Source organism: Polyodon spathula, chromosome 60 (genome assembly GCF_017654505.1).
Source record: "Polyodon spathula isolate WHYD16114869_AA chromosome 60, ASM1765450v1, whole genome shotgun sequence".
Lineage (NCBI taxonomy): Eukaryota > Metazoa > Chordata > Actinopteri > Acipenseriformes > Polyodontidae > Polyodon > Polyodon spathula.
Genome location: NC_054593.1, coordinates 301,418 through 356,290, shown reverse-complemented (window position 1 = coordinate 356,290; position 54,873 = coordinate 301,418). Strand labels below are relative to the sequence as shown.

General features: G+C 40.6%; 1 protein-coding gene across 1 annotated transcript; it reads left to right on the top strand.

Moving 5' to 3' along the window:
* The first annotated feature begins 14,268 nt into the window (after positions 1–14,268).
* On the top strand, positions 14,269–46,341 carry LOC121307886 (intracellular protein transport protein USO1-like). The gene is made up of 5 exons (XM_041240203.1): positions 14,269–14,365; positions 17,873–18,808; positions 40,234–40,830; positions 43,076–44,696; positions 46,335–46,341. Exons 1-5 carry the CDS (start codon positions 14,269–14,271, stop codon positions 46,339–46,341), a joined length of 3,258 nt encoding a protein of 1,085 aa, XP_041096137.1.
* Positions 46,342–54,873: the final 8,532 nt, after the last annotated feature.

The window sequence follows — 54,873 nt, the reverse complement described above, 5'->3', positions numbered from 1 at the left end:
TGCCTTTGACGGAAACTCCAGAGAATGGAGAAAGGCAGGAGTGAGAGGCTGATCAATCAGCCCACTATATGAGTTTTCTTAAGAGCTCTAGCAGGAGCCATGACTAAGACAATGTGTATGTTCTAATAGGAGAAGCAGCAAGGACAGTATATGCCTGATTTTTCTGTATGGCAAAAATAAACTCAAGTAACAGAGTAGGTACCGGTCACCTGGTTCGGTACCAAGGTCAGTACCAATCATCTGGTTCATACCAGAATTGGTACCAGTGACTCAGTTCAGTACTAGAACTGGTATCAGCAGCTCGGTTTGGTGCCAAAACCGTTACCAGTGCTCCATTCTGTTATCAGTGCAACAGTTCTCAGCATTCCAGTCAGCGCTATTGTTTGTTTTTGGGTGCATATCTACCACACCAGCTGAACTGTTATTTCAACCTTGCACCATGCCCAGGTGTCACCCTTGTTCTGTTTGCAAGAGGAACATTCAAGCTGAAGCTAAGCATGACAGATGTTGCAAAACAGGCTGACCTGCTGTTCTTCTAAGGGTAGGAGCAGGACGAAGAATCTGCACTCCTTTAGATCCTCCTCTTTTTGTACTTGAAAGGGAACGTTAGGTTATTATCATAACATCCTACACACACGGAACTCTTAAACGAGGTGTCCCGCTCCAGGAACCTGCTACACTACCTTCAGTATACATTACTTGGGATCACAATCTCCTAAACCAGTGGTCAGCAACTGGCGGCCCGCGGGCCAAATCCACCCACTTACCTGTGCTGTCCGGCCGCAGAAGCCTCCATGGTAGGGAAAAGAATTATAAAAATGCTTCGAATTTCCAATTATTATTATTATCGCAACTTCATTTAGTGAATTAACACAGACAACTCCAGAGATGAAGTACAGTTTTCAATTTATTCACTTCTTTCATTATAGAGATACAGATAAAGACCTGCACAATATTCAGCTATAAAAACTCACCTTACTTCTCCTTTTCCTACTCCACCTCTCACCTACAGAGCACTTATTGTAACAAAATTAATACCGCTATTTACAAATGCAAAATTCGAGTCTACACTGAAAAACAGAACAGTATAGCGAATCTCACTATGGAACTGGAACCTTACACAAAGACACAAAGTCCATTGTAAAGTAAGTTAGCATATTGTTACTTAAAGTGCTTCATTGCGTTGTATTTAGGCCTATGCTTGGCAACATAGGAACGCAGAATAACATTAAAATAATAAAGAAAAATGTGTGACATCCGTTTTTTATGCCTGGCAACCATCCTGGAATCCAATACACAGGAATATTAAAAGTAGACTTGTAAAATAATAATAAAGTAGCACATTTTTGTTTAAAAAGATGAATTGTTTTGTTCCTTGTGCTTCATGCTTGTTACTATTGGTACCCCTATACTCAACATCGCAGAATAACTAACTAAAAAAAAATTCCATTGCAAAAGTTTAACTGTGTTATGGCAAATTCAATTAGTAAAATGACATTTTCCTTCTGTGATCAGCTTTAGAACATCAGGAGTGACAGATATGTCGGCAGTCCTCCAAAGATTCTTGGGTCAGCCTGTTTTGTGCATCGGTTTTGTTTGCATTCATTGTGGAAAAAGACGCTTTGCATGTGTATGTGGAGCCAAACATGTAGAGCACAAACAGAGCCAGCGTCTTCATGTTCTCTTGGTTCTGTGCACTTATATAGGTGGTCTAGAATGATTAGCTGTAATGAAAAATATCCCTCGCAGGAGGTGGCTTGTGGGGGTTTATTGCAATGGGCCCGCTCTGCAGCTGCCAAGGGATCAATTGGCCCGCTATTTAAATTTCTTGCCGACCACTGAAGTATGGAGTCGGTATTTTCATGCCACCTGGCCTGAATGTCATCTCCAGGCTTTGCTGTATTCCCAGTTGCATTCACGTAAGGGCTGGAGACTGATCTAATCAACTCAATACATTGCTTCATGGTCTTGACTGATAAATAAATAACAAACCCTTTTGTTTTGTTTAAAGTTCTATGCAGGAGAGCTTTTGCATGCGATTGCTATCCTGTTGTAGAATTATGCAAATCAGACACACCTCCCTACCTGAGGCATGAAAACAGTGCTGCAGAGCTGTAGCTGGAAATCATGTGATTTCAAATAAATGTTGTGTTTTTACCACCTGCTTACAGATAGAGTTGAGGATTGTGCTGCTGGGTGCAAGTGGAAACACCATCCTGGGTGGGGCAGATGTGTTGCTGTTATTGACACCCCAGATCTGTCTGACAGAGCAGTCCCTGGAGAAGAGATTCTACACTGCATCCCTCTGTCTGCCCAGGAGCCCTCGCTCTCCTCCATGGGCCAGTTTTTAACAAATTGTAACAGATTCACAGAGCAAGAGAAGAGAGCATTGGATTCAATCCAGGAGATATTCAGAGAGAGAGAGAGTTCTTAAAGCAACAGATATTTATTTGTATTATTATTACTATTATTATTACTATTATTATTATTTTTAGGAATGGCACTAGCACCTAGTGCAGAAGGGGCAGTACTAATGCTCTGAAGAGCAGCCCTGTCATTAATAGAAAAAACAAATTCACTACAAGAGCACAAGCAGTAATAGCACAGCACTGCTGTATACAGGGAGATCCTGTATAGGGAGTTCACAAAGTGAAGTACACTAGTTACTTCAAAGGCTAGTTCATAGATTAGAGTGTATGCAAAGTACTGCTTTACCCATACAAGTGTGGGCTCTTTTGCTTTTGCAACATTCACGTTTGTACTTTTGAATTAAGTACATTAATTACTCTGTGAAGACTAATATAATGCATTCCTATTGCGAATGCTTATGAGAGACTCCACTTAACATATCAGGTTCCAAGAAAAATAAGCTAAAATTACACATTACAATAAAAATAAGTAGAATTTAAATCACCCAAAGAGAAACAGACCACTTTTCTTTTTCTTTTAAAGAAAATATATCAGTATTACCGGCTTGTAAACAATGAGAAAAATATTCTGAATTATTATTTCTACTGCATCTTTGTAGCAAGTATTTCTGTTTCGGTTTTGTTTTTTCTTTAAATTTCATTTCAGTTTTTTCTTGTTGATGGAAGAATTTATTTGCTGTTTTTATCCATTTCAGTTTCAGCTTTCGTTAACAATAATATAGGAGTGACCAGTCTGGTTATAAATAACAGGTGCAGCTGAACAGTGCAGCTATTCACAAGGACAATGGCTTCAAGTAGAGAAGACTCCAGACCACTGCTAGCTCAGTTCCTCAGTTGTTCCGTTCGATGTAGCACCATGGTACCTAGATCATCTCTCTTTCTTCTATGACACTTCGTTTTTCTCAACCCTGAGGCCCTGCACGTGGACCCCCTGTCCTGCTGTTTATTTTCCAACCAAGTCTCACCGTTACTCCTTGAACCCAGGACCCAAAAAAATTTTTTAAACCAGAGTAGCTTTCTAAATAAATTGGGACTCCTCATTAAATCAATTGTGATTAACTTTGCAAATATTGAGACCGGTTTTAACTCCAAGGTAGTTATGTTGTAACAGAATATGAATGAAATCTTAGGGTTCGGGCAAGTTGTTGTACTTATAAATAATATATATATATATATATATATATATATATATATATATATATATATATATATATATATATATAGTTAGAAGACCCCTTATCCAGGGCGACTAACAATTGTTACTATATATCACAACATTTTTTACATACAATTTCCCATTTATACACTTTTTTGTTGGGTGTTCCAGGACCAGGGTTGAGAACCATTGCTCTAGAAAGTTAGTCTATTTTATATACATGGTTAAAAAGACAACTTTCTTATAATTTTGTTAGCCCACATACTGTTAGGAGTCACAGATTACTGTACTGTATACAATTATCCATGTAACAGATACATCATTGCAGTGCTTCCTGGTACTTTGCTGATTTGGTTAAAGTCTTCTATTTATACACTGTTCTCAATCTTCACTACACAGAAATAAAGGTGGAACACTGTCAGTATTTAAAAGTATTGTGAATTGCAATAGCAAAGCTGCTTATCAATCTGTCATGAATCTGTGTTCAAGTTGTGTTTCTGGCACTGAACCACAATTGCTTTGCAATTCTTTCAGTTAGGAAAATGTCAAAGATCGGGCTGCTTTTTTATTTAGTAGGTTTTGTTTTGTTTAAAGCTGTATGCGGAAGACCTTTTGTTTGCGATTGCTATCCTGTTGTGGAATTAAGCAAATCAGACACACCTCCTTACCTGAGGCACGCAAACACTGCTGCAGAGCTGTAGCTGGAAATTATTTCAAATAAATGTCATGTTTAGGGAATATGCATACCAAGATATTGATTATTGCTGGGGTTTTATCCAGTACTGATGTAAAACTAAATTATAAACTAGAGTTGTAAGCAAAAAGTTTACAAGTGTGTGAATTACACAATTAGCCCAGGCAATTGTATAAAAGAAGAGTGTCTGGGAGTGTCTGAGAAAGAGAAAGGTTGTGGCTGGAGAAGAGTGAGTGAGTGAGTGAGTGAGTGTTGTCAAAATAGATTGTTTTTGGTATTGTCTTTTATGTTGGCCCTTGCGCCATTTATTTTTGTATTATTAAAACCCTTTATTTTGAAGGGGTTCCTGCTTCTGATAACCCTTCCCTTGGCAATCCTGCCACAAGAGCATATATGTGTTCCAGAGCAACCATGACCCTACCGGCACTCTCTATAGAGTAATAAGCCACTTTTATATTTGACCTTAAGGAGAGGTCACAGGTCATTGTCAATTACATTTTTTATGCAACACATACACTGCTGTGCAAAAGTCTTAGACATTTATTAAGTTAACTTTATCTGATCCTTGTCGTTCCTTACATCAATTACCCAGCCCATGTAAAATATAGTGCCATCGCCAGGCATCATCTAACTCACACAGCTACGGTAATCCTGTACGACACTGTGGGGCTCCATAGCAAAGTGTGTAGTCAGAGCTCCAAGTGGAGTTGGGTGCTTATTTTGTTTTGTTTGTTGTATTTTGTTTTACAATTATGAGGCCAACTGCCAAAACAATAAAACATTTAACTAATAACAAATAATTAAATTAAACAATAATTGAATTTACAACATAAACAAAACCCACACATTTTCCTGCAGGGAGGACCTCTGCAGGAAAAGGAAACAAACAAAACACAAAATAAACACCTATCCCCCACTGGAGCACTAACTATACAGTCAGGATAGCCCTAACTAACACCCCGGACAGCTAAGCTGTTTACCGGTACATGGGCCATGTGGTCAACAGCCCTTAACCGTCGGCTGCTGTTCTTTTTGTTTTTTTGACCTGACGTAAGAAATTGATTGATAGGCACGTGGACGGGATTAACTGTGTAATTATGGTCCAATTAAACCCTAATGATTTGTATTTTTGTTAATTTGGTACATTGTGGGTTTATTATACGGTTTTATTGTAACCCCGTCTGCCGTCTTACAATATCATATACGGCCCTATATATATATATAATATTATATATGATATTATTATATATATATATATATAATATATATAAGTATATAGTAAGAAATAACCCACTCCAGGGTGTGTGGTAAGACAATTCTTACTGCACACCCTGGTCTGCGTTATTTCACTTATAAACTGGCTGCACTTTTTTCTTGATAATAATTACGCAAACTAACTTTAAGGAAGAAAATTAAGAAATGTTTTATGTATCCTTCCACTGAGAAAAAAAGAGTCCTGAGGGCTGTTTCATTGTAACATATATTTTTTACTTTTCTATTTGCCATAAACATTAAATTGAACATTGCCATTTATAGTAACATTTTCAAGGTGAAATGGCATTTGGAAGTTGAAAGCAGACTGATTTCCCACATCTGAGGGAGGATTCACAGAACAGCCAGCAGCCTCTGCATGGGCACTTGGGGCTGACACCGAGGGAGGGTCTTCTGAGTGTGAGGCCATGGATGGAGGAGACGTCTTTTTGTAGGAAAGGATTTTACTCCATTTTTTGATCTTGAAGAGAAGCTGACCAATAATGTCAGAAGTTGTTTTCATACTGATGGCCAGAAACTGACATAATTTCCCTGAACTATAAACCTGCATTAGATAATATATGGACAGCAGTGCTGCAGATTGAGTGGTTTCTGTGACGTTTCAGTCCAGCTTGCTCTGAAATGCAAGGCATTGTGTTTCAGAGGTAATTAACACCAGGGTTCACTACAGTACCAAACTGATTTGTATTCTGGATTGTTTCTAAGGGAGTACAGGTAGAATATGGCATCTGTTAGACACTTTTGTAAATATTTTTTAAAGCTGTTGACAGGGCACATAAATCTCATGAATTTTGTAAAATCTCATGAATTTTCATTCCAGCAGTTATATATATATATATATAGATAGATAATATATCTATATATATATATATACTTATATATATATAATTTAAAATGTAATAACACAAACGTTGCCAGACTAACTGCCAATAACGAAGACAGAATAACTAAAACAGAGGTCAGAGAACCACTGGCAAACTCAGACCATAATATGGTCTCATTTGAAGTGTTTTTTAAATCCCCAAAAGTAATGACTAAAGCTAAGGTTTACAATTTTAGAAAAGCTAACTATGAAGGTATGAAACAGAGACAGAAGTAGACTGGAATAAAATAGAGAAAACACCCACAGAAGAAGGATGGTTGTTCTTCAAAAATGTAGTACTAGAGGCACAAAATAATTACATCCCTAAAGTAGACAAATCTAAATGTAAAACTAAATTGCCAAAATGGTTTAATAGATCAATTTAAAAAAATATTCAGCGAAAAAAGGCACTTTACAGAGCATTAAAAAAGGACCAAAAAGAAAGTACGCAGAAAGAGTACACGGAACTGCAAACGCAAGTCAAAAAGGAAGTTAGAAAGGCCAAGAGAGAAATAGAAATGAACATTGCTGAGGGAGCTAAAACCAATTCCGAAATGTTTTTCCAATATTACAACAGCAAGAGAACATTCAAAGAGGAGATTAAATGTTTAAGAAGTCATCAAGTTCCTATCCAGTTTTAAATAACTTTAGCATAACTAAGGCAGAAGTGCTAAAGGGACTAGGAGCTCTTAAAATAAACAAATCCCCTGGGCAGGATGAGATCCTCCTAGTAGTACTCAAGGAAATGAAAGAAGTAATTTACAAACCGCTAACCAAGATCATGAAGCAGTCTCTTAACACAGGGGTGGTACCGACAGACTGGAAAATTGCAAACGTAATACCGATCCACAAAAAAGGGAAACAAAACTGAACCAGGTAATTACAGACCAGTAAGCCTGACTTCTATTATATGTAAACTTATGGAAACTATAATAAGATCCAAAATGGAAAATTACCTATATGGTAACAGGGTCCTGGGAAACAGTCAACATGGTTTTAGGAAAGGGAGATCGTGTCTAACTAACTTGCTTGATTTTTTTGAGGATGCAACATTGATAATGGATAATTGCAAAGCATATGACATGGTTTATTTAGATTTCCAGAAAGCTTTTGACAAAGTCCCGCACAAAAGATTAATTCTCAAACTGAACGCAGTTGGGATTCAAGGAAACACATGTACATGGATTAGGGAGTGGTTAACATGTAGAAAACAGAAAGTACTGATTAGAGGAGAAACCTCAGAATGGAGTGTGGTAACCAGTGGTGTACCACAGGGATCAGTATTAGGTCCTCTGCTATTCCTAATCTACATTAATGATTTAGATTCTGGTATAGTAAGCAAACTTGTTAAATTTGCAGATGACACAAAAGTAGGAGGAGTGGCAAACACTGTTGCAGCAGCAAAGGTCATTCAAAATGATCTAGACAAGATTCAGAACTGGGCAGACACATGGCAAATGACATTTAATAGAGAAAAGTGTAAGGTACTGCACGCAGGAAATAAAAATGTACATTATAAATAACATATGGGAGATACTGAAATTGGAGAAGGAATCTATGAAAAAGACCTAGGAGTTTTTGTTGACTCAGAAATGTCTTCATCTAGACAATGTGGGGAAGCTATAAAAAAAGGCTAACAAGATGCTCGGATACATTGTGAAAAGTGTTGAATTTAAATCAAGGGAAGTAATGTTAAAACTGTACAATGCACTAGTAAGACCTCATCTTGAATATTGTGTGCAGTTCTGGTCACCTCGCCTTAAAAAAATATTGCTGCTCTAGAAAGAGTGCAAAGAAGAGCGACCAGAATTATTCCGGGCTTAAAAGGCATGTCATATGCAGACAGGCTAAAAGAACTGAATCTGTTCAGTCTTGAACAAAGAAGACTACGTGGCGACCTAATTCAAGCATTCAAAATTCTAAAAGGTATTGACAGTGTCGACCCAAGGGACTTTTTCAGCCTGAAAAAAGAAACAAGGACCAGGGGTCACAAATGGAGATTAGACAAAGGGGCATTCAGAACAGAAAATAGGAGGCACTTTTTTACACAGAGAATTGTGAGGGTCTGGAATCAACTCCCCAGTATTGTTGTTGAAGCTGACACCCAGGGATCCCCCAAGAAGCTGCTTGATGAGATTCTGGGATCAATAAGCTACTAACAACCAAACAAGCAAGATGGGCCGAATGGCCTCCTCTCATTTGTAAACTTTCTTATGTTCTTATGTTCTTAACTGAAAAGTACCCAGACAGGGCACTAAAATTGCCTTCTCCTCCCGAGGCACCACTCAGGGGTGCCACTCTGCTCTGCTCAGGGGTGCCACTCTGCTCTGCTTAGGGATGCCACTCTGCTCTGCTCAGGGATGCCTTGCCAGCTCTGCTCAGGGGTGCCTTGCCAGCTCTGCTCAGGGGTGCCACTCTGCTCTGCTCAGGGATGCCACTCTGCTCTGCTCAGGGGTGCCACTCTGTTCTGCTCAGGGATGCCACTCTGCTCTGCTCAGGGATGCCACTCTGCTCTGCTCAGGGGTGCCACTCTGCTCTGCTCAGGGGTGCCACTCTGCTCTGCTCAGAGATGCCTTGCCAGCTCTGCTCAGGGATGCCACTCTGCTCTGCTCAGGGATGCCACTCTGCTCTGCTCAGGGATCAGCTCTGCTCAGGGATGCCACTCTGCTCTGCTCAGGGATGCCACTCTGCTCTGCTCAGGGATGCCACTCTGTTCTGCTCAGGGGTGCCACTGTGCTCTGCTCAGGGATGCCACTCTGTTCTGCTCAGGGGTGCCACTCTGCTCTGCTCAGAAGTGTGACGGGGTGTCTGCCCTTTATATGTACATATAATTTGTTATGATTTATTTCCGTTTTTATATATAAATACTGTATATATGTATTTGTTATTATGGTTTTGATGTGGTTTGTTTTGGAATGGTAGGGAGGGGTTTAAATTCCTCCCTGCCAGAAATACATGTGAGAATGTAACTTAATTATGAGTAGTATGAGCCTTAATTAGGTAATTGTTAATTATTGATAAATTGTGTTCCAGCCACAGACTATAAAAACTTAAAGAAATTATTTGTCTGTGTGGAGTGGTTTGGAGAGACACAGAAAGTAAATGTTATGATTGTTACTAGTGATAGTGATAGTGACAGTAAATGTAATAGTTATAGCAATAGTTATAGTTATAGTTAGTCATAGTTATAGTAAATGTTATAGTTATTGTTATAGTAAATGTATTAGTAATAGTTATAGTTATAGTCATAGTTATTGTTATAGTAAATGTAATAGTTATAGTAATAGTTATAGTTATAATAAATGTAATATAGTAATAGTTATAGTAAATGTAATAGTTATAGTTAGGGTTATAGTTATAGTCATAGTTATAGTTATAGTAATAGTTATCATTATAGTAAATGTAATAGTTATAGTAATTGTTATAGTAATAGTTATAGTTATAATTAGTCATAGTTATAGTAAATGTTATAGTTATAGTTAGTCATAGTTATATTTATAGTTATAGTCATAGTTATAGTAAATGTAATAGTTATGGTTATAGTTATAGTCATAGTTATAGTTATAGTAAATGTAATAGTTATAGTAATAGTTATAGTTATAGTTAGTCATAGTTATAGTAAATGTTATAGTTATAGTTATAGTAAATGTAATAGTAATAGTTGTATTTATAGTTATAGTTATAGTCATGTTATAGTTATAGTAATAGTTATAGTAATAGTTGTAGCAATTCACTTGCTCCATGAAGTGGGTGTAAGTTTCACCCACCTGTTCCTTTAATTAGGGACAGTAGCCTGGCCAGGTTAAACTCCATTTCCCATAGTTCCTTACTTTCACCCTCTGTTCATCCTCTCCTCCCATTGGCTCATTCAGGTATCCACTCCCCCTATCTCAGAGCTCCTTGGAAGCCAGTGCCGGTATTAAAGCTGGCTGGCTAGGCCAGGGAGGACTCCATTTTCTCTTGAGGAATCCATTTACAAACAAACAGCATATCCCTTAATTAACAGAGTAACTGTAACTATTATAGATAAATACTGCTGCATCCATTCACTCTCTTCAAAATCTTGTACTGTGTCTAACCCTTTCTTTTTTTGTTTACACTGTTACTTGTTTAAGTTTAGTTGCTGTTCAAGGTCTGTTTAGGGTTTGTTTTTTGGTAGGGTGTTCAGTCTCCATTTTGTTTTGGATCTTCCTGATATTTTCCAAACGGCTGTTCACCACTCAACCCGGAACTGCTCAACAGACTCTCCATTTCTACGATCGCTAATTTTTCATCATCCTTCATCCATCCTCATCAGTACAGGACTCTATTCGGGACTTCATTATTTTTGGTGAGATTATTCCTTTTCTGTTTGCTGGTTTTTTCTACTTTGCTTTGATACTTTGGTTACTGGAATTTTGGTTTTGTTCTTTTGTTACTTTGAATTTCATCTGCATTACTTCACTGGACTTCATTTATCATCCATTGCCATCAAGACTGTCTTTGTAATTGTTTTCCCCGTATACTTATTCATTCATCTTTGTCTCTATTGCATGTCGGTGTGTTAGTTGTATATTGGTTTTGTATTGGTGTGGTGTTTGTGTGTGTGGTGTTTGTGTGTGGGGGTTTATTGGAGGCCCACCGGACACCACATTCATTTCGCTTTAGTGTTAGTTTGTTTGGATGTTTGTTTAATTCACTTTACTTTCTTACTCACCTGTACCTTCCACTAACTGTTATCTACAATAAGTTGTTGTCATTATATCTCATTTATTACATTATAGTTTACAACAATAAACAGTTTGTTTGTGAAATTGACACCTCTGACATCCCTGCTTTTGCTGTCTGTCACTCTTGCTGACTTAGTTAGTTATAGATATTGGGCCGGTAGTATCTCCTTAGGGAGAACAGTACAACTGCTTCTCAGTTGTGCAGAGTGATCGTTACAGAATTGGTGGCCCGTACGGGAACCCTTTGTGTTTCATTAAATTCATATTCATATTAATCGGTTTAAATTGTTGGAAACCTAATGTCAGAAATGGAAAATCAGACCTTGTCCTCACTAAACTTCTCTGAGATTGGAGATAGACCCCATGAGACTATCAGAGAGCCTGTCACAGAGATAACTACCTGCCTTAGTGATCTGTACATTACCCAAGAAGGGGTAGAGCTTTTTGGAGGCGATGATGATGAAGGTAACCTTACTGACAGTGAGGCAATAGGGCAATTGTCTGAGCTCTGTTCCCATCTCACCAAGCGGGTTGAGTAATTGGAAACAGAGCTGTCTGAGTTCCAGGAGAGCGGCATTAACTGTGAGCGGTTCCTGAGAGATTACATTGAAGGACGCTTTGCCAATATGGAGAGGCGAAGGCAAGAGGCCATAGATGACATTGATCTGGAAGTGGTGAATTGTCATAAACGCCGTGTTGTGTTGTGGGGAGAAGAGCTGAAGAAACTCTTCAAGAAGACCAGCACCCCACATCTGCCACTTGCTAAACCATACCTCTCCTCTTGTAGGCAGTCTGGCCCGCAACAATTCTCCTTTGAGGGGGATTGACTGATTACCGTGACTCCAGAAAAGAAGGAAGTCTTCACCAAGCAAAGCTGCCAGTTAAGATCAACTTCCCGGAGTTTGGCGGAGAGGCCAGCAATGATGTCCTTGACTACCTGGACAAATGCAATGAATTCCTTTGCCTGCGGCCCATGACACCAAATGACATCATGGCAACCATGTCCAGTGTGCTGAAAGGCTCAGCAAAGAGCTGGTGGGTAGCAGAATGCAAGGGAATCCAGCCCTGGGAGCAGTTCAAGACTCTTCCGTCAAGCCTTTTTGCCGACCGACTTCCAGACTGAAGTGGAAGACCAACTCTGCTCCAGAGTCCAGCTGCCTGACGAACGAATCCTTGACTTTGCCTATGACTGGCTGAAGTGGTTCGATGGATTCTGAACAGCTGTAATCCCAAACTGGCAAGTGGTTTGAGGGGAAGGGTGAAGACAGTAAAAGAACTGGGAGCACTTTCACTCTGATGAGAGAGAGTCTCTGGAGGAAGATAGCTCAGCCAGGGGAAGAGCTGGAGTATGCCCAGGACCAGTATTTCACGCTGGCGGATGGACAGTCCCACCAGGCCAAAGGCCAAGTTCGTCTCACTTATCTACTACACGGAGAGGTATGGTTTATAGGCATCTATGTCCTGGAGGATCATCATCTAACATTCCCTCTTGTCCTAGGCCTGGATTTCCTGAAGAAAACTCATACCCAGATTGACATTGTCAATAGGCATTATGGTGTTAAACACCAGAAGGATTTCTCCTACCATCCTTTTTTGCCACAGTACGAGTGGGAATCTTCTTGACACAGGTCTTCACCGAGGCTCTGTCTCTACTTCCATACAGCTGGCCACCCACCTACCACCTCTCGTCCTAAACCAACCCAACTGCCGAAGGTGACCATGACCATCAATTCATCTGAACCATCTCTTGTCGAGCTACAACTCCAGAAGCTCCAGCAGAAGTGGTCATCGGTCTGCAGTGATCAGCTAGGAATGACCACAGTCACCCGTCACTCCAACCCCACAGAGGATGAAGTCCCTGTCCGAGGTCGGCCATATCGAGTGTCACTGCTGAAAATGTCCAAGACATGCTTCTGGACGGAGTTATCCAACCATCTACCTCCCCATGGTCCTCTCCAGTGGTGCTCACAGAAAAGAAAGATGGAGGATACAGGTTCTGTGTGGACTACAGGAAGCTGAATGCCAAGACCGTCTTTGACTCATACCCCATGCCCCTCATTCAGACATCCTGGAGTCCCTGAGCGGTGCGGCAGTATTCAGCTCCCTTGATCTACGATCAGGTTACTGGCAGGTGGCAATGGATGCAGAAAGTAGAGCGAAGATGGCATTTACCCCACCCTTTGGTTTCTATTAGTTTAAAGTAATGCCATTTGGGTTAGAAAATGCCGCAGCCACTTTTCAATGGCTGATGGAGAGGGTGTTAGGAGACCTTCGAGGGAAGATCTGTTTTGTCTACATTGACAACATAATTGTCTTCATCAAACCCAGCACAACATCTTCAAGACCTTGAAGCTGTCTTCCACAAACTTCATCTGGCCTGTCTGACTCTCAATCTCAACAAATGCCACTTCTTCAAACACACTCTCCATTTCCTCGGTCATGTGGTTTCGGGTGAGGGTATAGCTGCTGATCCCCACAAGCTCCAAGCCATCCAGGAATACCCCATACCTACCAACTTGAAGGAGGTTCAACGGTTCCTAGGTTTGGTCAGGTGGTACCACAAGTACATCCCCAGGTTTGCGGATATCACTGCACCCCTAAACAACTTGAAAAAGAAGGATGTCCCCTGGAAATGGACAGGAGAGTGCCAGAAAAGTTTCAAACTCTTACAAGAAGCTTTGATCAGTCCTCCAGTCCTTGCTCACCCAGACATCAACAAGATGTTCTGAGTCTTCACTGATGCCAGCGATGTAGGACTAGGAGCAGTTCTGACCCAGCTAGAAGGAGAGGATGAAAAAGTAATAGCCTATGCCTCAAAATTACTGAATTCTACTGAAAAGAACTACTCCACATCTGAATAGAAGTGTTTCGCTGCTGTGTGGGCAGTAGAGAAATGGCGGCATTATCTGGAGGGGGTGGCGTTTGAGGTAGTTATAGACCACGTTGCACTCTCCTGGGCATTCAAGAACCCGAAAACCTCTTCCAGACTGACCCGCTGAACTCTTCGCCTACAAAAATTCACTTTTACCGTTATTTACAGGAAAGGTAGTCTTAACCTGGTCCCTGATGCACTCTCCCAAGCTCTTCTTGTACCTCCTTCAACTCCCTCTGCAGCAGTATGTGTCAGCAATGCCTCTGCGAGTAGTATGGATCTGCCTACCACCATGGACCAGATTGCGGCCGCTCAGTCCAAAGACCCAACTATCTCTGATATCATCTGTGACATTGGTTCAAAGACTGACAGTAATAATCACATCACCTTCATCCAACAGCAAGGACTGGTGTATCTCCGGGTGCCTATCCCTAAACAAGGATTCCGATACCAGCTGGTTATTCCGGAATAGCTGACGAATTCCTTCCTCCTACATTACCATGACAACCCTTTAGGAGGTCACCTGGGCAGGATGAAGACCCTGTTGCGCATGGTGGAGGTGGCATGATGGCCATCCATTCGTAAAGATACGTGGCGCCACATAAAGGAGTGTCAAACCTGCCAGAGGTACAAACCTTCCAACACCAAACCCGCAGGTCAACTCCAGTCCATTACCGTGAAGGAGCCCGGAGAGATGTTGGGTCTGGACCTAATGGAACCTTTGCTGAGAATTAATTGTCGATTACTTCACAAAGTGGGTTGAGCTGTTTCCATTGCGGGACAGTAAGACCACCAAGATTGTGAACATATTGACACAGGAAATCTTCACCCGATGGGGAACCCCGCAACATATTCTGTCAGACCGTGGACCTCAGTTCACAAGCCAGCTACTTGCAGAGGTGTGCAAAACCTGGGGAGTCGTACAAAAACTCATAACCAGCTACCACCCACAGACGAACATGACGGAACGGGTGAACCGCACCTTAAAAACCATGGTGGCATCCTTCGTAGGAAAAAGCCATCAGCTGTGGGATCAGTGGATACCTGAGTTTCTTTTGGCCCTCAAAACATGAAACCACTGGCTTCTCTCCTGCAGTATTAGCACTCGGAAGGACCATCAGAGGCCCATTGGATCGATTAATCGCTGTTGCTCCTGCTCCATCCACTGAGAATTATAATGCCCGGAGAGCACACTGTCTGTATGAAGAAAGGGAGTTAGTCTGGATAAGATCTCACCCCTTATCTGATGCCTCTGGAAAGTTTTCTGCTAAACTTGCCCCTAAATGTTTGGGCCAGCTCTTGAAACCAAGACACTTGGATCCAACAACTACAAAGTCAAGTGGGGGGAGCCCGATTCTATTAAAGAGGATACAGTCAATATTGTTAATCTAAAACGCTATTATGGCGTTCATCCCTGGCGCCTCCAGGGGGGGGGGGGGGGGGGCAATTCACTTGCTCCATGAAGTGGGTGTAAGTTTCACCCACCTGTCCCTTTAATTAGGGACAGTAGCCTGGCCAGGTTAAACTCAATTTCCTATAGTTCCTTGCTATCACCCTCTGTTCATCCTCTCCCCCCATTGGCTCATTCAGATATCCACCCCTCCAATCTCAGAGCTCCTTGGAAGCCAGTGCCGGTATTAAAGCTGGCTGCTAGGCCAGGGAGGACTCCAATTTCTCTTGAGGAATCAATTTACAAACAAACAGCATATCCCTTAATTAACAGAGTAACTGTAACTATTATAGATAAATACTGCTGCATCCATTCACTCTTTTTAAAATCTTGTACTGTGTCTAACCCTTTCTTTTTTGTTTACACTGTTACTTGTTTAAGTTTAGTTGCTGTTCAAGGTCTGTTTAGGGTTTGTTTTTTGGTAGGGTGTTCAGTCTCCATTTTGTTTTTGATCTTCCTGATATTTTCCAAACGGCTGTTCACCACTCAACCCGGAACTGCTCAACAGACTCTCCATTTCTACGATCGCTAATTTTTCATCATCCTTCATCCATCCTCATCGGTACAGGACTCTATTCGGGACTTCATTATTTTTGGTGAGATTATTCCTTTTCTGTTTGCTGTTTTTTTCTACTTTCCTTTGATACTTTGGTTCCTGTAGTTTTGGTTTGTTCTTTTGTTACTTTGGATTTCATCTGCATTACTTCACTGGACTTGTTAGGCCTAAATTTCATTTATCATCCATTGCCATCAAGACTGTCATTGTAATTGTTTTCCCCGTATACTTATTCATTCACCTTTGTCTCTATTGCCTGTCGGTGTGTTAGTTGTATATTGGTTTTGTATTGGCGTGGTGTTTGTGTGTGTGGGGGTTTTTTGGAGGCCCACCGGACACCGCGTTCATTTCGCGTTAGTGTTAGTTTGTTTGGATGTTTGTTTAATTCATTTTACTTTCTTACTCACCTGTACTTTCCACTAACTGTTATCTACAATAAGTTGTTGCCATTATATTTAATTTATTACATTATAGTTTACAACAATAAACCGTTTGTCGGGTATCACGGCCAATGACATTGTTTTATACAGCATATATGGGTCTGTGACGAAGTGCCCGCCCCTGTGTGTATTTTCTGTTATATGTTGTGTATTGTGTGTTAATGTTGGTGTATAGTCATTGGTACACGGGATATAAACGGGTTTGTGTAACACAAGTGTTTAAAATGTATATTTGTATTTAGGCATGAGGATTGCACAGCACTTCACGTGAAGTAAAATGTAATAATATGTGAGCACAGGGAATTGCACTTTATTAATTCCCGTGCAGTTGTACCAAGACTATGAGAATAAATAATAAAATAATAATCGTTAAAGAAGCTCACCATGTTTTGTTTAGTGATAGTCCGTTTTGTTTATCTCTTTTGTTTTGGTGAATGTGCCGTGTCCTTGTGTCTTGTTTGTCTTTGCAACCTTTTATTTTCTGCTTGTATAAATTAGTAAATGCTGAGAGAGACCATTCGCTCAGCTCCACCAAACTCCACCTCTCATTTTGTTTATTTATTTCCTGGCTCTGGTCTGACGCCACCCTCTCCAGCCGTCTTTGTGACAGGGTCCCATAACATCCATGACCCTATCTGCAAATCCAAGGTGCTCGCCATGTTTTTTACTGTAGCAACTTCCCTTGAACAAGTGTAAAAGACAACCATACTGTGATCATTTATTCCAATGTTTGTTTCAAGTGGACAAGTAGTTTCCGAGAGAAGAGGTTTGTTTGTTAATGATGTTATGGTTTCCACAGTATTTTTATGACGTTATCCAATGTGGCCACCAAACTACGGAACCAAACAGCTTATTTATTATTATTTATTATTATTATTATTATTATTATTATTATTATTATTATGTACAGCAGTGAATCTTGGCAAGTTTCAGAACTCTGCAGTAAGTGGTTTTCGATACTTAGGCATTTTAACAATCTCTGCAAAATCCAATACGACATTGTTTTTGTTTCTGGGACATTTTTCCATTGGCATCTACCAACCTAGCAAATTTCAACAGCTTTCAAGCAACTTTTAATGGAAAGATCAATAATCCTTAGGAAAACAATGGGCTTCCCCCAGATATGCTGAGGAAGCCTAATAAAAGTATTTTATAGATCACACCGGTTTTATATATTTCTCCAATGTGCAGTTCTGGAGTAATGAAATCTCTGCTTGGCTACTTTCAGCTGCACTTGTCCTCATCTCAATTCCTTCTTTTAAACTAACAAACCAGCTTGCAATATTGACTGACAGTGCCTGACTGAAGCCCCAGAGAAATAAACACCCTGACTTGCTCAAAGTGAGCGCTCTCTTTAAAACATATGTCTTGCAATGACCATAATGGTAAAGATGTAAGGAAGAAATTCACTATTTTCACCACTTGTTTACAGATAAAGAGCTGAGGATCGTGCTGCTGGGAAAAAGTGGAGCTGGGAAGAGTGCAAGTGGAAACACGATCCTGGATGAGGACCAGTTTGAATCCAGACTCACTCAGAGTTCTGTGACCAAGGAGTGCGAGAAGAAAAGGGGAAGTGTTTCTGGGAGACATGTTGCTGTTATTGACACCCCAGATCTGTCTGACAAATTTCCTCGTGAAGAGATTGAGAAATGCATCTCCCTGTCTGCCCCGGGACCCCACACTCTCCTCCTGGTGATTCAGCTGGGCAGATTCACACAGAAAGAGAAGCGAGCGCTGGAGACAATCCAGGAGATCTTCGGCGAGAGAGCGCTCAGCTACACCATGCTGCTCTTCACTCATGAGGACAAACTGGACAAGAATCATACAATAGAGGAGTTTATTAAGGGTGACAAAGACCTCCAGCAGCTTGTATTGAAGTGTGGGGACCGGTATCACACTTTCAATAACAAGAAGAGGAGCAATCGAGCCCAGGTCAGAAATCTCCTGGGGAAAATAGAGGCAATGGTGGCAGAGAACAGAGACAGCTGCTACACCAGAGAAGCATTAGAGAAGGCAGGTGAAGAACTCCAGTGTGAAAAGAGTAATGCAACAGAAGCAGCTAAACATTTATTATCTTTAAATAATAGCAGAAGCAAAACCATGACTATAAGAGACAGTAATAATGCTTTCAATGACAGGAGGAACATAAGCACTGAGAACATTTTCAATAACAAGATGAGGAACAATCTAAACCAGGTCAAACACTTATTTGAGTTGAAAGTGGTAGAGATGGGAGGCAGCTGCTACAACAGAGGGATGAACCAGGAAACCAGGGCAGCACTCGGACAAAAGCCAGAGGAGATAGTGAAATTGAGAGCAGATGAGATACGCTGGGAGAAGGCGAAGGAAGAACGCCAATTTGAAAAGGGTAAGTGATTACACAGATACAAAAGAAACATGGATAATGCAAATCAGAATAAAACTCGCCTTTATAGTTTCTAAAAGTAATCAGTCGAGCTTGATTGTCTCGTCATCCTTTTCTTTTATTAGTGCGTACTCATGATGCGTCATTCTGCTGATCAAGATTATTAAAATAATCCAGCGGTGGCATATTAGAGGCTTCCATTCCAGTAGGTAGCATTGAAATCGAGCCCCCATCCCCAGCACATTAACATGGCTGCTTGTTTAGCACAAATTAGTCCAGATGCTTGCGTAACTTCAGCTCTTTGCTGCTATTTCCAAATCATTTCATGTTTACTCGCTGTCATGAAAAAACAGTCACAACTCTTTTGTGTTTGTTGAAAACGCTGCTAACTTTGGAGAGGAGAAAGAGGGCAAGTTAGTAGAGGAGACAGAGGGTGTTGGTGTGGGAGAGGGGGAGGGAGTTTGCAAAACGAGGCAGCCTTCCCAGCGACAGTGAGTGGGAGAAGTACAGGCGTGGAAAAGTACAGAGCAGTTTAGAAGCAGAAAGGAGAAACTGCATCTTGAATTGCTTTAATGAGAAAACGGGGGACACTGGGGAAACACAGCAGCAGCTCAAGGTCAAACAGCCGCGTGTGTTTTTCTGATAACAAACAAGCTGAAACTCGGAGCAGCTGATTCAAATTCAGCGCCGTTCTGAGACACGGGCGAGGGGAGGAGCCAATAGCACAGCAGAACAACACAGTTAAACGAGGCAGTCTTCCCAGCGACAGCGAGTGGGAGAAGTACAGGCGTGGAAAAGTACAGAGCAGTTTAGAAGCAGTTTGAAAGCAGGTTGACAGCTGCAGAAGAAACTAAACTTCAAAAAAATAACCCTCAACATGGTCTTCAAGCCAGTAACCTGTGACACCTGCTTGATGTGGGAAATCCGAGAAAACCCAGTGGAGCTAAACCAAGTGTGCGTAAAGTGACGCGCGATCCAGGATTTGCATAAACTAGTAAGTATGCTAGAAATGGAGCTGGAAGAAGTGAGACAGCAACAGGATCTTGAGGAACTGGCACACCCACAATTCATGGAAGTCTGCATCAGCCTTAACAGACTGAAAGCCACCAGGGAGATAGAAGGTCAGAACAGCTGGGTTCAGGTAGGCAGAAGCAGGGAAAAAAAGAAACGTCCTCAAACATAACCACCAGAAATCAAAACAACCAACAGATTTGAGTCACTTCAGAATTTTGATGAGCAGAACCAACAACAAGAGAATGAAAGGAACAACATCCAGGACCCTATTGACAGTGGTGACCAGACAGCAAAAGAAGGGAGGTCATGATTGTTGGGGACTCCATATTGAGAAACACAGCAAGTTCAATTCGCAGTTTGGACCCCCTTACTACAACAGTGTGCTGCCTTCCGGGAGCCTCGGTCAAGCACATCACAGAGAACGTGGACAGGCTCCTAGAATGAACAGGAGACAACCCGGTAGTAGTAGTCCACATCGGTACAAACAACATTGGAAGAGACAGACCAAAATCCCTGCAAAACAAATTCAGAGAGCTAGGAAGGAAATTAAAAGAGAAAACCAAAACTGTGGTATTTTCTGGTATACTACCCGCACCTTGCAAAGGACCATATGGACAGCTGGAAATAATTAATCAAAACGCATGGCTGAAGACGTGGTGCACACGGGAAGGCTTCACCTATCTTGATCATTGGACCACATTCTACAACGAGGACTATCTGTATAGACGGGATGGACTGCATTTAAATAACAAGGGAACTAGTCTACTTGGAGAAAAGATCCTCGAGCAGGTTCGGAAGCATTTAAACTAGAAAGGAAGGGGGGAGAAATCAACAAAAAAACAGAAGGGAGACCGCATCAAAACAAGAACAACAACTCAGGTAAGACAACCATTAAATGTATTTATCTAAATGCTAGAAGTATCAGAAACAAAATTCTAGAACTTGAAGCTACTGCACTAACAGGTAACTATGATGTGATAGGTGTTACAGAAACGTGGTTGTCTGAGAGTGATGGGGACGAATTTAATATTTGTGGGTATACACTGTATAGGAAAGACAGGCAGGACAGAAGAGGAGGAGGGGTAGCGCTATACATAAGAAACAGTCTTGAAGCCCAGGTGTTAAACCTGGACAAAGAAAATAAAACCGAATCAATATGGGTCAGAATAATAGGAGCATGCTATAGACCGCCAGATTCAGACGGTGAGCAAAATAATCTGTTATACAATGACATTAGAAATGTGTGTAGCAAAGGAGAAGCCATACTAATGGGGGATTTCAACTTCCCCCAAATAAAATGGGAAAACCCGGTGGGTAGCGCGAAGGATGAAATAGAAATGGTGGAAATGACAAATGACTGCTTCCTAACACAATTTGTGAAGGCACCCACTAGAGGGGAGGCATGCCTTGATTTAGTCTTTTCAAATAACGAAGATAGAATAACTAAAACAGAGGTCAGAGAACCACTGGCAAACTCAGACCACAACATGGTCTCATTTGAAGTGTTTTTTAAATCCTCAAAAGTAAAGACTAAAGCTAAGGTTTACAATTTTAGAAAAGCAAACTATGAAGGTATGAAACAGAGACTAACAGAAGTAGATTGGAGTAAAATAGAGAAAACACCCACAGAAGAAGGATGGTTGTTCTTCAAAAATGTAGTACTAGAGGCGCAAAACAATTACATCCCTAAAGTAGACAAATCTAAATGTAAAACTAAATTGCCAAAATGGTTTAATAGATCAATTAAAAAAAATATTCAGCGAAAAAAGGCACTTTACAGAGCATTAAAAAAGGACCAAAAAGAAAGTACACAGAAAGAGTACACAGAACTGCAAACGCAAGTCAAAAAGAAGTTAGAAAGGCCAAGAGAGAAATAGAAATGAACATTGCTAAGGGAGCTAAAACCAATTCCAAAATGTTTTTCCAATATTACAACAGCAAGAGAACATTCAAAGAGGAGATTAAATGTTTAAGAGATACAAATGGCAAAATCGTAGAGGAAGAAAAAAAAATAGCAAATATGTTAAATGATTACTTTTCACAAGTTTTTACAAAGGAAGATACTGACAACATGCCCCACATGTCATCCAGTTCCTATCCAGTTTTAAATAACTTTAGCATAACTGAGGCAGAAGTGTTAAAGGGACTAGGAGCTCTTAAAATAAACAAATCCCCTGGGCCGGATGAGATCCTCCCAGTAGTACTCAAAGAAATGAAAGAAGTAATTTACAAACCGCTAACCAAGATCATGCAGCAGTCTCTTGACACAGGGGTGGTACCGACAGACTGGAAAATTGCAAACGTAATACCGATCCACAAAAAGGGAAACAAAACTGAACCAGGTAACTACAGACCAGTAAGCCTGACTTCTATTATATGCAAACTTATGGAAACTATAATAAGATCCAAAATGGAAAATTACCTATATGGTAACAGGGTCCTGGGAGACAGTCAACATGGTTTTAGGAAAGGGAGATCGTGTCTAACTAACTTGCTTGATTTTTTTGAGGATGCAACATCGATAATGGATAATTGCAAAGCATATGACATGGTTTATTTAGATTTCCAGAAAGCTTTTGACAAAGTCCCGCACAAAAGATTAATTCTCAAACTGAACGCAGTTGGGATTCAAGGAAACACATGTACATGGATTAGGGAGTGGTTAACATGTAGAAAACAGAAAGTACTGATTAGAGGAAAAACCTCAGAATGGAGTGTGGTAACCAGCGGTGTACCACAGGGATCAGTATTAGGTCCTCTGCTATTCCTAATCTACATTAATGATTTAGATTCTGGTATAGTAAGCAAACTTGTTAAATTTGCAGACGACACAAAAGTAGGAGGAGTGGCAAACACTGTTGCAGCAGCAAAGGTCATTCAAAATGATCTAGACAAGATTCAGAACTGGGCAGACACATGGCAAATGACATTTAATAGAGAAAAGTGTAAGGTACTGCACGCAGGAAATAAAAATGTACATTATAAATATCATATGGGAGATATTGAAATTGGAGAAGGAATCTATGAAAAAGACCTAGGAGTTTTTGTTGACTCAGAAATGTCTTCATCTAGGCAATGTGGGGAAGCTATAAAAAAGGCTAACAAGATGCTCGGATACATTGTGAAAAGTGTTGAATTTAAATCAAGGGAAGTAATGTTAAAACTGTACAATGCACTAGTAAGACCTCATCTTGAATATTGTGTGCAGTTCTGGTCACCTCGCTATAAAAAAGATATTGCTGCTCTAGAAAGAGTGCAAAGAAGAGCGACCAGAATTATTCCGGGCTTAAAAGGCATGTCATATGCAGACAGGCTAAAAAAATTGAATCTGTTCAGTCTTGAACAAAGAAGACTACGTGGCGACCTAATTCAAGCATTCAAAATTCTAAAAGGTATTGACAGTGTCGACCCAAGGGACTTTTTCAGCCTGAAAAAAGAAACAAGGACCAGGGGTCACAAATGGAGATTAGAAAAAGGGGCATTCAGAACAGAAAATAGGAGACACTTTTTTACACAGAGAATTGTGAGGGTCTGGAATCAACTCCCCAGTAATGTTGTTGAAGCTGACACCCTGGGATCCTTCAAGAAGCTGCTTGATGAGATTTTGGGATCAATAAGCTACTAACAAGACAAAGAAAATAAAACCGAATCAATATGGGTCAGAATAATGGACAAAAATTCAAAGGGCATAATAATAGGAGCATGCTATAGACCGCCAGATTCAGACGGTGAGCACAATAATCTGTTATACAATGACACTAGAAATGCGTGTAGCAAAGGAGAAGCCATACTAATGGGGGATTTCAACTTCCCCCAAATAAAATGGGAAAAACCAGTGGGTAGCGCGAAGGATGAAATAGAAATGGTGGAAATGACAAATGACTGCTTCCTAACACAATTTGTCAAGGAACCGACTAGAGGGGAGGCATGCCTTGATTTAGTCTTTTCAAATAACGAAGATAGAATAACTAAAACTAAAAATATTCAGCGAAAAAAGGCACTTTACAGAGCATTAAAAAAGGACCAAAAAGAAAGTACGCAGAAAGAGTACACAGAACTGCAAACGCAAGTCGAAAAGGAAGTTAGAAAGGCCAAGAGAGAAATAGAAATGAACATTGCTAAGGGAGCTAAAACCAATTCCAAAATGTTTTTCCATTATTACAACAGCAAGAGCAAAACATTCAAAGAGGAGATTAAATGTATAAGATATACAAATGGCAAAATCGTAGATTAAATGATCAATTTTCAAAAGTTTTTACAAAGGAAGATACTGACAACATGCCCCACATGTCATCCAGTTCCTATCCAGTTTTAAATAACTTTAGCATAACTGAGGCAGAAGTGTTAAAGGGACTAGGAGCTCTTAAAATAAACAAATCCCCTGGGCCGGATGAGATCCTCCCAGTAGTACTCAAAGAAATGAAAAGTAATTTATAAAACGCTAACCAAGATCATGCAGCAGTCTCTTGAAAATTGCAAACGTAATACCGATTCACAAAAAGGGAAACAAAACTGAACCAGGTAACTACAGACCAGTAAGCCTGACTTCTATTATATGCAAACTTATGGAAACTATAATAAGATCCAAAATGGAAAATTACTGATATGGTAACAGGGTACTGGGAGACAGTCAACATGGTTTTAGAAAAGGGAGATCGTGTCTAACTAACTTGCTTGATTTTTTTGAGGATGCAACATCGATAATGGATAATTGCAAAGCATATGACATGGTTTATTTAGATTTCCAGAAAGCTTTTGACAAAGTCCCGCACAAAAGATTAATTCTCAAACTGAACGCAGTTGGGATTCAAGGAAACACATGTACATGGATTAGGGAGTGGTTAACATGTAGAAAACAGAAAGTACTGATTAGAGGAAAAACCTCAGAATGGAGTGTGGTAACCAGCGGTGTACCACAGGGATCAGAATTAGGTCCTCTGCTATTCCTAATCTACATTAATGATTTAGATTCTGGTATAGTAAGCAAACTTGTTAAATTTGCAGACGACACAAAAGTAGGAGGAGTGGCAAACACTGTTGCAGCAGCAAAGATCATTCAAAATGATCTAGACAAGATTCAGAACTGGGCAGACACATGGCAAATGACATTTAATAGAGAAAAGTGTAAGGTACTGCACGTAGGAAATAAAAATGTACATTATAAATATTATATGGGAGATATTGAAATTGGAGAAGGAATCTATGAAAAAGATCTAGGAGTTTTTGTTGACTCAGAAATGTCTTCATCAAGACATTGTGGGGAAGCTATAAAAAAGCTAACAAGATGCTTGGATATATTGTGAAAAGTGTTGAATTTAAATCAAGGGAAGTAATGTTAAAACTGTACAATGCACTAGTAAGACCTCATCTTGAATATTGTGTTCAGTTCTGGTCACCTCGCTATAAAAAAGATATTGCTGCTCTAGAAGAGTGCAAAGAAGAGCGACCAGAATTATTCCGGGCTTAAAAGGCATGTCATATGCAGACAGGCCAAAAGAATTGAATCTGTTCAGTCTTGAACAAAGAAGACTACGTGGCGACCTAATTCAAGCATTCAAAATTCTAAAAGTTATTGACAGTGTCGACCCAAGGGACTTTTTCAGCCTAAAAAAAGAAACCAGGACCAGAGGTCACAAATGGAGTTTAGACAAAAGGGCATTCAGAACAGAAAATAGGGGGCACTTTTTTACACAGAGAATTGTGAGGGTCTGGAATCAACTCCCCAGTAATGTTGTTGAAGCTGACACCCTGGGATCCTTCAAGAAGCTGCTTGATGAGATTTTGGGATCAATAAGCTACTAACAACCAAACGAGGAAGATGGGCCGAATGGCCTCCTCTCGTTTGTAGACTTTCTTAAGTTCTTATATCATAGATTTTAGAGGAGAAGAAAGAGGCAAAGAGGAGGGAGGAGAAGCTATAGAATATTTTCCGAGGGTTGTTGGTGGAGAACTGGATAATAGATTGGAAATAGATAGGTTTAGCAGAGGAGAGAGTAGAGGAGAAGATGGAGAGGAGGGAACGGTAGAGGTGTAGGGCAGCAGGGAGTTTGGTTCTCCTCCATTTCTTTTCAGCATAGTGCAGTTTGGTTCTTGCTGAGCGGAGCACAGAGGAGAGCCCGGGTTGGAGCGAGCAGGTCAGGAAGTGAGGAGGTAGAAGGAGTCAAGGGAGGTGGTGAGGGCAGAGAAGAGGGTCTCTACCAGAGTTCACAGGGAGTTAGGAGAAGGAGTCAGTGGAAGGGAGGTGAGAGAGAGCAGTGGAGGCAAGGACAGAGGGGGAGAGAGAGCAGAGGTTATGGCGGAAGGTGACAGTGGTGGTAGGTGGAGCAGGGAGGGAGGGGAGAGACAGAGAAAAACTGATGAAATAGTGATCAGAGAGGTCCAGGGGGTGACAGAGAGGGTGGAGGGACAGCAGGCCCTTGAATGTGAGATCCAGTTGACGGCCAGCTTTGTGGGTAGGAGGGGATGGAGAGAGAGAAGTTGAAGGAGTGTAGGAGAGAAAGGCTGTCAGCAGAGTGGGGGGGTTTGAAGAGACGGATATTTAAGTCCACTAGCAGGACAGTTGGTGTGGACAGAGAGGGGAGGGAGGATTAGAGATAGTCAAGTTTCTCGAAAAAAGTGAGTGAGTGGTCCAAGGGGGTGGTATAGTACATTTCGCAGGAGTTGACAGAAAGAGGTCAGTTGGACAGCGTGAAATTCAAAGGTGTTAACAGAGAGTGAGGAGAGGTCAGAAGGGACAGAGAAAAGAGAGAAAGAGGAGAAGACCACTCCCTCCTCCCCGACCAGTGAGACATGGGGTATGGGACAAGATGTAGAGAGATGACAGGGCAGCAGGAGTGACAGTGTTATCATGAGAGAGCCAGGTTTCAGTGAGAGCAAGGAAGTCAAGAGAGAGGTGGGAGGCAAAGGCAGAGATGAAATCAGCTTTGTTAGCAGAGGAGTGACAGATCCAGAAGGCACCAGAGAGAGTGCAGGAGGGGACAGAGTAGGAGGGGGGAAGAGGCAAAGGGATGAGGTTAGAGGGGTTAGGGGAGCAGCGGCAGAGAGAGGACAGAGGACGGGAGCGAGAGGACAGAATAACAGGGATGTGAGAGACAGTCATAGCAGGACAGACGAGACAGGTACAGACCTGTCTAGTAGTTGGTGTTCACCAGAGTGCTGTTAGGTTTGGATTTTCTGCAACAGTCTTTCCTCGCAGGACTCCAGGCTCTTTGGCTGATGTTTCATACAGGCACACGAATAGGCTATATGACTAATATACTAAGTAGAGGGATTAGGAAACACTCTACGCTCTACCTGTCCTCACTCAGACTGCCAGAGCTCAGACTGCCCTTTAATGGCTGGCGTTCTAAGACATTGTTTGCAAACTTATACTGTCCTGCAGGTCTAGAGCTGGTTTACTTTACATGACAACAAAATTAAATCAAACAAACCACAGCTTTCAAAAATTAACAATTACATCCTTTAACCCAACTAAACTAGTTCCATCAGCAAAGACAACTATTCAATTTACTTACCAGATCGCTATTTGACTCCTTACTGCAAAGACAATCCACACAGCTGCTTGCTTGAAATCCACTAATAATCAAATAACCCTTTATCTTACACTGGCAGCCATATTTGCATTTAGAACAGCACTGATTAGAATTGAGCATGCATCTTTTTTTCTGTATAATCTGTAAAGCGGATAATCGAGAGTTCTGTATTGTTATTGATGTTATTCTTTATTTCTTTGCATATTTATTTAAATATACAGGCACACTTGTTTTGACACTAGAACCACCAGGTTTTCTTACAATGTGGAAACGGCAGGCGCATCACTTTGAACTTTCATATGAAAAAGAAATCTATTTGTACTGTTTGTAAATGAATGAACATCAAATCAAACATTTGCATATCAGATAAACCTAATTTAAATGAAAAAATAAAACAATGTTCAAAATTAGTGCATACTGAAGACCGATAAACTAATAAAATAAATATTTCTAAAAAAAGCTGTTTTCTAAATAGGCTTTTTATTTAGTAAACCTAGGCACTGACAAGTTACCTAGAAGCCGAATTACAGTCATGGACTTATTATTTATTTCTTAGCAGACACCTTTATCCAATTGTCACAAGATGATAACATCACATTATTTTTTACATAGTTACCTTTGTGTCAGTGTGCCTGTGGCAAAGTGGTGAATACGTGCAGGTGAGTGCAGTGCAGAGTGAATAAATGACACAGACGATGATGTACAGGTGCAAGGGTGTTTATTAAATTAATTCAATGTCCAGAGCCTTATAGCAAACCTGCAAATAATAATAATGTTGGAAGTGGTACAGCGGCGTGTATCACTTCTAATTTATAATCCCACGGGTTTGACCCGTAACCCAAAGTCCAGTTCTTTCACCCACACAAAACACAAAACACAGACACAATTCCGACAGGGTGTGATTTTAGTGCTCGTGTTGCAAAGAGACGGTTCCTGTAGTGGAAAGGTGGATATTCGGGTTTTACGCTGGCCTGCGGCTGCAGCTCCGAATCGTGCTCAGCAGTCTTAGTGAAAACAACACAAGGCAAACAGTGTTAATACACAAACAAGCAGGACACTCACGGTTTCGGTATACGAACAGGCTCCTTCTGGGTTATTTAGTGTAAACATCTGCAAAGGAACAGATCACAAAGCCACGCCCCCCTATTTATACCCTCGCCCCTGACCCCTAGGTTAACGAGTGTATCCGCTCCTCCAATCCTCAGATGCCACGCCGTTTACCGTCCGGGTCAGTGAGCTTGGGTGCCGTAGCTCCACCCCTTTCCTAAATGGCCGACTTCCACCTACCTTTCGGGATAAATTGTCTTGCCATTTGTTTAAGGGTACTCTGTTCCTTCTTTCTAGTGCCCTCACCGGTCGGGAAGGAGATCTAACACCAAGCTTCATTCGATCTCTGCCACATTGCCCCACCCCTATGTTGCGTGTAGTGTGTTAATGTTGGTGTATAGTCATTGGTGCAAAGGATATAAGTCTGTGTAACATGAATGATTTAAAATGTATATTTGTATTTAGGCATGAGGATTGCACATCACTGCATGTGCAGATTAAAATATAATAGTATGTGAACACAGGAAAATGCACATAATTAATTCACGTGCAGTTGTACCGAGATTCCAATTGAATGATTGATTAGCAATCGAGTCTTGGTACAGCTGCATAAATACAGCATGTCTTCACTGACTCGGGGTTGGGTATTTGTGAGTGAAGAACGGGGGAGAGGAGAGAATTTAAAACAAATGCTATACGTGCTGGCTTTCAACCAGCACGATGCTTGTCTGTTCGCCCACTCTTTTGTTTGTCTGTTTACTTTGTCAGTGTGTTTTGTTTAAATCTTTTATTATTATTGAATAAAGAAACCGGGTGCTGTTGTATCTCGGTTTTGTCGCAGCTACTGTGTTTGTGTTCCATTACATCCCTGTTCTGATGTCACCACTCTGCAGCCTATTCACACCCATTTATACATTTTAGGTTTTACTGGAGCAATTTAACAGTATCCCGAGAGTCCAGAGTCTTAACCACTAGTCCACACTGCTGCTGCTATAGACTATTTTGTGCTTACAGCCTTACTGTATATAGGGAATTTGAAATATACCATGTAAAACACAACATGAAGGAAACAGACACTGCATCTGTGGCTGTTGTTGTGATCAATTGATTTTTTATTGACAAAAGAATATATGAAACAGGTTTTTTTCCTGTATTAGTTCTCTCCTTCCTCCTCCTTCACTCTCACCAGTGGCTACAACCTCCATCCACCCCTCCCCTCAGAGGACCTCAATAGCCTGACTCTGTCAGTGATAGCTGGATTCGGGTTTAAAACAGATCTAATAGACTCTGCAGCAGCTCTCCAGACCTCCACAGTTCCCTTCCTAACACCATGGATCCGAGCTGTAGAAGGTTCCAGATAGACAATGTCTAGAAAAGAGAGGATCCACTGCTGCCAGGGAAGGGAGTGAGGGGGCTGCCAGTGGAGAGCTATCATCTTCTTAGCTGCTGTGAGGCCAGCTAGCCAGATACGTTTCTGTTGCAGTGACAGGTCAAGAGATGAATCATCATGTAATAAGAGCAGCAGGGAATATTATTTCCAAAATAGTGGACAAGGTAGAAGAAACGAGAGCCCAGAATGAAGCCACATCCACACTCCGAAACCACAAGTAAAAAGAAACGAGAGCCCAGAATGAAGCTACATCCACACTCCGAAACCACAAGTAAAAAGAAACGAGAGCCCAGAATGAAGCCACATCCACACTCCGAAACCACAAGTAAAAAGAAACGAGAGCCCAGAATGAAGCTACATCCACACTCCGAAACCACAAGTAAAAAGAAACGAGAGCCCAGAATGAAGCTACATCCACACTCCGAAACCACAAGTAAAAAGAAACGAGAGCCCAGAATGAAGCTACATCCACACTCCGAAACCACAAGTAAAAAGAAACGAGAGCCCAGAATGAAGCCACATCCACACTCCGAAACCACAAGTAAAAAGAAACGAGAGCCCAGAATGAAGCCACATCCACACTCCGAAACCACAAGTAAAAAGAAACGAGAGCCCAGAATGAAGCTACATCCACACTCCGAAACCACAAGTAAAAAGAAACGAGAGCCCAGAATGAAGCTACATCCACACTCCGAAACCACAAGTAAAAAGAAACGAGAGCCCAGAATGAAGCTACATCCACACTCCGAAACCACAAGTAAAAAGAAACGAGAGCCCAGAATGAAGCTACATCCACACTCCGAAACCACAAGTAAAAAGAAACGAGAGCCCAGAATGAAGCCACATCCACACTCCGAAACCACAAGTAAAAAGAAACGAGAGCCCAGAATGAAGCCACATCCACACTCCGAAACCACAAGTAAAAAGAAACGAGAGCCCAGAATGAAGCTACATCCACACTCCGAAACCACAAGTAAAAAGAAACGAGAGCCCAGAATGAAGCTACATCCACACTCCGAAACCACAAGTAAAAAGAAACGAGAGCCCAGAATGAAGCTACATCCACACTCCGAAACCACAAGTAAAAAGAAACGAGAGCCCAGAATGAAGCCACATCCACACTCCGAAACCACAAGTAAAAAGAAACGAGAGCCCAGAATGAAGCTACATCCACACTCCGAAACCACAAGTAAAAAGAAACGAGAGCCCAGAATGAAGCTACATCCACACTCCGAAACCACAAGTAAAAAGAAACGAGAGCCCAGAATGAAGCCACATCCACACTCCGAAACCACAAGTAAAAAGAAACGAGAGCCCAGAATGAAGCTACATCCACACTCCGAAACCACAAGTAAAAAGAAACGAGAGCCCAGAATGAAGCTACATCCACACTCCGAAACCACAAGTAAAAAGAAACGAGAGCCCAGAATGAAGCTACATCCACACTCCGAAACCACAAGTAAAAAGAAACGAGAGCCCAGAATGAAGCCACATCCAACTATCCCAAACAACATGTAAAAAGCTGGCCGTGGCACCCTCTTATTTTTTTTCTATATTGCTTGGAAAGAAGTGGAAATTTGCAGGTTCTAGAAATGTGTTTTTATTGTTATACATATAAAAGAAAAAGTTGGGACGTGTACCATGTGAAAAAATAAAAATAGATCCCACAACAAAATGATATAATAGCAAAGGTCTACTAATGCCTTTCTGTACGTATACTAGGTTTTAATTTCTGATTTATGGTTAACAAACTACAAGCATTACTGCACAGGCTTCAAAGGTTTAAAGTTGCAAGACTTACCAGACCAGACAGCATTGACATACCACTACATTCACACTCCCTGAAGACCAGACAGCACTGACATACCACTACATTTACACTCCTCAAAGACCAGACAGCACTGAGATACCACTACAGTCACACTCCCTGAGGACCTGACAGCACTGAGATACCACTACATTCACACTCCCTGAGGACCAGACAGCACTGAGATACCACTACAGTCACACGACCTGAGGACCTGACAGCACTGACATACCACTACATTCACACTCCCTGAGGACCAGACAGTACTGACATACCACTACATTCACACTCCCCGAGGACCAGACAGCACTGACATACCACTACATTCACACTCCCCGAGGACCAGACAGCACTGACATACCACTACATTCACACTCCCTGAGGACCAGACAGCACTGACATACCACTACATTCACACTCCCCGAGGACCAGACAGCACTGACATACCACTACATTCACACTCCCCGAGGACCAGACAGCACTGACATACCACTACATTTACACTCCTCAAAGACCAGACAGCACTGAGATACCACTACAGTCACACTCCCTGAGGACCAGACAGCACTGACATACCACTACATTCACACTCCCTGAGGACCAGACAGCACTGACATACCACTACATTCACACTCCCCGAGGACCAGACAGCACTGACATACCACTACATTCACACTCCCCGAGGACCAGACAGCACTGACATACCACTACATTCACACTCCCTGAGGACCAGACAGCACTGACATACCACTACATTCACACTCCCCGAGGACCAGACAGTACTGACATACCACTACATTCACACTCCCCAAGGACCAGACAGCACTGAGATACCACTACATTCACACTCCCTGAGGACCAGACAGTACTGACATACCACTACATTCACACTCCCCGAGGACCAGACAGCACTGAGATACCACTACATTCACACTCCCTGAGGACCAGACAGCACTGACATACCACTACATTCACACTCCCCAAGGACCAGACAGCACTGAGATACCACTACATTCACACTTCCTGAGGACCAGACAGCACTGACATACCACTACATTCACACTCCCCAAGGACCAGACAGCACTGACATACCACTACATTCACACTCCCCGAGGACCAGACAGCACTGACATACCACTACATTCACACTCCCTGAGGACCAGACAGTACTGACATACCACTACATTCACACTCCCCAAGGACCAGACAGCACTGAGATACCACTACATTCACACTCCCTGAGGACCAGACAGCACTGACATACCACTACATTCACACTCCCCGAGGACCAGACAGCACTGACATACCACTACATTCACACTCCCTGAGGACAAGACAGCACTGACATACCACTACATTCACACTCCCCGAGGACCAGACAGTACTGTCATACCACTACATTCACACTCCCTGAGGACAAGACAGCACTGACATACCACTACATTCACACTCCCCAAAGACCAGACAGCACTGAGATACCACTACATTCACACTTCCTGAGGATCAGACAGCACTGACATACCACTACATTCACACTCCCCAAAGACCAGACAGCACTGACATACCACTACATTCACACTCCCCGAGGACCAGACAGCACTGACATACCACTACATTCACACTCCCCGAGGACCAGACAGTACTGACATACCACTACATTCACACTCCCCAAAGACCAGACAGCACTGAGATACCACTACATTCACACTTCCTGAGGATCAGACAGCACTGACATACCACTACATTCACACTCCCCGAGGACCAGACAGTACTGACATACCACTACATTCACACTCCCCGAGGACCAGACAGCACTGACATACCACTACATTCACACTCCCTGAGGCCAAGACAGCGCTGACATACCACTACATGCACACTCCCCAAAGACCAGACAGCACTGAGATACCACTACATTCACACTCCCTGAGGACCAGACAGCACTGACATACCACTACATTCACACTCCCCGAGGACCAGACAGCCGTGGATATACCTGTGTCACAAGAAATAAGTTAGGTGGTAAATAAGCTAGCATTTGCCCTTTTGAGCCTTTCTGCGCACACACAAATTTTAAAATTTAAAAGCAAAGCCAAGGTTAAGCCGTCTCCATTTTCTGTCTGTGAGCTTTAATTCAGAACAGGCTGTGTTCTGTGTCTAATAAATTGCTTTACTTTTAAAAATGTTGTCAGGATCTTTATTATATGTGGTTAAAATAAAAAAAAAAACATTGTTATAATTTTAATAACACTTTTTATTAGATCATATTATATTTTTTTATAATAGTGGTTAACTTTAAGCTACTTCATTTGCAAAGACGCGCTACCCATCATCAGAGTTATCATGTTTCTAATCACAGGATATTTATATGATAGGTTTTCTTTGTACAAATATTAGTGAAAGAGAAATAAATATGATATTCTGTATATTGGTTATGACAAATCAGAAGCCATTAAGCATTAAAATTTATTTTTATGTGCAATTAGATTTGCTATATAATGTGTTGACTTTTATAGAAAACAAATGCAGAAACTTCACAGAAGAACAAATCCTCTTGACTGGATACCCTTCAAGTAGTTTCGACCTGTGGTACACAAACCTTTATTGGTACACGACAGGCTTGCCACTTGTACACACAGACATTCTCCATCATGATATGATTTCTCAAAAAACAATGCTCCCTTAATCACACCATCGTAAAGTATCAATCTGTTTGTATCACTGAATCACAGAGAACTGAGAATTTATAATGCTGGGCTCCAGATTGTGACTAAAATGGTTACAAATGCAACAACAAACAAAATATTTTGACAGCTGTTTTTTAGGGACATGCTGCATCCCCCTTTAAAAGCAATTCACAGGGCGCATGCTAGACTATAGTGCAGGACAGGGAAAACAGAAATAAGGTGTTAATGCGACAGTAACAGGCGAAGGGGTCCGATTTAGAAAAGTGGACTGCGGCCCAACTTCTGAATAGACTGGTCAGGATAGGACAGAGATCCCCATCAGGAAGCCATCCTCTGTGGAGGAAAGGGCTTGGTATCGGAGACTGCGGCCTTGGGGATCTGAAAACAGAAGAGAACTCCTCTGCAGCAGAGTCGCCCTATGGGGAAGAACAGGTCTCTGCTGAGGCCTGGAATGAAGGAATATAATAGTGTTCCCTGACCGATGAGGTGAGACTGCGGTCTCCGAAGCCAGGATTGAAGGGACGTCCCACAGGGTACATGTAAAGAACAGAATAGAACAGTTAGTTGGGACTCAAGCACTGAAAGATTAAAGTGGGCTACGTCCCAAAATGTAAATACAGGAGAGAGCCTCACTGCGGTGAGGTGAGGTAAGATAAGCGCATGAGTTACAGGGGTCCCCTCTGACTCTCATGGTGAGAACCTCACCTTACTAGGGACAAGGAAGCGCAGCTTCACCGAAGGTCAGAGAAGTGAGGCTCTGTGGCAGGCTGGTGAGTGGATAGAGGTCCAGAGACAGACTGTAATTCAAATAAATTATAGATACTTTTATTATAAATTAACACAAATAAAAGTGCACAAGGGCAAAATAAAGATTTCCAGGCTGGGCAACAACCACCAACCTGCTTCCTCAACTCCCTCCTCCCCAATGAGAAGCAGAGGCCTCCTTTTATGTCAGGTGGCTGGGTGCTGATTGATCGTTAATTAAGTTAATCATTTAATCAACTAATCAACCCCAGCCACCTGAACATAATAAACCCAGGCAGGTAGGGGAAATTAACCCCAACCCTGCCAATTTCTAAATGGCAGAGCATTGCTCTGCCACAGGCTCACTTACCCCCAGAGGGAGCCAATGCAAAGTCACGTATGAAAGGAGGAAGAGGAAAATGACACTAGACAGCTGCAGCAAGCTGTTCTCACATTACAACTGGACACAATAAAGGTGCATTCACCAATTCAATATACAACCTTTGCAAAATATTACATTCAATCATCAGCTGCATAGACAAACCACTCAGCATAATGAGGCAACAAACGAGTGAGTACTGACAACAAACCTGATTATGAAGGGGTAGGTCTCGGTTTTACAACAGCAGTTTAAAATTGCACATAGTTACTGGTACACATGGTGGTCCCTGCTGGAAACTTGAGATCAAAAGGTTGAAAATCACTGATTTACATAACGTGTCCTGCAACAGTCTTAGAATAAGAACATAAGAACATAACAAAGTTTACAAACGAGAGGAGGTTAGGGTTAGGGTTAGGGTTACAAAAGGTAGTAGTTTATTGATCCCAGAATCTCATCAAGCAGCTTCTTGAAGGATCCCAGGGTGTCAGCTTCAACAACATTACTGGGGAGTTGATTCCAGACCCTCACAATTCTCTGTGTAAAAAAGTGTCTCCTATTTTCTGTTCTGAATGCCCCTTTTTCTAATCTCCATTTGTGACCCCTGGTCCTTGTTTCTTTTTTCAGGCTGAAAAAGTCCCTTGGGTCGACACTGTCAATACCTTTTAGAATTTTGAATGCTTGAATTAGGTCGCCACGTAGTCTTCTTTGTTCAAGACTGAACAGATTCAATTATTTTAGCCTTTCTGCATATGACATGCCTTTTATGCCCGGAATAATTCTGGTCGCTCTTCTTTGCACTCTTTCTAAAGCAGCAATATCTTTTTTATAGCGAGGTGACCAGAACTGCAGACAATATTCAAGATGAGGTCTTACTAGTACATTGTACAGTTTTAACATTACTTCCCTTGATTTAAATTCAACACTTTTAACAATGTATCCGAGCATCTTGTTAGCCTTTTTTTATAGCTTCCCCACATTGTCTAGATGAAGACATTTCTGAGTCAACAAAAACTCCTAGGTCTTTTTCATAGATTCCTTCTCCAATTTCAATATCTCCCATATGATATTTATAATGTACATTTTTATTTCCTGCGTGCAGTACCTTACACTTTTCTCTATTAAATGTCATTTGCCCTGTGTCTGCCCAGTTCTGAATCTTGTCTAGATCATTTTGAATGACCTTTGCTGCTGCAACAGTGTTTGCCTCTCCTCCTACTTTTGTGTCGTCTGCAAATTTAACAAGTTTGCTTACTATGCCAGAATCTAAATCATTAATGTAGATTAGGAATAGCAGAGGACCTAATACTGATCCCTGTGGTACACCACTGGTTACCACACTCCATTCTGAGGTTTTTCCTCTAATCAGTACTTTCTGTTTTCTACATGTTAACCACTCCCTAATCCATGTACATGTGTTTCCTTGAATTCCAACTGTGTTCAGTTTGAGAATTAATCTTTTGTGCAGGACTTTGTCAAAAGCTTTCTGGAAATCTAAATAAACCATGTCATATGCTTTGCAATTATCCATTATCGATGTTGCATCCTCAAAAAAATCAAGCAAGTTAGTTAGACATGATCTCCCTTTCCTAAAACCATGTTGACTGTCTCCCAGGACCCTGTTACCATATAGGTAATTTTCCATTTTGGATCTTATTATAGTTTCCATAAGTTTGCATATAATAGAAGTCAGGCTTACTGGTCTTAGTTAACTGGTTCAGTTTTGTTTCCCTTTTTGTGGATCGGTATTACGTTTTCAATTTTCCAGTCTGTCGGTACCCCACCCCTGTGTCAAGAGACTGCTGCATGATCTTGGTTAGCGGTTTGTAAATTACTTCTTTCATTTCTTTGAGTACTACTGGGAGGATCTCATCCGGCCCAGGGGATTTGTTTATTTTAAGAGCTCCTAGTCCCTTTAACACTTCTGCCTCAGTTATGCTAAAGTTATTTAAAACTGGATAGGAACTGGATGACATGTGGGGCATGTTGTCAGTATCTTCCTTTGTAAAAACTTGTGAAAAGTAATCATTTAATATATTTGCTTTTTTTTTTCTTCCTCTACGATTTTGCCATTTGTATCTCTTAAACATTTAATCTCCTCTTTGAATGTTCGCTTGCTGTTGTAATATTGGAAAAACATTTTGGAATTGGTTTTAGCTCCCTTAGCAATGTTCATTTCTATTTCTCTCTTGGCCTTTCTAACTTCCTTTTGACTTGCGTTTGCAGTTCTGTGTACTCTTTCTGTGTACTTTCTTTTTGGTCCTTTTTTAATGCTCTATAAAGTGCCTTTTTTCGCTGAATATTTTTTTAAATTGATCTATTAAACCATTTTGGCAATTTAGTTTTACATTTAGATTTGTCTACTTTAGGGATGTAATTGTTTTGCGCCTCTAGTACTACATTTTTGAAGAACAACCATCCTTCTTCTGTGGGTGTTTTCTCTATTTTACTCCAATCTACTTCTGTTAGTCTCTGTTTCATACTTTCATAGTTTGCTTTTCTAAAATTGTAAACCTTAGCTTTAGTCATTACTTTTGGGGTTTTAAAAAACACTTCAAATGAGACCATGTTGTGGTCTGAGTTTGCCAGTGGTTCTCTGACCTCTGTTTTAGTTATTCTATCTTCGTTATTTGAAAAGACTAAATCAAGGCATGCCTCCCCTCTAGTGGGTGCCTTCACAAATTGTGTTAGGAAGCAGTCATTTGTCATTTCCACCATTTCTATTTCATCCTTCGCGCTACCCACCGGGTTTTCCCATTTTATATGGGGGAAGTTGAAATCCCCCATTAGTATGGCTTCTCCTTTGCTACACGCATTTCTAATGTCATTGTATAACAGATTATTTTGCTCACCGTCTGAATCTGGCGGTCTATAGCATGCTCCTATTATTATGCCCTTTGAATTTTTGTCTGTTATTCTGACCCATATTGATTCGGTTTTATTTTCTTTGTCCAGGTTTAACACCTGGGCTTCAAGACTGTTTCTTATGTATAGCGCTACCCCTCCTCCTCTTCTGTCCTGCCTGTCTTTCCTATACAGTGTATACCCACAAATAATATATTCGTCCCCATCACTCTCAGACAACCACGTTTATTTAACACCTATCACATCATAGTGACTTGTTAGTGCAGTAGCTTCAAGTTCTAGAATTTTGTTTCTGATACTTCTAGCATTTAGATAAATACATTTAATGGTTGTCTTACCTGAGTTGTTGTTCTTGTTTTGATGCGGTTTCCCTTCTGTTTTTTTGTTGATTTCTCCCCCTTCCTTTCTTGTTTAAATGCTTCTGAACCTGCTCGAGGATTTTTTCTCCAAGTAGACTGGTTCCCTTGTTATTTAAATGCAGTCCATCCCGTCTATACAGATAGTCCTCGTTGTAGAATGTGGTCCAATGATCAAGATAGGTGAAGCCTTCCTGTGTGCACCACGTCTTCAGCCATGCGTTTTGATTAATTATTTCCAGCTGTCCATATGGTCCTTTGCAAGGTGCCGGTAGTATACCAGAAAATACCACAGTTTTGGTTTTCTCTTTTAATTTCCTTCCTAGCTCTCTGAATTTGTTTTGCAGGGATTTTGGTCTGTCTCTTCCAATGTTGTTTGTACCGATGTGGACGACTACTACCGGGTCGTCTCCTGTTCGTTCTAGGAGCCTGTCCACGTTCTCAGTGATGTGCTTGACCGAGGCTCCCGGAAGGCAGCACACTGTTGTAGTAAAGGGGTCCAAACTGCGAATTGAACTTGCTGTGTTTCTCAATATGGAGTCCCCAACAATCATGACCTCCCTTCTTTTGCTGTCTGGTCACCACTGTCAATAGGGTCCTGGATGTTGTTCCTTTGGTTCTCTTGTTGTTGGTTCTGCTCATCAAAATTCTGAAGTGACTCAAATTTGTTGGTTGTTTTGATTTCTGGTGGTTGTGTTTGACGAAGTTTCTTTTTTCCCCTGCTTCTGCCTACCTGAACCCAGCTGTTCTGACCTTCTATCTCCCTGTTGGCTTTCAGTCTGTTAGGGGTAATGCAGACTTCCATGAATTGTGGGTGTGCCAGTTCCTCAAGATCCTGTTGCTGTCTCACTTCTTCCAGCTCCATTTCTAGCATACTTACTAGTTTATGCAAATCCTGGATCGCGCGGCACTTTACGTACACTTGGTTTAGCTCCGCTGGGTTTTCTCGGATTTCCCACATCAAGCAGGTGTCACAGATTACTGGCTTGAAGACCATGTTGAGGTTTTTTTTTTTTAAGTTTAGTTTCTTCTGCAGCCGTCAACCTGCTTTCAAACTGCTTCTAAACTGCTCTGTACTTTTCCACGCCTGTACTTCTCCTACTCGCTGTCGCTTCTACTCGCTGTTGCTGGGAAGACTGCCTCGTTTAACTGCGTTGTTCTGCTGTGCTGTTGACTCCTTCCCTCGCCCGTGTCTCAGAACGGCGCTGAATTTGAATCAGCTGCCCCGAATTTCAGCTTGTTTGTTATCAGAAAAACACACGCAGCTGTTTGACTTTGAGCTGCTGCTGTGTTTCCCCAATGTCCTGTGTTTTCTGATTAAAGCAATTAAAGATGCAATTTCTCCTTACTGCTTCTAAACTGCTCTGTACTTTTCCACGCCTGTACTTCTCCCACTCACTGTCGCTTCCACACGCTGTCACTGGGAAGACTGCCTCGTTTAACCGCCTAACAAATAGATTTATTTGTTTTATTTTTAAGTTTATAGGCACAAATAATATTACTTGTCTGCTAAGAAATCAAATAATAACAACTTGTTAAATTAATCTGAAAGTGAATTTGAGGACCTAAGTACACAATGCTGATTTTCCATTTTTTTCTTCTTTCAGTCAGAATGTTGAGGCTTGTTCTGGTTGGGATGACTGGAGCTGGGAAGAGTGCAGCAGGAAACACAATCCTTGGCAAGAAGGTGTTTTTATCCAAGTTTTCTGCTGGTTTGGTGACGAAGGCGTGTGAGAAGAGGACAGGGGAAGCTGCTGGGAGGCCTGTAGCTGTGATTGACACACCGGGCATCTCTGACACACAGACCCCTAAGGCAGCTGAACAGGAGATTCTGAAATGTCTTGATCTCTCTGCTCCTGAACCCCACGCTTTCCTCCTGGTGATGCAGCTGGGACAAATGGCAGGGGAAAAAAAGAAAACAGTAGACCTGCTGCAGGAGAAGTTTGGTGAGGAAGTTGTGAAGAAAACCATCCTGCTTTTCACACGTGGGGATGAACTGAAAGGCACACCGATTGAGGAGTTCATAAAAGAAAATAAGGAATTCCAGCAGCTTGTTAAGAAGTTTGGAAACAGGTACCACGTCTTCAACAATGATAACATGCAGGACCGCACCCAGGTCAATGAGCTACTGGAGAAAATAGACAGCATGGTAGAAAAAAACAAGATTCTTCTAATCCAGGAATGTCAAAAGCCACCCTCAGATTGTAAGTAACACAATTATGAGACACACAGATTTGAGTTTTATACTTATTTTCTGGTTCTCCCGGCTGCACAGGATGTGAAAATAAAGTTATTTACTTATTAATAAACAATTAGATTTATTTTCTATACAGCGACTTATTTGCAGCTGGATAGGCATTATGATGGGCAGGTCTGGACTTTTCTGACTGTCATTGCACACTGAATAGTGTTGCTAGACCAGGGGAATACATGACCAAACTATTAACAGCCATCAGAATACAATCTTGGAAATGAGATGTGGTCATTTATATATGAAATTGCAACCCAGTTTTTGCTAGATTTCATACATTGGGCTCTATACTCAAACATTTGAGGAGATATTATGCGATTTTCAAATATATTCTCCTATTTGCGATTCTCAAGAAGGAGAATTTGTGTATTCAAGGTCGTTCTAACTGGGTTTCTACTTGGTAAATATTGCAAATCAAAACTATATATTGTTAAAAAAACACACCACAACCCTGAAACGAAAGAATAGTTAAGCATGGTAACCTAATGGTTTAATAGTGATTCTGACTATTATTGGCTGTATGGAGTACCCTAAAAGATACAATTATCATGCTACAGTAAAGGCTTTTTTAAACTGTGCTGTTTGAAGAATTTTTCGCAGAGCCGTTTATAAGCAGATAATATGGCTACTTCTAGATAAGTAATGCTTTATTTGCATATTTCCCTACAACACATTGTTTTTAAATGTATTGCTTTCATTCACCTTAACTGAAAGCTACTTGTTTTTACTTACTCTCCTGAGCCTTTCTGATCTCGAAGCACAGTTGTGCTGTACTGATGAGCCCCAAAAAGGGTGAAACATGTATACAGCTGTATATGTATACAGTTTGTATACAAACATGTAAACAGTTTGATTGGCTCTTCTAATGTTTTATTTTCATATTTCCCTAAAACCTTTGTATGTGTGCATAATATATATATATATATTAAGATATATATATATATATATATATAGATATATATATATATATGAAGAGCCTTGAATCTATAAAAAGCTTATTGTTTTGAAAGTGCATCACCGGAAGGGGTGGGGCTTGTTGGGCCATAAATCACTCAATGGGCAGGGCTTTACATTAGAACGAGAAAAACCCAGCAAGGCTGGAAATATTTCCAAAGTCTTGCCTCCCTTGATTAAAAAAAAGAAAATCTTGAAAAATATATTCCATAGACATTGATCCTTTCCAAAAAACACAATGAGATTTTACCAACTCAGATTGTACTAATATCTGGTCTGGCCCATGGACTAATATACTGTAATGAAATCTCAAGTACCTAATATAGGTTACAGGCAATTTGTGATGTTATATACAGTATGCGTTTGTCATGTCTTTGCCAAATGATTGTATATTTGACACTCTAAAAGAAAGAACATGGTTGTATAGTAACCATGACAAGCCTTAATCTACGAAAATTGCAGGATACTGCTGTTAGAATGTCAATGCTGCAGCCTGCGCTCAATGGTGTTAACCTCTGTACTGTGTGATTGAAGATTTTTTCCTCCAATTGAAGGAGCTATTTCTGCATGAAGGAATGCCATCAACATTGAAACAGATTTGTGTTTGAAAAGGCAGGTTGTATTGGAGTGTCATTTCAAAGGCAATCAATAATAAATTCTCTACTCAACAAAATAAAAAAATACAAATCAGGAATGTTGTTTTTGCCAAACACTAAAATACATAACTGTTGGGCAGGTATCCTTCAATGTATTATATTTTAGGGGTCTGTGACATTTGGCCCTGAGAAAATTAATTCCCGACAATTGGTCCTGCTGACAATTGGCACCCCTGATAATTAGTCCTGGAGACAAATTGCCCTGATAATAATTGGTCCAGCCAGCCTGCAGGTGCCCCGCCAGACTACAGGGGTTGCTGGTGCGCGGTTAGCCAAGGGTACTCTGGCCGACCTAAACCCACCCTCCCTGGGCGATGCACCCTGGGAACTCCCAGTCACGGTCGGCAGTGACATAGACTGGACATGAACACGCGCTCTCCAGGCTATAGGGCACATCCTGCATTCCACATGGAGCGCCTTTACTGAATGCACCACTTGGTAGCCCCATGCTCTCATATTCTAACATTTGTCTACATTAAAGTAATACTGAGTAACTGAAAAGTGCAATCATGGTTTACAAGAAAAAAATGTTCTCAGTTGGTCCAGTACCATCCCTGGAAATTTAACTTTTTTTTGCAGCAGCAGCAGCAGCAGCAGCAGCATCTGAAAACAGGAAGCTGAGGCTGGTGATGGTTGGGAAGACTGGTAATGGTAAGAGTGCCACTGGAAACACCATCCTGGGCAAAAACATGTTTCTATCTGAAGCTGCTGCCAAATCAATAACAAGGACGTGTGAGAAGGGAGAAGGGGTGGTGGCTGGCAGACACGTGTCAGTGGTTGACGTGCCAGGCTTGTATGACACCGCTCTCTCGCAAGAAGATATAAGAAAAGAGATCACTATGAGCATCGCCCTGTCTGCCCCAGGACCCCACGCTTTCCTCCTGGTGATAAAGGTTGATCGATTCACAAAGGAAGAGAAGAAAGCAGTGAAGCTGATCCAGGAGATCTTTGGGCAGGAGGCAGCAAAGTACACAATGGTGCTTTTCACTCATGCAGACAAACTGAAAGGCAAGACAATTGAAACATTTCTAGAGGAGGACAAGGACCTCAAAAAGCTAGTTAAGAAGAAGTGTGAGGACCGGTATCACACCTTGAACAATGAAAACCTGAAAGACCGCACCCAGGTCACTGAGCTACTGGAGAAGATAGACAGCATGGTGAAGTCTAATGGAGATGGCTGCTACACCAATGAGATGTACCGGAGAGCAGAAGCAGTGATCAGACGAGAGCAGGGGAGGATAATGAGGGAGCTGGAAGAGGGAGGAAAACAAAGAGAAGGAGAGAGGAAACTGAGAGAAAAGGAGGAGGAGGACAAGATTAAAAGACAGCTAGAGGAAGAGAGGAAAATAATGAAAGAAAAGTTTGAGAGAAAGAATGAAGAAAGAAAAAAGAAAGAGCAGGAAGAGCAACAAAAAAGAGAAGAAGAGATGAGAGAGAAAGAAAAGGAACTGGAGAAAGAGAGGAAAAGGATGGAGGAAGAGTACAAAATAAAGAAAGTGGAAAGATTGAAGAAAGAGCTTGAGGAACAACAAGCAAGAGACAAAGAGATGAAGCTGAGAGAAAAAGAACTGGAGGAAAAAAGGACAAGAGAGCTGGAGAAAGAGTACAAAAGAAAGTCAGTGGAAAGAATGAAGAAAGATATTGAGGAACAGCAAAAAAGAGAAGAAGAAATGAAACAGAGAGAAAAAGAGCTGGAGGAAAAGAGGAAAATAATGAGGGACGAGTATGAAGAAAGAAGAAAGACACAGATTGAGGAACAACAAAAAAAAGAGGAAAAGATGAAACAGAGAGAAAAAGAGCTGGAGGAAAAGAGGACAAGAGAGCTGGAGAAAGAGTACAAAAGAAAGTCAGTGGAGAATGAAGACAGAATTGAGGAACAACAAAAAAGAGAAGAGATGAAACAGAGAGAAAAAGAGCTGGAGGAAAAGAGGAAAAGAATGAGGGACGAGTATGAAGAAAGAAGAAAGACACAGATTGAGGAACAACAAAAAAAAGAGGAAGAGATGAAACAGAGAGAAAAAGAGCTGGAGGAAAAGAGGAAAAGAATGAGGGACGAGTATGAAGAAAGAAGAAAGACACAGATTGAGGAACAACAAAAAAAAGAGGAAGAGATGAAACAGAGAGAAAAAGAGCTGGAGGAAAAGATAGAGAAAGTGCTAGAGGAAAAGAGGAACAGAATAAATGAGATAAAGCAGGAAGCAATGGAAAAGTATGCCAGAAGAATGGCAGAAATATCCTCTAATGTTACAGAACAAATTTCTCTGGGAGTAAAAATAGGAAAAGTTCTGCTGGGACTAGTAGCAGGAGCAGCAGGAGCAGTAGCAGGGCTAGTAGCAGGGGCAGTAGGAGGAGCAGCAGCAGGAGCAGTAGCAGGACCAGTAGTAGGTTCGGAATTAGGAGAAGAAGCAGCAGGAAAAGGAGGAGCAGTAGTGGGAGGAGTATTAGGAACAGCAGCAGCACCAGTAGGAGTAGTAGTAGGACTCGTAGGAGGAGCACTAGTAGGAGCAAAAGAATTAGCAGTGAAAGCAGGAGAAGCAGCAGCAGCAGCTGTTGGATCAAAAGCAGCAGAACGAAGGATAGCAAAAGAAACAAAAGAAAAAGCAATAGCACTAGACGAACTAGATAAAGAAATAGAGGAAAGAACACGAGAAGAAGCACGAAAAGCAGACATACAAATAGAAGCACTAAAAGAAACAGCAGAGAGGTTCCTGCGTGACTAATCCAGTAACTGAATCCTCGAGATGAAGAATCATATCTGAGCTTCATTAATATTGTCAGTAGTTTTTACACACCATGTTCTGACATTTGAATTCCATCACACAAGGTCCATTATTTGAATTATTTTATATAAAATATCATTGATCAAACACTACATGTAGAATACAGGGACTTGGGACATTGTCTTAAGAACTTAAAATACAAAATGATGATGAACGTTGAAAATGCACGTGCATAGTCTTTCATTGCAAGGATTCAATTAGAGATTTATGGTTAACCGTTTAATTTTTTTAAGAAAAAAATGGAACCAAAATGGAGCTTAAAAACCGTATGTATTGTTTTAATACAATAAACTCTAGAGTCGAGAAGAAAACACAGTCAGATATTTGGAATACATTTTCAGCTGTAGTCAACGATGCATGGTATGTTTCAAAGTTCTGAAAACATAAAGCATGTTTTTCTTTTACATTTTAATGCTTAACTAAATTTATGAAAGTGATAGAATGAGATTGGATGTCTAAAGCATTTTTCTACATGGCTTAAGTAAATAATGTTTAATAGTCCCTCCATGCTTCCACGATTTAAAAACAATCACGGAATTAGCCTCTGCCCACAATGTTCAATCGTATCCGATTGATTAGAGTCAATTCAAAATGTGGTGGAAATGTCTTAAAAAAACGTTTTACGGTATAAGAAGGTAGCAATTACCATAGATACATAAAATACATATTATGTGTAATAGAAACAAAAGAGATGGTTTCTGATTGGATCAGAGTTTCCAACCATTTCTTTACAATGAATGAGATGTGACAAGAACAATTCAGTGCGTGGTGTTAGCCTAGAACGCTCTGTTTCTCAAACATTGGCAACTGAGGTGACCAGATAGCAAGGTCGGCATTAAAAAAACACCACCACCACAGTCCATAGCTCTAAATAAAACATGCAGGAGGCTTTTCTGTTGCAAAACGTGTGAAGTGTGGTAAAAATGTATGTGCTTGTCTACTTTTTTTATTTAGATCAACATATTACATTTGTTTATTAATTAAACATCTGAAGGGCTACCTTGGTTTAGATGTTATCAAAATACCAGATTTACACTGTTTTTCAGTAAAAAGTTTTTTCTTTGCAGATTTTAGGAAATTTTACCGTGGATTTCTGTGGGGACTCATTTTAGTGGGAAAAATTGTGTCTAATAATTAGGTTTATAATATATTAATCAACTGTTTTGTTTTTGTTTTTTTAATAGGATGGGGTATCGTGGTATTTTGTGAGATCTGAGGTTGTTACGGGTGGGAGCGGGATAACACATGCAAGAAACGTATTGGTAGTGCGAGGCGGGGAGGGGGTGGGATTTAGAAAATAGTCCCCTCAGGGCTCTGTACTGCTGCATTTGAGATCATCTGATCGTATCCAGAATTTTCTCAGTAGCCTCCATTTTGTAAAAACAAAAACAATAAACGAATCAACAACTGCGTTTTAAGAGGGAAACTGAACTGAAATTTCCAAAAATGCACATCCCTGCTAGTAATGGCACTCCAGCAGAGTGCAGGAAGTGTCTGTAGCCATAAAAGAGATCGCTGAAACACTGGTAGAAGAAAGGGTTTCGAAACACCCACGTAATGGAGATGATCGCGGCAACACTACTAGAAGAAAGGGTTTCGAAACACCCACAGTAATGGGAACTGAGCTTCCACCAGTATAAGGGTTTAAAAACACCACCCAGTGAAGTGTTTTAAAACAGCACTCGTGAGGTACTGGAAGTAACACCCTTCACTGGGAGTTTTGAAACGGCACTCCTGGGGTACACTCTTCATTGGGTAGTATGAAACCCTGAAATGTGTCAGGATACAGAAATGTGCAGAGAACATTAAAAGGGTAGGGGCTCATTGAGTAAAAAGGGCACTTTTCAAGCACCACTGGGGGTGGGGGGTGGGGGGGTGGGAATAACCATGTCCCGTTTACATTCCGATTGTAACAGCGCCCCGTTATACAAATGTTATAACTTTTTAACACACAGGTATGCTTAAATTTCTATTCAACATGTACTCTTATTGTTATTCAAGAAATCTAATAGTATGGATGTGGCATAACACTCACCACTTCATTGAAAACTATATTAACTGGTAAAGTAACTGTTAATGAAAGCACGAAATATTACATAATAAATAATATGTATGCCATAAAAAACATGTTTCATTGTCTAAGATAGTATAACATAAATTGTAATTTAATGATACAGGAAGGCATCCATAATAATATATGTTTTTATATACCGTGTGCTTGTTGCGTGTTTTGGTTCACTGGTAAAGGGCTTAGCCGTCCGGTGGTAGTCAGGGTTTGGACTGTACAGTTAGTTAATGCTCAGAAGAGCTAGGTGTTGTTTTGTTTGCTTAATTGTTTATTTTCTGTTTAATTAAAATTATAGCGCAGCCACGCTGGAAAAAATCAATTTCTGTGTGTCGGGTCTGATTTTTAAAGGTGCAACGAACCCGAGAAGGCAAGATTTACATTACTATATATATATATATATATATATATATATATATATATATATATATATATATATATATATATATATATCGCGTTGGGCCACTTTTCTCTCAGTAGATACCAGACGAGAGGTATCCCTTGCTGGCTCCAATTGCAGCCCGGCCCAACGCCGTTTTCTGGGGGAAAACAGCGGCCAAACTTGTCACATGTGCTGATCGCTCAGTTTTTATCACAGAGTGCATGAATGTATTGGCCTGTGTTGCATAATTAGCCTTGAACTGAAGGGGTTAAATCAAGTTGGGTCACTTTATTCTCTGCAGATACCAGGCAAGGGGTATCCCCACTGCAAGCTCTAATTGGGGTTAGTCCGGCCCCACAAGTTTCTCAGTAGCAAATTTAAACAGTGGCTCTTTTTTTTTTCACCACAGGCTTCTGCTACTCATAAAAAATACCATCAAATACTGGTTGTAATTTGCTGTTACTATTATTGCAGAATGAAATACAATCAAGTATATATAAAAAAATGAATCAACTTAAACATCACTTTAGCAAGTTTAGACACAGACAACAGTAAAAGTTACACAATAAATAAAACATAAAAAATAACAAACAAAACTAGAGTTGCAAGCACCTTTATGGCTTCCTAGGTTTCATTTTGAAATATTATCCTCCATTTGACCAATCTACTTCATTAAACTATGGGTATTACTTCTCATAGGCCTTTACAACACCATGTAAAGAGTTGGGCAAAATGTTACTATGTCCAGTATGTCAGTAATGAGCTCTATTTAGTGGTGGTGAGAGCATATATGGATTCCTATATATCTCTTTCATAACAACTATAACCCTATCTGCATTCTCGAAGAAGTTATAGGCAGTTTTATAGCCAGTTTTGTATGCTGGTGATGTCATCCAGCGTGACTGCCATGTTTTTTTACTGTAGTAACTTCTCAATACATTTTTCAATATGTTGGTGTTTTAACAATCTCTGCAAAATCCAACATGGCTGCTGAAACATGTGACCTACAACAATTGTTTGTTTTTGGGTTTTTTTCACGAATTGACAATTCCTACCATTCTGGCTCATCTCACTACCCCATTCCTTCATTCTTTTCCTCCCTCATCTAATTGTGTATGAACAGGAATTCCCTGTTCAACTCTTATCTCTCTCAGGAATCTTTCCATATCGACTTTCTCTGTAAGTGAACAGGAATGGTTCCAAACACTCTTCTGTCTCTGCACTCTCTAAACAGCCATAATCCTTGAATTTGTGAATTGCTTCTTGTACATTTTCTTCCTCCATTGTAAGAATGGATGGCTTTAACACATTTCCAGATAAGTTGTCTTTGTTTGCTTCCACCCATTGACTTGCAGCAACCAGGTTTTCAATGATTCCAGGTTACTATGAATAAAAAAGTTTAAAGCTTAAGACACTTCAATTTTGTATTGTGCATTTGTTGAACTTCATAATGTATCAATTAGGCCATTAAATTGAGAAGTTTAGGAAATATAATTACAGTCGAAACTGCTAAATGTAAAGGGACTGAGGAATATAACTTAATACAATGAAATGCATTATGCTTCTGTAATTAGATGAAAATCCCAAACAGCTTTAATAAGACTTTCTTTCAGCTTACTGTGTGCAACATTCTAATATGTATGGCATTAATATACTGTACACTTATTTAGTTCCAGTCCATATATTGTTGCTGACTGTATTGTATCACCGTGCTGTGCATTAAGTCTTACTGAGATCTTGTGGCACACGTAATATTCAGCTAGAAAACAGTGGACTTCAGTCCATTACAGCTGTAACATGGTTAATTTCTACATAATTTGTATGCTATGCGAATACTTCTCTACATGTCAGATTTTATAAGTCATTTAGTTCGAAGAAATGTTGCATATATTCCATCCCTTATTTTTGTTCGTATGTTTTATCTTATTTATCTATGTTCTTCTGTTTCTTAATGCATTTAACACGTTTGAAGAAAATAAAATCAAAAGTTGCAGTGGGCTACTTCCAAACATCATGCACAATCCAAAACAGTCCAACCTTGATATCACCATACAGTATTTTTTTTTAAAAAACACACAGTAGTCTGCATTATATCCTTGAAGTTACATAAACTGGTTCTGGTGAAAGCTCAGAATTGAAACAGTTATTGTCCGGTGGTCAGACTGAATCCGGTGTGTACTGTGCGTCTTCTTATTTCCCAAAGAGTTATGCGATGCAGCTGCAATGATCATGTGCCTGCAAGGTTTACGAGAATAAGGTAACCCCAATGTGCTAAAATACAGTTGGTCATAGACTGGCAGATGAAAGTGAAATGAATTGTATGCTTGTTAAATTTGATTTGCATTAACTGGAGTGTGACATTAAGCGGATTCCACTTTATCTGTTATATTCCTGGTCCAGAAAACCTTGACATACTTATTTTAATTTCATAGGATCAAAGGTTAAAAATATCATTTGTTTTTGCTGATTCCTCCTATTTGGATGAGACCAGATTCAACTTGGCACAATGTACTGCTAATAGTTTCATATATGATTCATGTTTGAAATTCATTAGCGAGTACAGTGCATATTGTTAATGATTAAAAAATTGTTCTTTTTCCTTTATCTCTAGGATTAATATTGTAAATAAGGGATGAGAATATATGCATACATTTCTTAGACTAAATGCCTTATAAATCTACTTTAGATAAGTATAGCATAATGCATACAACTTATGTAGACAATAACCACGTTTACCTCTGTAATGTCCACTGAAGTCCACTGTTTTCTCTGATGAATATTACGTGTGCCACAATGACTCCTCATGTAAGACTTGTTGCACACTTGTGGTGTAGCAACTGTTTCTCCACTGCCTGGATTCTTTAATTCCTTCATCCCATCATAGAAATGCCACTCGTTCATTTGTCAGACAGTGGAAGCAAACACAATGTGCTCCAATGTTGTAGGTTGCGGCCACTGGCTTATATCTTTATTGAAGAAATTCACATGCAATATTTAACAGAAAATATTTTTTAAAGAGATTAAGTTCTTCTACAGGTTTACTGTTACTGTATTTGCAATACTGCATGCTACTACATTTGCAATAACTTAAAACAACTAGGTAGAAATGTTTGTAATTTAAATGTGTTTTTTTATTGTGTTAGAAGTTCCACATGCTGCTACAACTGTTTAAGTAAGGTGTGTGTGTATTTATATATATATATATATATATATATATATATATATATATATATATATATATATATATATATATTCACATCCTGACCACTTGTTTACTCTTGTAAATTGCATTGCACTTTCAAGACGACTTTGCATGTCTCTGCATGTCTCCTTCCACAGGAGAAACAGTTCTAGCAACACATGAGAGCTGTAACACAATTAAAAAAACACATCTTTAGCTACCCTTTAAACATGCTTTCCCCTTCCCACTTAGCTAGTGTTGTTTCTTCCATTGCATCCACATTTAGGCCTGGACCAAATCAAAACTCTGACCCACTCGTTAATCGCAAATTAAAAACATAGTATTGATGGCACACTCCTGTGGGGTAGAAGCAATACATTTCTAACAAACAAAAAATCTGCCATCATTACCAGGTTTATAATTTGCGATTAGCGGGTGGACAGTATTTTCCTGACATCTATAGGCAGTGTAAAGATACAAGACGTTAGGCTGGTAGAGATACATTAGAGAGGTGTGTGTGTGAACAAGTTGTATAAATACAAAGTTGAAAGTAAATACCCTCAGCATCCCCCGTATACATTACAGTGGGTCATAGTTTTGATTTTGTGTAGTCCTTAGTTTAATTATTTATTATTTGTCTTTCATTCTTTTTTGTCTGAAACTTTTATTTCAAACATGTACCCACTCTGTTGGGACAACTGTTCGTATGTCACATTTGAAGACATAATGCTTGTGCTGTATATGAAAGGTAACAATCAACCTAGGCTGGGTTATAATTCAGTCAACTTTTACAAGCATTGATTTGGTTATAAAAGTTCACCCCTTAGGTCTACAACTTAATTTATTTTTTTGTAGCTTTATCCTGTGATACAGACTTGTGATTTATTAAAATGATTTGATCTTGGTATCAATTATAATGGTATCAATTTCAAATATTACCACAAATAGGAACAACCATAAAGACAGGAGCCAATGGAAAAAGATTACTTCTTGTAAACGTATACATTAATCTTAACCTTCCAAGAATAGAAAGTGTTGATGTGGGGCTCGCGAGGCCGTACAGGGGAACTGCTGTAGTTGTAATGACTGTGATAAACAACAGGCAGGGCAGCCTGAGATCAAACTGTCATCCTGATGATGCCCTCCTCCTCCACAGGGCTTTGTTCTTTGTCTGTAAATATAACTATGGCGTAGGGGGTATTAGGTATTAACATGCATTACGTTATAACAAGTATTATGTAATAATAATTTCCAATTCTGTAACATTGTTTTCAACCATAAACATAACTTACTTGCTATAACTATACATTATACATAAAGCAGATATGTTTTGGGAAATATAAAGCAGAACATTTTTCAAGATGAAATTAGTAAATAAAACAATCATAAACCGGACTTAACTTGTAGTTGGTACAGTTTGGTTTTACCCCTAATTCTGGTTTTTATCACATTGTTACATTATTTCTTATATAACTGTCTTACCCTTGTAATGATCACTCTGCACAACTGAGAAGCAGTTGTACTGTTCTCCCTAAGGAGATACTACCGGCCCAATATCTATAACTAACTAAGTCAGCAAGAGTGACAGACAGCAAAAGCAGGGACGTCAGAGGTGTCAATTTCACAAACAAACGGTTTATTGTTGTAAACTATAATGTAATAAATGAGATATAATGACAACAACGTATTGTAGATAACAGTTAGTGGAAGGTACAGGTGAGTAAGAAAGTAAAGTGAATTAAACAAACATCCAAACAAACTAACACTAAAGCGAAATGAATGCGGTGTCTGGTGGGCCTCCAATAAACCCCCACACACAAACACCACACACACAAACACCACACCAATACAAAACCAATATACAACTAACACACCGACAGGCAATAGAGACAAAGATGAATGAATAAGTATACGGGGAAAACACAAAGACAGTCTTGATGGCAATGGATGATAAATGAAATTTAGGCCTAACAAGTCCAGTGAAGTAATGCAGATGAAATCCAAAGTAACAAAAGAACAAACCAAAACTACAGGAACCAAAGTATCAAAGGAAAGTAGAAAAAAACAGCAAACAGAAAAGGAATAATCTCACCAACAAATAATGAAGTCTCGAATAGAGTCCTGTACCGATGAGGATGAATGAAGGATGATGAAAAAATAGCGATCGTAGAAAATAGAGAGTCTGTTGAGTAGTTTCGGGTTGAGTGGTGAACAGCCGTTTGGAAAATATCAGGAAGATCAAAAACAAAATGGAGACTGAACACACTACCAAAAAACAAACCCTAAACAGACCTTGAACAGCAACTAAACTTAAACAAGTAACAGTGTAAACAAAAAAGAAAGGGTTAGACACAGTACAAGATTTTGAAAAGAGTAAATGGATGCACAAGTAGTAGATGGTAGATGGTTGGATAACTCCGTCCAGGAGCATGTCTTGGACATGTTCCTTGATCAAAGCCATTTTCAGTGGAGACACTCGATATGGCCGACCTCGGACAGGGACTTCATCCTCTGTGGGGATGGATTGACAGGTGACTGTGGTCATTCCTAGCTGATCACTGCAGACCGATGATCACTTCTTCTGGAATTGTAGCTCGACAAGAGATGGGTCAGATGAATTGATGGTCATGGTCACCTTCGGCAGTTGGGTTGGTTTAGGATGAGAGGTGGTAGGTGGGTGGCCAGTTGTATGGAACTAGAGACAAAGCCTCGGTGAAGACCTGTGCCAAGAGGATTCCTACTCGTACTGTGGCAAAAAAGGATGGTAGGAGAAATCCTTCTGATGTTTAACACCATAATGCCTGTTGACAACGTCAATCTGGGAGTTTTCTTCAAGAAATTCAGGCCTAAGACGAGAGGGAATGTTAGATGACGATCCTCCAGGACATAGGTGTCTATAAACCATTCCTCTCCGTGTAGAAGGTAAGAGACGAACTTGACCTTTGGCCTGGTGGGACTGTCCATCCGCCAGCGTGAAATACTGGTCTTGGGCATACTCCAGCTCTTCCCCTGGCTGAGCTATCTTCCTCCAGAGACTCTCTCTCATCAGAGTGAAAGTGCTCCCAGTGTCCAGGACTGCAGGCCCTTGGAGCTCTCGAATGTCGACCTCCACGTTCAGCAGAGTCAGGCTTGCAGCAGGAGCTATATTCTTCTTCTCCTGGCTTCTCACCATGCTGACCTCTGCCGGCTTCTTGGCAGCTCCTTTATTGCTCTCCTTATCCTGGACAGCTTTGATTTCTTTTGCCTTGACCCAGCACTCCCGCTGGGCAGCGTTGTCTCTCTTCACCTGGGTCCCAATGAGCACCAGTTCTTTCACAGTCTTCACCATTCCCCTCAGACAGCTTGCCAGTTTGGGATTACAGCTGTTGAGAATCCGTCGAACCACTTCAGCCAGTCATAGGCAAAGTCAAGGATTCGTTCGTCAGGCATCTGGACTCTGGAGCGGAGTTGGTCTTCCACTTCAGTCTGGAAGTCGGTCGGCAAAAAGTCTTGACAGAAGACAGTCTTGAACTGCGCCCAGGACTGGATTCCCTTGCGTTCTGCTACCCACCAGCTCTTTACTGAGCCTTTCAGCACCCTGGACATGGTTGCCATGATGTCATTTGGTGTCATGGGCCGCAGCGCAAGGAATTCATCACATTTTTCCAGGTAGTCAAGGACATCGCCGCTGGCCTCTCCGCCAAACTCCGGGAAGTTGATTTTAATTGGCTTTTAAGACACTTCACCACTTCAAGATTAATGTCATCTATGGCCTCTTGCCTTAGTCTCTCCATATCGGCAAAGCATCCTTCGATGTAATCTCGCAGGAACCGCTCACAGTTAATGCTGCTCTCCTGGAACTCAGACAGCTCTGTTTCCAATTGATCAACCCGCTTGGTGAGATGGGAACAGAGCTCAGACAATTGCCCTATTGCCTCACTGTCAATAAGGTTACCTTCATCATCATCGCCTCCAAAAAGCTCTGCCCCTTCTTGGGTA

What these genes read in the sequence shown, in the direction of transcription:
- LOC121307886 (XM_041240203.1), top strand. Translation starts at nt 14,269, where the DNA reads ATGGATCTGCCTACCACCATGGACCAGATTGCGGCCGCTCAGTCCAAA. An exon ending in AGAACGCCAATTTGAAAAGG is followed by an intron (nt 18,809 to 40,233) that starts GTAAGTGATTAC and finishes TTCTTCTTTCAG; the next exon opens with TCAGAATGTTGAGGCTTGTT. An exon ending in TCAAAAGCCACCCTCAGATT is followed by an intron (nt 40,831 to 43,075) that starts GTAAGTAACACA and finishes CAGCAGCAGCAG; the next exon opens with CAGCAGCAGCAGCATCTGAA.